The sequence below is a fragment of the Zea mays genome, chromosome 3 (assembly GCF_902167145.1).
Source record: "Zea mays cultivar B73 chromosome 3, Zm-B73-REFERENCE-NAM-5.0, whole genome shotgun sequence".
NCBI lineage: Eukaryota > Viridiplantae > Streptophyta > Magnoliopsida > Poales > Poaceae > Zea > Zea mays.
The window spans coordinates 79,557,550-79,629,638 of record NC_050098.1 but is presented as its reverse complement, the minus strand read 5'-3'; the positions used below and the strand labels follow the sequence as shown (position 1 = coordinate 79,629,638).

Sequence of the window (72,089 nt, the reverse complement as noted above, 5' to 3'; positions counted from 1 at the left end):
TGAATCAAAAGCACATGAAACACAATATTTCAATTTCAAACAGCAAGGCATTGTCCTATCCAACTTTCAGCAAAGATGATGCTAGAAGGAATAGAGCTTGATGATTGTCCTAACTATACACATGCATTACTATCCAGCAAAGTAGATGACTGATCCTGATTCAACATGCAAAAGAATATTAAAGTACAAAGCAAAATGCAAGGTTGTAACTTACAAACAACGTCCAAGTTTCTAAAGATATTAACTAGCCTCTGCCTCTCTGTGGCTAATCTAGAATTCCAATAGCTGCACCAGATGATCACTGGGTATTAGGATATGAATCCAAACATATACGTGAAATTCTGAAAAGATATGTAAGGCAAGCTTAAGAGAGAAAGATCTATCTAGTTCCAGAACTAGGATAAACGACCAATAAAAAGTAATCACTTGAGCATCATCATCTGTTGAATTCATAAGCAAAGTGGAATTCAGCTTTGTAGTTCATAAGCAAAAAGGGTAAACTAGTACATCAGCTCCATCCATAAACTTCGATCATCACACGCTCTTTATACATTTGAATACAAATTTCGCATCCAGTGTAATCTTGAACAAGTGGTTAGTTTCACGTTAATCTTCAAAGTCTAAACCCTATGATTTTCCGTTCCCTTTTACTCTCTTTATCCAAATTATAGTTCACTTTAGCTTTGTCACAAAATTCTTAACTTCGACTAAGTTTTTAGAAAAAATATATTAACATCTAAAAGCTCAAATGATTTGTTGTAGATATTGGTGTAGTATCAATAAACTTCAAATTAGGGAAGTTTAACTTAGGACAATGCTAAAGTGACCTATAACTTGGAACGGAGGGAGTATATATTTTTTTAGAACGACGCAAGAGAGCTGCGTGGCATTTCATTAAGGAAGAAAATACCAATACAACGAGAAGGGAAAGCCCTCCCAACAAGACAACTCACACTTACAATACACAAAACAACCACGGCCAAGCAGAACCATCCAAGTGGCAGGAGCTTTCCAAAGGAGGAGCTCTTAAAGGTTAGAAGCTCCAGCCAAACACCACAAGTGATACACCATCAATCCTACCTACCATGGTTTTTAAAACGGTAAGGCGGTCCAAGGCGTTGGAGCACCGCCTGGACGCCTAGACGACGCCTAGGCGAGGTAGGCGGGCAAGGCGCCTAGGCGTTTGACCACCGCCTGGACGCCTAGGCGTCGCCTAGGCGACGCCTTAAGAACAGAGCTACCTACGCTGTGACTTACAAGTGGGGCCAGGCGACTCAGGGCGGTTCCACACGGGCCCGCTTTAACAACAGTGTGCGGGTTGTGACAGTAGCCTTCGTGTTGCGTGTGCTGGGTCTTCGGAAATTGGCAAGGCCTTCGCCATTACTGGCCGCACCAGGAACCGGCAAAGCCTTCGCTTGCCTTGGATGCTCCCTCCGTCTTAGGGCCTTCGCTTGGTTGGAGTAGACTTCGCTTTCCCTCCGTCATGATTTATCCTGCTCTCGTTATAAATGAACCGAGCGAGGGGGGCGGTCAGCCTTCGCCCCAACACCGGGGTCCAACGCCGACGACAGTGTCGTGTCCGCCGCCCAGCCTTGTCATTGGAGGCGATCACCACGCCCTTTCCAAAGTCCAGCGCCAACTTGGGGCTTTCCCAACGCAGATGTCCTCCATGTCCTCACCCATTGCAGCAGTGGAGACTCCGCCTGCATCATCGACATCGTCCCTTCCGGCAAGCTGCTCCTATGGCTTGCCAGGGTATGGAGGCATACCCCCCACCTCGATGCCAACCGATGTGCCCATCCCACCACCCATCTCCTCATCATTTGTCGCTGCCTACACCTCCATCATGCCACCAGCCATCAGCACCCAGTTCCCAATCCATCATCTACCCATGCCACATTCACCTTCACCCATTCCATATTATCCACCACCTCCCCAACCATATATCAGTGTCACCCCCATCCTTCAACTGCAGGAGTTCCTCACTTCCATCGCCTCAAATTTGCCTTATTTGATGACAAGGAAGACTCCCTCCAATGGCTCAATCGATGTGAACAATTCTTTGAAGGTCAGCGCACATGATAGGGATTGCCCGAACATGGTACACCAAGCTTCAGCACGATGAACCTTGTCGTGGGGGCTCTTCAAGCAGCAATGCCAACTCCGCTTTGGGCGGCAGCTACGCAGCAATCCTCTCATCGAACTAGCACGCCTACCCTTCCGCACAACAGTGGATGACTACCAGGAGAGGTTTTGGGACCTCCTAGCCCAAGCAGCTCCACTCTCCTAGGAGCAGAAGGTGCAGCTCGGCCAGACTTCTAGATCGACGTGGAACTCATGGCACCACGTGATCTAAATCACGCCCCAACCTGCCGCCGCCCTACTCGGTGCTTCAAATGCCTCAGGCTAGGCCATCAAGCTGTCAGATGCTCCACCTTTAGTAAAGAAGAGAAGGAGAAGACGATCGTTTGGCAGCGTCTGAGAAAGAAGAGTGTGCGAGTCCCGGTGTGGCAACGTCTGTCCCTGCTCAAGGAAGCTCTGCCGGCTGCAGAAGCAGGCTCAGGCCTCCAATGCAAGAAGTCGGTGTGGGTGTGGATCAGCCCACTAAGGGAAGATATGAAGAAAGGGAATCTGCCCTCGATGGCAAATGAGGTAGTCTCTCAGAGAAGCACCCGCAACAAGAGAAAAAGGAGATCCAAGAAAGGAAAAGGTCTTATGGAGACTGGCCCTAGCGCAAGACAAGTTTCTCCGGTTTCTTCAGAAGAGGATGTCGCCACTCAGTCCCAGCAATTGATCAACTCGATAGACTCCACCCTGGCACCAAGACCTTCTTGCGTTATGGAGTTCACCCCTGAGATGGCAAGGGAAGAGGTATTACTTCGACGTGCCCTGCTTGTCACAATTGTTGGGACCCGACCTGAGGTGATGAGTGCTGAGGTGCTGGATGAAGTCGTTCGTAGTTTTGACGTCGACGTTCAAGCCATGTCAATTCATCACACCAGGCCAGAGGACTTCCTCCTGGTTTTACCTGACGAAGAATCTGCATCTAAAGTGTTCAATGGTGGAAGTATTCTCAGAGGGCCTCTTTTCAGTTTGTCGTTCAAACGTTGGTCAAGATTTGCACATGCTTCATCAACAATCATGTCTAATATTGTGGATATTGAAATGCATGGGATTCCAGAGCATGCCTAGTTCAGGTCAACGGCAGAATTTATACTGAAGGATTCGTGCTGCATTATTGAGGTTCATCCGGACACATTGCAGAAGAGGAGGTTATCATCTTTTCTCGTGAGAGCTTGGTGTTTTGATTCAGGAAAACTGTGGCCTGATAGGGATCTTCACATTATTGAACCTGGGTTGAAATGCTGAATACACTTGGAAAGAGATGTTTGACATACAAAATCAGTATGGTCGTTTCCCCAGTGGACTCGCATTATGCTACCTCGGGCCCTACAGACCCGCAGCCAGATGGCAGTCTTCCTGGGAATGAAGATGGCAATGGCGATCAAGATACCCAGGATCCCCGGGCCCGGCGTCCGAGTGGATCTCATGACCGGCGGAGACCTGTTCACCTTTGTCTGGGGCCGCAGCAGATTGTGGGAAGTGCAAGGGTCGCGCATGCGTCTGTGGCGGGGGCTTTGACGCCGCCATGCATCTTGATCAAAGTGCCAGAGTTGGCTGGAGCTGCACCAGGAACCGAGGCGACCATTGATGAGGTTGGGGATCTTCCGTCTTGTGAGCCATGCGACTTGAATACAGGGACATTAACTCTGGCGCAAATGACACCTTCACTCCCTTCGGCTGGAGCTGCACCAGGAACCGAGGCGACCATTGATGAGGCTGGGGATCTTCTGTCTTCTGAGCCATGCAACTTGAATACAGGGGCATTAACTCTGGCGCAAATGACACCTTCACTCCCTTCGGCTGGAACTGCACCAGGAAACGAGGCGGCCATTGATGAGGACGTGGGGGAATTCGATGGGCCGCTGGACCCACCCAGGCTGTTCTCGCCCCAGCCTTTGCTGACTGGGCTGCTGGGAACGGCAGGGCAGGGTTCGCCCCATTTGTTTTGCACGGAAGAACCCTTGACCCAATTTCTGGATGAGTCGCCTGAGTTGGCCCAGCTGACACACGTCTCGCCCCAGCATACACCTGGGTCGCCAGAGACGACGCCCCTAGTGCCTGTCTCGCCCCATTTGGAAGTTGGATGGCTTGAGAGGACCCTGCATGTGCCTGTCTCGCCTCAGCCTACTTCTGAGTAGCCTGAGACAGGAATTTGCGACGTCCCACCTCCTGTTTCACACAATCTAAAGGTCTACTCACGTAGGAAGGCAATGACAGGACAGATGCCTGACAACCAAAGGAACTCGACAACTTGGATGGTGGATGCTCTGGTTTCCAATTTAGTTCCAGGTGCTGAGCCACCAATGCTGGCCCTGCCTGAACCTGGTCTTGGACCTATGGTCCTTGCTTCAGATGATATGTCCCTAAGTGACCAGGCACAAGACGAAGCAAGAAGGGTGGACTTCTTCAACAAAATCAGTAAAAGGCCATCTGAAATTCTCCCAATTCCAAAGCCCAGTCGGAGGAAAGTGACATCCTTAGGGTTGGCTGCTCCTCGTCGAAGCAGGATGTTCTAGGGGTCCTTTTCTCCAGGGCTGAGGAGGCTGGTTTACTTCAACAACTTTATTTGGGGAAAAATCTTCACAGAATTTCAATTTATGCAGATGATGTAGTCTTGTTCCTGCACCCCATTCAGTCGGATATCTCCATTACTCTGGATATTCTTGAACTCTTTGGAGATGCCTCTGGGCTTCATAACAATACTCATAAATCCAATATTTACCCTATAAGGTGCTCTGAGGAGACTATCTTGGACGTCCAGCATATGTTACCTTGTGATATTGCCTCCTTCCCCTGCAAATATCTGGGCCTTCCTCTATCCCTTCATAGATTATCCAACCAACAACTCTGGCCCCTGGTGGATAAGATTGCTGACAGATTACCTAACTGGAAGGTTGACTTATTAAATAGGGCTCCCTGGAGCGACGAAGGAACTTCACAATACGAGCAGGCCCTCCAGGCGAATGATCAGATGCCACCTGACCAGAAACAACACCAGCAACCTTCCTCCTCCTCTGTCCTCGACGAGTGCGCTTCTTCAGCCCACTAGAAAGGACTGCCTCCATCGCACCGGGAGGAGTCGCCACCGAAGAGGACTCCCTGGAGACCGGACGCCACACCTGAGCACGTCCAGACAGAGAAGCGGCCCCCCTACTGACTGAGCGCCACACCCGAGCAGGTCGAGAGGGGGACAGAGGCGACCGCCGGGAAGGGCACGAGAGCGCCCGGTGACCAGGCTGTCGGCAGGAGAAGCAGCGAACTAAGCTCCGGCACGCAGCAGCACGATGGGAAGAGGAGAAGCAATTGAAGCACTTCCCGCGCAAGTCGACTGGGACAGGCCTTGGCAGGGGCTTCGAAGTTCCAGCAGTTGCACGTCGAGCCCGGCGACCTTCCACTCTTATCCAGCCATCGCCAACAACCACACCGGCGGCGCCACCAGAAGCTGGAAAATCTGCAGCCAGCAACACCTCCTTGTAGGAACGCCTGGACGCGCCGCGAACCAGAGCGACAGCCGAAGAGTGGCTGCCCTCGTCACTCCATCGCTGGGCCTTCGTGCGCCCACCAGGGCTGGGGAGAGGAGAAGCGGTAGCGGTAGCAGTAGCAGCGGCCGACGCCGGGGAGGACAGTGCAGTGGCCACCGGCCTCGGAATGAGAATCGGCGTGGGGCTGGTAGAGGAAGAGACAGGGGCGTCGGCCAAGGCAGGGAGGCGAACGGATGGTGGAGGGAGTCGAGGAGGCGGGAGGGGAAGCGTCATGACCGCCGCCTTAGTCGTTGTATGAGCTTCCAAGGAAATGGATCCATAACTCATAAGCGATTGGTCGTCTCAAGGTCGTCGACGGCGACGAACCACATGCCCTCTCTGGGCCTATCACCATCGGCAGGAAGCTACATCTCACTCGGGAGCAGTGGGAGGCCTGCCAGGGTGACAAGAAGGGGGAGTCCACCTCGACACGGGGCCGCAAACGCGGCAAGCCGCGCAAGGCGCGGAGGCGCCCAGGCCGGGGCGCGAGGACAAGCTAAGGGTGGTGCCCGCGGAGGCGCCCAAGGCGGCACCATCGGCAACAAGAAGCCGGCACGAGATGACGGCTGTCACAACTGTGGCAAGCATGGCCACTGGGCTAGGGAATGTCGGCAGCCACGACGCGGCCAGGCCAACGTCGCACAGGCAGAGGAGGAAGCTCTGCTCTTAGCACACGCAAGCATCGAGCTACCTCCAGCGGCACCAACCGCAGCGGCACTCCACCTTGATGAGTCGAAGGCACGCGCTTTCCTCGGCGACGGCTCCAGCAACGACATGATCGAAGGATGTTGCCTCGACACCGGCACCACTCATCACATGACCGGCCGACAGGAGTTCTTCACCGAGCTCGACTCTAGCGTCCGAGGCTCCGTCAATTTTGGGGACGCCTCCGGCGTAGAGATCAAGGGTGTCGGCTCAGTTGTCTTCACCGCCGTGTCTGGTGAGCACAGGTTGCTCACTGGAGTCTACTACATCCCTGCGTTGAGGAACTCTATCATCAGCTTGGGACAGCTGAATGAGAACGGTTCGCGCGTGGAGGTCGAGCAAGGAGTCATGAGGATTTGGGACCCCTCTCGTCACCTTCTTGCCAAGGTACGCAGGAGTCCAAATCGGCTTTACATCCTCAACGTAAAGGCGGCACAACCTTGTTGCCTTGCTGCTCGTCAGGACGACGGTGCATGGCAGTGGCACGAGCGCTTCGGGCATCTTAACTTCGAGGCCATGAAGCGGCTCAGTGCCAAGGAGATGGTACGAGGCCTACCGTGCCTTGACCATGTGGAGCAATTCTGCGATGTTTGTGTGTTGACAAAGCAGAGACGGCTCCCCTTTCCCCAGCAGTTGAGCTTCCGAGCCAAGGAGAGGCTCGAGCTCGTGCATGGGGACTTGTGTGGCCGGGTGACACCAGCCACACCAGGAGGATGACGCTACTTCTTGTTGCTCATCGACGACCTCTCCCGCTACATGTGGGTGATGGTCCTTGGCAGCAAGGGAGAGGTTGCGAACGCCATCAAGCGTGTGCAGGTCGCTGCGGAGGCAGAGTGCGGCCGCAAGCTGCGCGTGCTGCGCACCGACAATGCCGGTGAATTAACGGCGGCTGAGTTCGCGTCGTACTGCGCAGATAAGGGCGTTCAACGCCACTACGCGTCGTACAGCCCGCAGCAGAACGGCGTCGTCGAGCGGCGCAACCAGACGGTTGTGGGGATGGCTCGAGCTCTCCTCAAACAGAGGGGAATGTCGGTTGTCGTCTGGGGAGAGGCGGTGGTGACAGCGGTCTACATCCTCAATCGCTCGCCCACCAAGGCACTCAACGGGATGACACCGTATGAGGCTTGGCATGGGCGCAAGCCGGCGGTCTCTCACCTACGGGTCTTCGGCTGCCTCGCGTTCACCAAGGAACTTGGCCACATCGGCAAGCTCGACGACAGGAGCACCCTAGGGGTGTGCATTGGCTACGCGGAGGGCTCTTAGGCCTACCGCATCCTTGACCCAGTAACACTGTGTGTGCGCACGGCGCGCGACGTAGTGTTCGACAAAGGGCGAAGATGGGCCTGGGACAAGGCGGTGGACGACGGCACGACTCCGACGTACGATGACTTCACCATCGAGTACGTCCAATTTGAGGGAGTTGGGGGAGTAGTCGACCCTTCTCCGAGTAGGCCTACCCTAGCCCCCAAGTCTCCACCGACTCCAGCGCCACGCTTTCTAGCTCCGGCTACAACGAGCTCTTCGCCACCACACAATCCAGCCACGACTCTTGCTACAGCGAGCTCTTCGTCACCACGTACTCCAGCACCGACGGTTCCCTCTCCGGGAACGTCCTCTCCGACGCCAGCTCGTGTCGAGCACGACCCAATGGAGCTTGTGACCCCGCTCTCCCACGACGAGGAGCGCGTCGACGCGTGCTACGATGGTGAGCCGTTGCGGTGTCGAAAGGCGGAGGACCTTCTCATCGACCCGTCGATGCCGGGTCCGACGTCTCGCATTCTGGCGAGAGAGTTGCATCTTGCATGCGACGATGGCGAGCCTCGGTCTTTCGCGGAGGCCGAGAAACACGCTGCTTGGCGTGCTATGATGCAGTCGGAGATGGATGCGGTTGAGACAAACCGCACCTAGGAGCTCGCTGATCTCCCTCATGGTCATCGTGCGATCACCCTTAAGTGAGTGTTCAAACTGAAGAGGGATGAAGCCGGCACCATTGTCCGCTATGTTGTGGGGACTCTTGACCACGGTCTCTACTACCCGAGGTGCCTTGGGGAGGCACACCTTATCGGGTACAGCGACAGCGACCACGCCGGCAACATCGACACCAGCAAAAGCACAAGCGGGATCCTCTTCTTCCTCGGCAAGTGCCCCATCAGCTGACAGTCGGTCAAGCAACAGGTGGTGGCCATGTCCAGCTGCGAGGCTGAGTACATAGCGGCCTCCACCGCTTCGACTCAAGCGCTCTGGCTGGCTAGATTGCTCGGTGATCTCCTCGAGAGAGACACGGCAGCGGTGGAACTCAAGGTGGATAGCCAGTCTGCATTGGCGTTGGCCACGAACCTCGTGTTCCATGAACGGAGCAAGCACATCCAGGTGAGGTACCACTTCATCTGTGACTGTTTGGCAGAAGGGAGCATCAAGACGCGCTACATCAACACCAAGGATCAGCTTGCGGACCTGCTCACCAAGCCCCTTGGGAGGATCAAGTTCCTTGAACTTTGTTCCAGGTCCAGGATGGCTAAACTTTCCCACAAGACGACGCACAAGACTTAGGGGGAGAATGATGGAATAAGTCATGTGGTCTTCGTGTGGAGGACATCTCTGCTACAGCATGTGGAGGACAACATTGTGGAGGACAGCATCTCTGCAGCACAGCGGCAGCAGTCAAAAGCAGCAGTCTTTTGACTGTTGTAGTGTGGCAGCAGTGCAGTCTTTTGACTGCACTTTAGCATCTAGAGGACAGCACCTGAGTGTTGCAGTGTGTAGTGTATTCTAGTGCAGCCCTTAGGACTATAAATATGTGTCCCCAGCCCTTCTAAGGGTATGGCATTGTGTAGTGTTTGAGAAAATAAATAGAAAATCGCCCCAACTCATAGTGTCATCCTCTCGATGAGAGTAAGAGTCCTGTTGCTTACAGTCACGTCATGGCCAATCCCTAAATCCCCACAGGGACTTCGCGGATTTCTAGGATTTTCAGCAAGGTAGAAGCAGTCACCGAAAATTCATTAAAAAATTTGGGACAATTGCAGCACCTTTGACCACATTACTGAAGGAGGGCTTCACGTGGGGGCTGCAGCTAATACAGCATTTCAGGAACTCAAACAAGCTCTGTCCACAGCACCAGTTCTGCAATTACCAAATTTTGAACAACTGTTCATGGTTGATTGTGATGCTTCAGGATCAGGCTTTGGGGCGGTTTTGCATCAAGGAGCAGGTCCGGTGGCTTTCTTCAGTAGGTCGTTTGCAGCATGGCATATCAAGCTCACCGCATATGAACGCGAGCTCATTGGCTTGGTTCAGGCCGTTCGTCATTGGCGACCTTACCTCTGGGGTCGACGGTTCGTGGTGCGCACAGACCACTATAGTCTGAAGTTCATGCTTGATCAACGACTGTCCACAGTACCTCAACATCAGTGGGTCAGCAAACTGTTAGGATTTGATTGCACAGTGGAATACAGGGCAGGCCAGTGAAACACAGTTGCAGACGCCCTGTCTCGTCGCAACACAGCAGACGGCCTGCTCAACGCAGTGTCCAGCCCCACCTTCCAGTTATATGAGGATCTACGACAAGAGTGTGCGCCTCTGATCCAGAATTTCAGCGCCTCTGCAATCAGATCAGAGAGGGTACTCTGACCGCCCCATGGCAGGTGAAGGATGATCTCATTCTCCATGGCCGCCGAGTATTTGTACCAGCCACTTCATCACTGTTGCCGGCCATCCTCAGCACAGCACACGCAGCAGGGCATACCGGGATCCAGAAGACACTGCAACGCCTACGTGCAGATTTCTATATCATTCACAATAGGGGATTGGGTACGCTCTTGTTCAATCTGCCAACAGAACAAAATGGAAGCCTTACATCCCGCAGGATTGTTGCAACCACTAGAGGTGCCTATTGTTGCAACCACTAGAGGTGCCTTCTCAGATTTGGTCTGACATATCAATGGACAAAACTGAAGGACTCCCTAAAGTACATGGCAAGTCAGTTATTCTCACAATTGTTGATCAGTTTTCCAAATATGTGCACTTCATCGCTTTAAGTCATCCTTATACAGCAGCAACAGTGGCTCAGTCTTTCTTTGAAGTAGTCCGACTACATGGATTTCCAAAGTCCATAGTCAGTGACCGAGACCCGGTCTTCACAGAGAATATTTGGCGTGATCTGTTCAAACTATCTGGAGTAAAACTTTGAATGAGCACAGCTTTTCATCCAGAGACAGATGGTCAGTCCAAAGTGGTCAATAAAACTATTGCCATGTATCTCAGATGCCTTACAGGGGATCGCCCTCGAGCATGGGTTGAGTTGCTACCTTGGGCGGAATACTGTTACAACACCTCTTACCATTCAGCCTTGCAAACCACCCCATTCAGAGTGGTATATGGCAGAGAACCGCCAGCCCTGCTTCCTTACCAGCCAGGCACCGCATCCAGACAGGCAGTTGATGACATGCTCCAAGAGTGTGACTTATTTCTTGCTGAAGTCAGAGATAAATTACTTCAAGCACAGAAGCACGCTCGACGTTTTTATGATGGACGTCACCGGGATCTGGAATTCTCTGTGGATGACTGGATTTGGCTCCGCTTGCTCAATCGCCAGGCAGTCTTTGATCAGCAGACCCAAAGGAAAGTTAGGTCCACGCTACGCTGGCCCTTTCCATGTCACGGAACGAGGCAACGTCGCATATCGTTTGGAGCTTCCACCTGGAGCTCGCATCCATGACGTATTCCATGTTGTTCTTCTCAAACCATACAGGGGGCCTCCACCTGTACTACCTCTCCTACCCTACCAGCTATGGAAAATGGTCGGCTGCTACCATCCCCAGAAAAGGTACTCAAGGCTCAACTCCGAAGAGGTGAATGGCATGTTCTAGTTCACTGCAACGGATTACAGGTGACTGATGCTACCTGGGAGACGCTACAGCAGTTCAAGGCCTCTTACCACCAAGTCCAGCTCGAGGACGAGCTGTTTTCGGAGGGGGGGGGGAGAGATGTTATGACGGGTATAGCTTATGGAAGAAGGGCTAAGCGTCAGGCCCATTAAGGGGGCCGGCGGTAGCTATCCAGGAGTTAGATAAGTCCTTTAAATAAGGAGGGAGTTTGTTAGATTAGATAGAGAGAGATTATTGAGGAAATCTGTTAGGCTAGAGAGGGCAAGATATAAGCCCCACATTTGTGATCAGATTGTAAGCAAGTTTAATATAAAGAAGAGATAGCTCTTGCCTCCACCTTACCTCTTGTTCCCAGTCGGGCGTGGAGTCTTCTCCAATTCCCAGCACGGCTCCCGCACGGTCATCTTCCACCCAACCACATACCAGCAGCCACACATATAATCTCCGGAATCGAGGTAACCCTACCAGAAACAGAGTAAGAATCCACTCTAGAAGCCAAAACCTGAACTGGGGCACTTTTCCAAGCTAACAAGACACCTCCAAGGGTACCAACAGCTGGGGAATTTGCTATTTTGTCACTCTCAGTTGTGAACTTCTCTATTTTAGACCCAGACCCACAAATCATAGACACAGATGGTCCCACAAGTCATAGACAGAGAGTCACATAATAGCATTTAGCCCACGTTAAAAAGGCTAAAATAGCAAATTTTTCCCAACAGCTGGCAGCGCCACAAATTTATCAAATTCAAATCCAAAGACAGAACATAACATAAATCTATTCAGGTTCTCCAACTTGGTCTCTTGAAGACAAACAACATTCGCCCCAGAGAAGGTAATAACCTCCCTAACAGAATCTCTCCGACCTTTACCGTTAAGCCCACTGACATTCCAAAATAGTATCGAAGATGGATTCATGAGATCAGTGCAAAATATGACGACCAGAAGCATAAGACACATCAAATGCATTCCAACGGGTCCGCACAACGCATCTCCTCGCCTTTTCCAACAGTCCATCCAAATATGGCTGACAACGCAGCAAGATGTGATGCAGAAAGATGCATGTTGAACAACCTTCCATAAGCGTCCTAAGTTTCCATAGTAATCCGTTCATTCACAATAGGGAATCGTAAGGAGTGAATGACCTGCGCATCAAATGTCACAGACCTTGGAGAGCAAGGACTCGCACCTGCTACTCTTCTGCTACGACGAGGTAAAGATCCTTGTGGAGGGGCCTTATGTCGTTGTTTAGGAACATTAGGGCACGGAAGGAGCTGATCCAGTGGCTTGGTTACCTTGCCAAGGAAAGCATCAGAAACGTTTGCAGCAGGTGTACCAACATAAACTTCTTCCTGAGTCTTGTGCTGCCACCTTGTCCTGGTGTAAACACGCAGAGAAACATCACCAACAACACCGAATGCCAAGAGAGGTGTTGAAGATGGCGGCAGGGGATGATCAGCCAAGGGCTCCTCTGTAGCTTCGACCACAGCCAGCAAGGACGGTGAGGATGGAATTGGGCTCGAATCAGCCTCCAGGTCCAGGAGAGCCAGGGCTGGCTCATCAACTGGCGGAGACGACTAAAGAGCCGTGTCATTATCCAATCCACAATCCAATGCATGGGAGAGAGAGGCGTCCGTCAACGTTAACAGGGGGTACAAGATTGCCCAGTTCTGGATGGGGAACACCAGCTGTCGACTGGGTTGAATGACCACCCAGTAATGCTTCTGGAGATATTGAAGATAAACACAGGCCATCCAGATATTGAAGGTAAACACATTTTCAGTGTAGCTGCAGATGGGAACTACTCTGCTAAAGCAGCCTATGAGGGTCTTTTCTCAGGTTCAACCTCTTTTGCCCACTATCAAAGGGTGTGGAAAACCTGCCCCCCCCCCCCCCCAAAAAATGTTGTTTCTTCCTTTGGCTCGCTCGCTGCCCATTGGAGATGCTGGACTGCTGACAGATAGGCCAAAAGAGGTTTGGACCACCCTCCCAGATGCCTCTTCTGTAACCAAGAAGCTGAGACCTTGGATCATATCCTGGTGGCCTGTGTGTTTACAAGGGATTTCTGGTTTCATTTTTTGCGGCAATTTAGCTTCCAGAATTTGGCGCGACAGCCTGGACGCATATCCTTTATGAGCTGGTGGGAGGACAAAACTGAAGCCGTGAACGGCCTTGCTTTGAAGGGCCTCAACTATCTGATTGCCCTGGGAGCTTGGACTCTTTAGAATCATAGAAACCGTTGTTTTTTTGACGGCTGCACTCCTAATTTATCTCTGGTTCTGAGTTCAGCTGGGCAGGAAAGATTGAGATGGGTGATGGCTGGGGCCAAAGGCATTTCCTTTTTTATTGCCAGGCACCTTGCAGTCTAGTTTCTCTCCCCGCTTTTCTTGTTGTGAGGATGATGTCCATAGGTTCCTTATGAGTCCTTTTATGTTTTTATGTTTCGTCCTCCGTAAGGAGGCTCTTGTAACTGGGCTGTTTTTCTGGCCCCATAACCTTTCTTCCTTCTTAATATAATGAGACGCAGTCCTCCTACATCTTCGAGAAAAAAATTGCTTCTGGAGAAAGCAGAGGCCAAAAATCTTCGCACATCTAAGGGCCACAAACTATAAATAAAAATATATCTTCTGTTTGTTTTGCCACAAAAATGCAAGGATAAGGCTTGCCTTGATTATTCCTTCCTCAGACTCCACTCATGCGGAAGCCGCCAACAGGTAATCTGGAATAGTTTTTGCTATGACCCGCAGCAAATCTTGAATTTTGAAATATAAATGCAATTAACCTATCTTCTTTGTAAAATGACTTTTCCATAATATAAACATGAAAATTTTCTGTTATACTTGCCAAATGTAGGATAAGTTTGATCAGATTTTTAACGGTGATACAAATATACCTACTTAGGGTGTTTAGGTGCATAAGTGTGTGGGTTGTATGGGTTTATTGAACATTTTTTTTCTTAATATAATAATATGCAGCTCTCTAGTACCGTCGAGAAAAAATGTGGCAGGATCAACACCTCATATCATTTAGTTGCAATCTACAAGTAAGTTCCCTATCTGTATCGAAGCTTGATATAGAATTATGGCTATGCGGCATCCTATGGTGACACTGAATGGAATCACTTATTAACATCTGTCAATCCAAAATGGGAGCCAGGTGAGAGCTAGGTGAGAATGAGAACATACACTGTACCAAGATCAACTTGAAAACGAAGGCCGCTCTCAATGACCATCGTACGAAGGGAACCATTGCCAGCTAAGACTTCAAGTTGCATAGTTCTATAGTTGTTCTGAATAACATCTGTCTTATTGACAACAGTTTGGATTTTTGGCTTGTTTTTATCAAGAACCACCTGCAAGTCAAATCAAGGCATTGTACGGAAGGAATAAACTCAAAGTAATGTAGGGCACTAGAATATTGTGTAATCACATATTACCGAAGCAATAAGTTTCTTGTAAGGCATATGCTCATCTCGCAAATTCAAGTGTGCTATATGCCCTATTGTTTCAAAACCTGTAGGAATTATTACACCTTCAGGGAGTAATACCTCTAAAACCTACAAAAGATTAGAAAAAACAAAATAGTTAAACCTATACCAGATAGGCTAATATCATATACAAAGGATCCTTCCATCTGTCTTTTTTTAGGGAAATACATTAGGGGGGGGGGGGGGACCCCTAGTGTGAAAATATATACAAATATATAAAAGAATAAGCAAAGCTGCACAACAGAACCAACATGCAATTTAGCCAAAGGGAGAGGCTGAGTCTAAGAGCAGGTTTAGATCTGTGAAAATGTAGCTTTACATTTTGTACAAAACAAGTGTTGGATGATTGTATCCATATCTGTGTAATTGTATACATTTTGTTCATCCTTCGGCGCGGTGATGACACCGTCTACCTCCTCTACGTCGAAGAAATCGTGCTCACGGCGTCTAGTGTCGTTCTCCTCCAGCGCACCATCGCTGCCCTACAGCGCGAGTTCACAATGAAGAACTTGAGCCTCCTGAAAGGGAAATAGCCTTCACTATTTCCTTTAATTGATTAAGGTGTTTGATGACCATTGTTAAGGCCCATTAGGCCCAGGTCTACTGCATATATATATTACCTATAGTCCTTAGGGACTGATCATCAATTATCAATCCCAATGTTAGTAACATGGTAACAAAGCAGGTTACGAAACCCTAATTTCTTAGCCGTTGTCGCGGCTGTTCCCCACCCTAGTCGTCGTCGCGGCCGTCGCGGATCTCCCCCGTGCTGTCTTCTGTGCGCGAGTCGCGCCTCAGCCGCCGTCGCGGACCGCCGTCGCCGCGTCGTCTTCATCTGCGCTTCATCTGTGTGCGGACCGCGTCGCCGTCTTCCGTGCGCGAGTCGTGCCCTGCGGGCCGCGCCGTCGTCCGCTTCCTCTGTGTGCGGGCCGCGCCGCCGTCCGCCGTCTTCCATGCGCGGGCCGCGCCCTAGCCGCCTCGCTACGCCGTCTTGGGTCGTCTGTGCGGGCCGCGCCCTAGCCGCCTCGCCGCGCCGTCTTGGGTCGTCTTCGTCGACTTCCTCTCGCCCACCCGCCGTCTTCGTCAGCCGGTCGCGCCCTCTGCGCGCGGTCCCTGTGCGCCCTCTGCGCGTGGTCCCCGCGTGTCCTCTGTGCGCCCTCTTCGTCCGTCGCGCGCCCTCTACGTGCAGTCCCTGCCGCCACGCGACGCCAGCTGCCGTCGCGGCCTGCGGAGCTGCTGCGCCCCGCTGTTCTGCGCAGTCAGTGCACAGCACCGGGTGTCTGCTCTTCCGATCAAATTTGCTGGTGTCTGCCCAAGGTTAGTAACAACCATCACAATTATTATGGACTAACTAGTTTACCTAGTTGATTGATTCACAGGTGCATAAGTCCATCCATCTGAATTCTAAGTTGATTGTCCGGAATAACGTAGATTATTTCGGACATGAGAACTTTTTGTAGAAATCACCAGAGCGCGGACCATCCAAGCCCTTCTAGCGGACCGTCCGCGACACCTCGACACACCTCGGACAGGAACTTTGTTGAAACCCACATTTCTACTACGGACTGTTAGAAGGAGAGAAGTGCACCGTCCGAGATCAAGCGCGGACCGTCTGGCCCTCTGGCGCGGACCGTCCGCCCGTTAAAAACCAGAAAAACCCGAAGGTGTCGGGTTCAGTAAAATTGATTTATAGAGTCCTCGTAGACCGTCCGGGGTGCACGATCAACCCGTTCGCGACTGCTTTATCTGACATCTGACGACGTATTTAATGCATTTATAGCCATTGAAGTAGTCGTTACTGTTCATCGTTGCGATTTCATCCGTTGATATGCAGGGGTGGACCGTCCGCGTGTAGCAGAAAGTTGGCAACAGCTAGGAAGTGATTGGTGGCTATAAATACAACCCCAACCACCTTGATTCATGACATTCCATTTATCCACATTCAATACAAGAGCAAGCACATCGCTCCAAGACACATTCAAAGCTCCCAAGCTCCTCCAGGTGCCATATTAGTGACTTGTGTTTTTCTTGTTGCTCTTGATTGCTTGGCTTTGTTGATCGTGCTTTCTTCCTCTCCTTCTAAACTCTCAGTGACTTGTAAAGCTAACAACAAATACCTAATTGTGAGGTGATCCTTGTAGGGTCTAAGTGACCCTCGAGATTAAGGAGAAGCACTCAATTGGTCTAAGTGACCGTTTGAGAGAGGGAAAGGGTTGAAAGAGACCAGACCTCGTGGCCTCCTCAACGGGGAGTAGGTTCTTCGGAACCGAACCTCGAGAAACAAATCGTCTGTGTCTTTGTGTTAATCTCACTTTACGATTTGATTCTTCCTCTCTCCCCTCTCTCTCTCTCTAAGTTCTCTTGCATATCGTTTTGAGTTAGCTCCCAAAAGTTATCTGCATTGATTGAGCAACTCGTGGCAAGAACTATCTTCCGCACTCTGATTCATTATTACTCGTTCTAACGCTAACCTCGGGTGAAGTTCGTGTTCAAAGTTTATAATTTTCATGTTTCGTCTATTCACCCCCCTCTAGGCGACTTTCACCTTCTCCACCACTTTCTTGGGGTCATCGTGGAGCGTTGTACCTAGGGCCTCTTCCTTCATCAGCGCTAGTACACCATCGACGTTCTGCAGCGGGCTGACATGTCCGACTGCAAGCCTTGCTCCACACCTATTGACACTCAAGTGGTCTCCGACGACGACGATGTCTCGGTCGACGACGTGACGGCCTAACAGAGCCTCACTGATGCTCTACAGTAGCTCGTCTTCACCTGGCCAGACATCGCCTATGCAATCCAACAAGTGTGCCTTCACATGCACACCCCGAGGGGCCAGTTGAACTCCTGTTGTGTACCTGTGTTCTGTGTTGTGAAAACTGAGAAGTATGTGCTCTCTGGAATCTAGATTATAGAGCATTATTTATGAGGTATGACTTGTCAATGTCATGTGTTAGTGTTGTACTGCTAGTCTGCTATCCCTTTTATTTTATTTTCCTTACATGTTTGTGATTTCAAATGGTTATCCTTTTTTGCTGATATGGTTTGATGGAGGGAGACGACTAAGATCATTCAGATGAGTGTCAACCTTTTATTTTGTATTTTTAATTCACTGTTGTAAAGCTTCCTCTCTGGTATTGATGTATTGTGTTGTTGTAGGAACAACAATTCTTTGTCAAGTCAAAACAACTCATGCACTAGAGAAATCAAGGAATAAAAATCAACAAAGGTATATCTGTCGATGTTTAATTTATTCAGGTACACATACTCTGCATAGTTTAGCATAAACGCCTAGAGACCACCTAGCACCTTTTCTAACCTTGATATATATCTGAATTTTAGTATACGGATAGGCACGGATATTGAATGTTACATATATACATTTAGTATATTAAGCCCTTCAGTTGGACAGTGGATAGGGAAAATATGTGTACCATTTACACCCACAGTCACCTCCATGGAACCAAATGCCCACTATCCACAAAATAAATTCCATTACGTTACATGAAAATTCTTACTCTCAAAGACACTTTTTACCATTTTATAACTAAAATATTGGCTCTACCAAATGTTGAACATAGTATTGCTAAGTGGAGATGGCAATGGGTACCCACGACCCGATACCCGATGGGTACTTACTCTATTAGGGTACTTATTCGTCGCTAAAATGCTGCTGCACCCTCTGAATGGAAGGTCAAACCCCATCAAAGACTGTTCTATTTCTATGCAGCCAAAGGCACCAAGCCCCCAAAATGATGACGAAGTTAATCCCTTTTCTCTTATCATTCCTTGTACCTTTGTTAGCCTTCCTCCACCAGTCCTCAAACGAACGCTCATCAGATGACTCGTCTCAATAGAGTCAAAAATAGTAAACCAGAATTGTTCGGCAAAAACACAGGAAGTGAGGATGTGTTGTATTGTTTCCCTTTCCTGATCACATAAAAGGCAACTGTTTGGGTGCTGCAATCCCCTCTTCTCCAGATTATTGGCAGTCCAACACTTGTTTCTAATTGCTAGCCAAAGGAAGTATTTGAATTTCCGAGGAGCCCAAGATTTCCAAAGTCTTTTCCAGGGTTCAAAAGCAATAGACCCCAAAAAAAATGCTCGATAACAGGATTTGGAAGAGAAGCTCCCCCACTGACAGTATGCCTCCAGATATGCTTATCAGCTTCCTCAGTGAGAACCATATTCTCTAATAAGTCCCAAAGGATAAGATACTGATGAATGCCATTGATGAACAGCACTGGCTTGATATCTGCAACCCAGCTTCAGTTAGTAAGACACTGAGCAACTGTTCTAGAAGCAGCCACCTTAGGCGCAACAGCAGCAGCCACCACTGGGGCTAACTCAGCAATGGTCTCACCATTAAGCCACTGATCTTTCCAAAAAATTGTGTTCTACCCATTGCAAACTATGGTCACCACCACTGAGATTGCAAAAAAGTCTCGAACTTGTTTTTGGACATTAAAATCTAAACCGTACCAGGGTTTAGATCGTACCAGGGTTTAGAAGGGTCTGTTTTGCGGAACCAAAGCCATCTGAGTTGCAGCACCCAACCCATGAACCGAAGGTTTGGCACTCCAAGACCACCTAGGCACCGGGGTCGTGTCACTATATCCCATGCCACCAAACAGCTACCTCCATTGACCTCCTTCCGACCTTTCCAAAGAAAAGCCCTTCTAATCTTATCTATAGCTTTGAGGACCCAACTAGGAACATTTAGGCAATTAGCAGATAAACCGGAATAGCAGATAAAACTGAATTAACAAGAGTTGTTCTTCCAGCCAAATTAAGGAGATTAGCCTTCCAGCTGGCAAGCCTATCAGCAATCTTCTCCACCCAGTTAAGCAGATCTGATCTTCTAAGCTTCCGCTTGGAGATGGGGAGCCCTAGATATTTGCAAGGAAAGGACCCAATGGTGCAGTGAAGGGAGTTAGAGATGACCTGCATTTCTGCATCATTACATCTTATAGGAATAGCCAAACTCTTTTGCATATTGACTTTCAGCCCCGAAGCTTCACCAAAGCAGTCTAAAATGACTTTAGTGCAACTCAAATCCTCTTCCTCGGGTTTAATGAAAAGAACCATGTCATCAGCATAAATGGAGATTCTATTCTTGACATTGTTGCAACTCAAAGGATGCAGAAGTAATGCTTCAGACCTCTCTGATCACTGTCCCTGTCTTCTGCGTTAGTAATGCTTCAGACCTCTCTGATCACTGTCCTCTCATTAGACCAAGTGAATCGTCGACCCAATAAAGGGATCTCTTTCAGCTCTAAGTCATTCATCAACCTCCTAAAACGTCTCAACATAGATCTGTTGATATTGGGGTTATTCTTATCCTCCACTCTGAAAATTTGATTAAAGTCCCCAGCAACAATCCACGGTCCCTGACAGGCAGACCTCACCTCTCGTAACTCATCAATAAAGAAAACTCTTCAAGCCATCTTGATGCGGGCCATACACTCCAAAAAACCACCATTGGTTCCCAGCAGAATCCTGAAGGAGAACAGAAACAGAGAAGTCTCTCACCAAAGAGTCTGATGAGACCAAAACTCAATCGCAAAAACCTTCACCCAATGGGTAAATGGGTATTATAATGTTCCGCCCTCACCCATACCCGTTAACCCATGGGTATAAAATACTCAGTATAAACTTAGCCTAAAAGCATGAGTTTGGGCTTCAGTCATCCATCCTTTTTGACTATTTAACAACCTTTTGGGCAATAATGTCATAGAAGGTTAACAACTATTTGATGACCATGTAATGGAACATGTAATGTGTTATGTGGTACTATCCTAGTGTTGCTACTTTATCCAATTATCTATGGTGTTCTTGAATAGATGATTGAATGATGTTAGAAATTTTGTAATGGTATTTAGATGGATATACTTGACATTTGTATAATGTAGATGTTTAATCTTTTTGGGTACGGGTGACCCATACCCACATGACCCATACCCACATGAGTACAGGTATGGGGGTAAATCCATACCCATGAGAGGATATGGGTTGACCCGACGGGGCTATTTTTTCGTCATGGGTATGGGTATGGGATAGTAATACCCGGTGGGTATTTACCCATTGCCATCTCTATTGCTAAGTCTAGATAGCACATAGTATTGCTAAGTCTAGGTAGCACTGATGCACGAAATAATTTTGTATGGATGCAACTATTTCCTTGTTAGTTCTAGACTTCTAGCCTCCATTACTTGAAAAACACCTTTAAACTTTGTGGATAAGATGCAACACCTTACTTAATCGGATTTCACAAATAATAATAACAACATATTCCCACCTCGAACATATTAGATTGTCACTAGAATTTCATGAATTGTTCTTATAATATAATAGCATTTAAAATCTTCAAAATGAAAGATAGAAACAAGACAGTGTGGTCATTACAACTTGTGATGGGATAAGTTATTCGGTTAACATAGTAGAATAACCTTGAATTAGGTTGTTCCATTAACATTGTGAAGCCACATTGAATGTTAAGATATAATAGTCAGGAGTACTAGTTCAATCTCCTAGGCTAGGAGATTGCACTAGTACCCCTGAGTATTATACCTTAACGGAATTAGTTTTTTCAGTTAAGATTCTGAGCCCACTTGTCATCCCCAATGGCTGATACTGCTACCAAATGAACACTCTAGCATAAATTATTTAAAAAACAGGCATTGTTATGTTTGATTATACGGGTAGATAAATTGCAGACCATGGTTTTCAAATCGTCCGTTTAATCGCGATTTATCGCGATTAATCGGCTTGGTCGGTCAGTGGCTAGCGATAAGGGTCAACGACCAGATTAGGTTAGTTGGTCGTCTAGACGTTCGATTAATCGTCTTGTAATCACTATTAATCGTCCATGTCATGAATACAGCGACCAGAAACCTGGAATTGGAAATGTCGGTCTGGTGACCCCTTTTTGGCGCCTGAAACATTTTGTTTCCTTTTAGGTGCCGTATTAAATACTGATTGGCTCATTGATTGCCTCGTTGCCTCACTGGCGCCTCGTTTCCAAAACCAAGGCACATTTCCTTTTCACTTCTGCTACTTGCTTTCTTCAATCTGGCTGGCTGACTCCTCCCTTCCTCCTTCCTATCCTAAGTTCTTGAGGAAATCTGTCTCAAGTCTGGACCATGGCGTCTGGCCGTCTGCTACTCTGCTCCAAGCCTCCAACTGTTTCCCGAGTGTAGAACTGCTAAGCAAGAACTGAAGAACATCTCTGACGTCTAACATCTATCGTCTGCTACTGCTACACTTCTGAAGGTGACTGCTACTGCTACTCTTCTGGTATGTTTCTGTAAGCATCTAATACTTTGATTACCTACTGCTATTGTATTTGTTTTTTATTACCTTCTGTTTATGTATGCTAGTTTTTGCTTGATTATTTAGTATATAACTATACACTATAGTGTATAACTGTATATAACTATATAGGATGACTAGGACGACCAGGTGGCCGACCAGTCACCGATTAATCGCCCTGGTCGACGTCCTAATCGCAATTAATCGCCTAATCGGTCAGAGACCTCGACCAGCCGACTAGGCGATTTGAAAACCATGTTGCAGACAACAAAGGTTTGGAAAACAATTGAAGATATCGACGTTATGACTTATGAGTGAACCCATTAGCAGAAATGAAAGGAAACAATGTATGCTATCCTTAATAAGAAACACATGAAAACAACTAGAAATGTATCAGGAATCAGTAAAACAAATTCAGAAGTAAAATTGTGCTTAGATATTCAGCAAAGAACTAGTTAAGGTACCTCACTCATTGACCAGTAGGTATAAAATAAAGTTAGATGACATCGTATAAGCTCAAAAGCAGATGACTCATCATGTTGAGTTTCATGGTCTAACACATCCTGAAAATAAGTAACTAAAACCAGTAAACATCTCCAACAGAATAATGCAAAATGAATTATTACTGAGAACAGCTTACTCATGAATTGAATTCATATACAAATAAAAGAAAATTGTCATAGAATTTCTAATCATCACTAAAACTGCACTGGAACTTTCACGGGAAATTTGGCATAGAGGTAAAATACTGATGATACTAATGAATTCTTTTTTAAAATATCCTTAGGTACAGCATTAGGTGCAACCTTGTAAATCCTTGAAGTTGATTTCACAAATCCAAACAAACCTTCTTGGATGGAAACAAGTAATATAGTGAACACTAGATTTCAAGTAGAGCTAGCGGTCCTCGAACTTGTTCGGCTATGTCATCCCAGCCCTTGAACTCAGAAATCAATCGGTTAGGTCCTCAAACTTGTCCATGTGTGTTATCTCAGTCCCTAAACTCGCAAATCGATCGATAGGTCCTCGAACTTATTCAGTTGTGTTATCCTGGCCCCTAAACATGCAAATCACCCGTTAGTTCATCACTTCATCTATTGTGTCATCCTAGTCCCTAAATGTTGTAAACATGTAATCCAATATATAGGGCCTCTAGCTGAGTTGGTTAGGTGGGTGGGTAGCATTCCTTAGGTCCTGAGTTCAAATCTCAGTAGGAGCGAATTTCAGACTGAGGTTAAAAAAGGTCACTCGTTGGTTCCTCTAGTTGTGTGCACATGAGATGACTGACCTACGGGGGCAGATCCTTGTGTAGGGCCTGGAAGGGCTCAAAACACGAGTAAAGATCTGGTCTATAGGGGGCGGACTCTCATGCTGCACGGGGGGTAGCTTTCGTGACCTTTCTCGATCGGGGCTCCGATTGAGCTTCTTCTTAATATAATACCATGGAGCGGTCTTTCCCCTACTGGTCGAGTTTTTTTGTTATAGAACTGTCCAAAATTTGTAAATTCAATTTTGTTACTCCTAGTAACATGTGCTTAAATTAGAATTAAAAATCGCCTTGTACTCTCTTTTTTCAACTTTACAGTTAAATAACTAAATAGGGACATACATTTTTATATGTTGTTCTGTGTAAATAGATATATATTGAATTTAAAAGTTTACAGCATTTTTTTCTCGAAAGCGCAGGAGGACTGCGCATCTTTATATATTAGAGAGAAGGAAAACACCCACAAAGGGCAAAATACAGAACACAAACATACACACACACACTTCTAAAGAACACACCAGGACAGGGAGACCTGCCACGCAGGACCCGACGTCTACAAAGCAAAAACACGGTCAGCCAAACCAATGCTCCCCAGCTGCTTGGCTCCAGCTAGAACCCAGCAAGCGAGCTCATCAAGGAAGGATCTCAGCACCTTCACAATGGAAGGGGACTCCTCATGGAAGATCACTCGGTTCCTATGAAGCCAAAGGCACCATGCCCCAAGGATGATAGCACTGTTGAAGCCCTTCTTGCCTTTGTGGATCTGTTTGATCACTCCTTCCCACCACTCCACAAAGGAGGTCTCCACAGGACTAGGAATAAGGTGTCCTAGGTTAAAAGGGGCTAGAATGCCATGCCAGAACTGATGTGCAAAAACACATGCAGTTAGGAGATGTTGAATTGTCTCCTGCTCTTGATCACAAAGGGGACAAACAACCGGGTGGGGCATACCACGCTTTCGTAATATGTCAGTTGTCCAACACCTATTTCTTATGGCCAGCCATAGGAAGGTTTTGCATTTGGGGGGGGCAAGATTTCCATAACCGCTTCCATGGCTCAAAGATGATAGAACCAGAAAATAAAACATTGTAACAAGATTTAGAAGTGAACTGCCCAGATGCCTCATGCCTCCAAACATGTTGATCAGTTTCTGGAGACAAAACAACCTCACTAATAGAGTCCCAAAGGAGAAGGTATTGTTGCATTCCAACCAAAGTGAGAGGTAACTTGATATCTCTGATCCACTGACCATTAATAAGGGCTTGGGCCACAGTTCTAGTGGAAGTTAACTTCTTGTCCACCTCTGAGAAAACCAATGGAGCTAAATCTTTGACGGAACTCCCGCTCAACCACCTATTAATCCAAAAGAGAGTATCATTATCGTTTCCCACATGGGAGATCACTTAAATGGCAACTAACGCCTTGACTTGTGGCTGAACAGGGATATCAAGACCAATCCAGGACCTGCTAGGGTCGGTTTTCTGTAGCCACAACCACCTGGCTTGCAGTGCCCAGCTTTTGTAAAGCAGATTTGGGAGGCCAAGACCACCAAGTTGCAGCGGCCTAGTAACCTTCTCCCAAGCCACAAGGCAGCAACCACCATTTATTTCCTTTCTACCCTTCCAGAGGAAAGCCCGTCTAATTTTATCAATAGCTTTGATCACCCACTTGGGAACGCTCATAGCAATGAGGAGATAGACTGGAATGGCTGAGAGGACAAAACAAACCAAGGTTGTTCTCCCAGCGAGATTAAGAAGGGATGCTTTCCAGTTAGGCAACCTCATCAACCCAAACAATGAGGTCACTTCTTCGCAGTTTCTTGTTGGAGATTGGCAAGACCAAATAAGTGCATGGGAAGGCAGCAGGCACACACTGCAGGGTGCTGCAGCATTCATGCACAACAGGAGCAGCACAACAGATAGGGATTGCACAACTTTTATTCATGTTGGCAATCAGCCCAGATGCCTCTCCAAAGCAGTCAAGGATCAACTTGGTACAAACCAGATCATCATCCAGAGGCTTGACAAAGAGAACTACATCATCTGCGTACATGGAGAGCCTGTACCTGACATTTGCAGCCCCCAAGCTATGCAGCAGCCCCCTAGATTCCGCATGCCTGAATAAGTTGCCAAGCACGTCCATCACAATGATAAAAAGCATAGGGGACAAAGAATCCCCCTGACGCAAACCTCGCCGATGCCAAATATGATCACCAGGGACCCCATTGAGAAGAACTTACGTAGAGGAAGAGGCCAATAGGTTAAAGATTAAGTTGCACCATTTCAGACCAAAGCCAAGATAAGACACCACCTCTAAGAGAAAAGCCCAAGAGACTGAATCGAAAGCTTTTGTAATGTCAAGCTTTAAAAATAGGCTAGAGACCTTCCGCCGATGAAGGGACTTGATCGAGTGCTGAACAAACATATAGTTATCGTGGATAGACCTTCCCCTCACAAAAGCACTCTGATTTGCAGCCACTAACCTTGGCAGGAGAGGAGCCAACCGGTTAGCCATAATCTTGGTCACCAATTTGGCAAAACTATGAATGAGACTTATGGGTCTGAAATCAGGCGTTGTTGTGGCATCAGACTTCTTGGGGATGAGGGTAAGATAAGCTGAGTTCAACAGCCACAGCCCCCGAGAATTACCTTGATGGAGGGCATTGATAGCTGCAAGCAGATCATCCTTAATGATATGCCAGCATGACTTATAGAATCTCCCGGTAAAACCATCCGGACCCGGAGCTCTATCTGAAGGTAGGCAGAAAACTGCAGACCGGACCTCATCCTCTGAGATGGGGAGGTCCAATACACCTAGATCGCCCATGTCCCTGTGGCAAGATCCCAAGTTTAGTGTGAATTCTCTATGTTTAGCCACCCCCAACAGGTTGGTATAGAAATCATTCAAAGCTTCATGCTTCTGCTCATGAGAGGTGACCACCCGATCACCGACTGTCAAACTAGAGATGAAGTTTCTTTTCTTGCGGTAGCAAGCCTGCAAGTGAAAAAAAAAAGTGTTTGCATCTCCCTCCTTCAGATATCTAACACGGGATCTGAGACGAGCCACTGTCCTATCTAAAGAAGCGAGGGCCAAACAATGTTGCTTAAGCCTCCTCATGAGCCATAATTCCTCAGGAGACAGCAGCCTGCTATCCTGAAAAGATTTGAGGATCTAAATGGGTGATTTACATGTTTTAGGACCTAAATGACCCAACCGAACAAGTTTAAGGACTTAAATGAGCGATTTACGAATTTAGGGACCGAGATGGCACAAAATAAGTTCAAGAACTGCCAGGAGACTTTACTCTTCCAAGTATTTACCTCACTACCTCAGTTGGAAACATGCTACTCTCGGGTCTCTATTAATTTTCCTTGAAGACATGGTGACAGTCTCATCTCTAGTAAGGTTATGAATATCAGGTTAAGTTCTGATAACATATGCCATTCAAAGTTTTTTTTTGAAAAAAAAAAGTTTGAAGAAATGAGCACCTTCACTGCCTCCGGCAGCTCATCAACCTTCCTCTCGGCGTATCTCTCCTCAAGCAACAGCAACCGGGTGGAGCCAATCCGCCACGTGTCTCTCCCAATGCCCTCCTCTCCGACCAGACCCTTCCAATCGTCGTCGTCCTCTCTTCTCTCCCCCGCTACCTCCACCACGTAGGCCTTGTCTTTGTCAGGCTCACACGTCTCCTCATCGCCGCCGTCTCCCTTCCTCTCCCTCCGCTTCCGCGCGAGGGGACTGGGCCGCGAGAGGCGGGCGAGGTTTGGGAACCGTAGGAAGCCACGGGCGTTCAACTCGCGGACCAGCTTCTCCCTCCGCAGTACTGCGGTGGCCCGTGGGGCGGGGCCCCCCGGCTCCTCGGCGGGGTAGCCCGGGGGAGGAGGCGACAGTGAGAGGAGGCCCTGGTCGTTACGGAGGCGGATCACGTTGTGGACGCGGGGCCAGTTGAGCAGGTGGCCCCGGAGGCGGCGCTCGAGGGGTGCGCACGCGGCGGCAGGGACGCGTAGCGCGGCCAGGTCGAAGGTGCGGGCGAAGGGGTCCGGGTAGTCCAGCGGGCGCCGTCCGCGGCGGAGCGAGGGTCCATGGAGGGGAGGTGGGGTTCGCGAGGGAACCGAGGAGCAACAGAAGGGTTTGATGCCTAGGCGAATGAGGAAGCGGGCGGTACCGGTGGCCGGGCAGCGGAAGCGGGTGAGAACGCAGTGGTGATGGGGGTGGAGTGGCGGCGGCGGCGGCGGCGCCATGGATGGATAAAAGGTAGCGTACGAGTACGACCAACAGTGGCGACTCGCGAGTCGTGACGGTATTTCACTCTCTCAGTTTTGGCTATATACTACTTCCTACATTTTTTTATTTCACGTTTTGTAATTTATGTTTACATTATCTGGCGTCAAATATAAAAGTATGGAGGTAATATTATATTATCTCGTGTCTATAACTTATGGTATCATTTGTATCAATGATTCGTGAGTCTGATATTAAACTAGCGAAATCCATAACTGAGAGCCCATTGGATAGACATTCTCAATACCTTCTTGTGATGTGGCTTCATGTTTTTTTGCATAAACTATACCAAACAGTAGTTTAGGAAATGGTTTTTGGTAAAGAGCTCTCCTTCCTTCTGAATTGAAATGATGAAGCCAAAAAAGTAGCTTATCTAGCTTTGGCTTATGTTATTTTTATGAAAACCCCCTCCCACCAAATCAATTGACATGAATCATTGATTTCTTATATCTCTTTCGTTTTCTTCGCACGACTACAATCCATCGTAATCGATGATGGCAGGGAGGTCACGCGCTAAGGCAACCGATGGCGGAGGAGAGGATTGCGTCGAGACGACTTTGGGTAGGCAGGCATTACGGAAAAGCGGCAAGTCGACCATCCCAGGTCTCTCGGTCAGTGGCCCAGGCAACGTCGCGATATGAATGTTTGAATTTGTTCGATGATGCTTGTGGAGGAAAGCAAACAAAATGTCCAAAAAAATTAGATAATGGGAAAAAAGATATTGTCCTTCCCCTCGTTATAGGGTTCGAGCCACATTTTTACAACTTGACACTTCAGATCACGACGCCACGCAAGACTGAAAAGAATACATAAAAGACAACCACAAAACATAATTTAATACGCAATACGGTTTGTAAACCGCCACCCAAAATCAGCAAAAATCTTCATAACCACCGACTCCAGGCTACGTCAGGCACCAATCACCATATAGGTCGCCCTATAAATCACCTGCATATAAGTTTTTTGAGTACAAGTGTCAAACATTAAATCATTCCGACTTAACCATAATGCCCAACACAATGAGGCAACACCAGTCAAAATTAAAAGCATTAAGTTTCTTAGAGAATCCCTGTATCTAATCACCAAAAATGTGAATAAAACTATGTGGAATCTCCAAATCAAACGTAAATTGGACTACCCTCCACAGAAACCGCACATAATGGCATTCGAAAAACAAATAATTAATAGACTCATCCTTAGCACAAAAGACACATCTCTTACTACCTTCCTAGTTCCTACGGGCTAAATTGTCTTTAGTTACGACTACACCCTCCTAGAGGTACACAGCTTTATTTTCAACGGGATTTTGAACTTCTAGATTGGATTTTTCCACCTAACAATATTGTTGGGGACTTGTTCTCAAATGCTATGAGTTAAGAACAAGGCAACAAAAAAAATGTTGAACGTTAAAGTCCTTCGTCCTTCGAAGCATTATTTCCCTTGGGGATATAATGATCTTCGGACGAAGGTTATGAAGGACATACCTTCATAAACACGACATATAATAATGAAGAAGAAAACATATGAAATATAAAGGATAACATAAACAATTAAATATTATTATCAACTCATTTCTATATTATTATTATGGAAAAATAGAAATGATATCAAATTACAAATGTACCTTCGGCTTAAAAGAAGGTAAAAGTACAAGCGTGACGCAAAAGCAAATGCCAATTCGGCGTAAACAGTACGGGGGTACTGTTCACCTATTTATAGGCACGGGACACAACCCATATAAAATTACACCCATGCCCTTTACATTTGGTAGTAATTCTATAGTAATCCACCGAGGTCTGAATAGCCTTTTCATCTTTAAGTCGGTTTCCATTTTCTGCTATCACGCCGAAGCTTTCCTGCTCACATCTTCGGCGCTGCATCAACCTTCGTGTTATTTGAGCTTCTCCTACTGTGATGTCCGAAGATACCTGTTCACACATTATACTCCAGAAACACTGTTAAATCATGTTTTTGAGGACCTTCGGAAGCCGAAGGCCCCCAACAGTAGCCCCTCGCAATATTAATTTGTTAGAATGATAAATTTAGATTGCGACATGGACGAAGGCCTTAAGCCGAAGGTCCGAAAAAACACCTTCCCTTTGCTAGAATAGCAACATTCACTGACAAGCGGGGTCTTTCAATTTTCAATGCACTGGGCGTATAAATAAGAGCATACCACGAGCTCATTTGGTACGCTCTCTTGCCATCTGCTCTTGCTTACTCAATTTTTAGCTCTTGCGCACCAAGACTTGCTTAGCTTTTTAAGTTTTTAAGCTTCGGCTTTGAAAACAGTTTTTTAGCGTTTTCGAAGATGTCTGAAGATAAGAAGGCTGCTGCCGAGATGAAGCTGAGTCTCTTTGAAGAGAAGAACCTGAGATTTCTTATAGCAATGTCGAAGACCAATACAGAAAAAATCACCAAAGAGATTTTAGAAGGTTTATCTGAAGATTCTGATGACAGCGACAGTTATGATGTGGATAGTGGTGGTGAAGACTCCGAAGATCGCCCCTGGCGACCAAGCCATGCGGTTTTTGGCAAATCAAGTATCAAAGAAAATCATCTTGTCAACATGAGGGGAAGATATTTCCGGGACTTATCCATTGTGAGGGCCGACGAAGGAGAGAAGACTTGCCCGTCCCCTGAGGAAAATGAAGTCGTAGTGTTCCGAAGCTTTTTGAAAGCTGGACTACGATTTCCCCTGAGCAGCTTTGTCGTAGAGGTGCTGAAAATATTTGAAGTCTATCTTCACCAACTTACCCCCGAAGCAATCATAAGGATGAATATCTTCGTATGGGCTGCGAGAAGCCAAGGTCTGGAACCTGACGCAAAAAGTTTTTGCAACATACACGAATTGTTATACGAAACAAAACCCTGGGGTAAGGAGCAGTATCACAATAATTTCGGCTGCTACAGTTTCGACTCTCGGTCTGGGTCAAGCTGTCCCGTGCCAACCTTTCGGAAGAGATGGCCCGGCGACTGGATGACAGAATGGTTTTATGTGAAGAATGACCTGAAAACACAGGAAGATATTAAAGGTATAATTATGCGCCCTATTTGGCAAAGCTTCGACCTACGGAGCCCGAAGGTTGAAATGAATGAAGCTGCCGAAGAATGCCAGAGAGCCTTCGGAGTTATTTGCTCTTTTATTGGAACGAGGGATTTGGTCCAAGAGCATATTGCCTTCAAAGCATGGCCGCTCGCGGAAAAATGGGAAATGCCGCAAGAGACCATAAAGGAGGCTGACGAAGGTGGACTTATCAGGCTGAAGTATACTTTCAAGTTCGGAGATAAATTCGTTGAGTCAGATGATGACTGGCTAAAAAGCATTGAAAATGTAAGTGATGAACTACTTGGGGTTTATTCAAAGGCCGAAGATACTGCATTGTCGGCAGCCTTCGGAGGCCGGAAAAAGAAAAGACTGAACCGAGTGTTTGACGCAATTGGGTTCGTGTACCCCGACTACCACTACCCAGCGCGGGGCCAAAAAAGAAAAAACGCAACTTCTGCCCAGGAAACTGCCTCAGCCGCTCCCAGCGAGCCAACGCCGAAGAGACAAAGGGTAAAGGTTCTTACACACCGGCCACGCTACATTGAACCAGCTACAGTTCCTGAGTTCGCCGGTGAAACCTCTTCGGCCACCGAAATTAAAGAACCAACTTCAGTGCTGAAGATCGAAGAAAAAGCTGAAGCACCCTCAGCAGAAAAAGCAGAAAAACCGAGAACTGAGGGAACGAAAAAATTGGAAATTTTGAGTCCTTCAGCAAGTGTTGAGATAATAAAAAACCAAAAGGGCCCAGCGATGACTCCGAAAAGAAAAAGAATGGTCAATGTGCTAGATGTTCTGGAGACAATTAAGTCCTCAAGCACAACTCCGAAGAAGACTGTTGAAACTTCCGAAGCGGAAACTGAAATTTTTGATACTAAAGCTTCAAAGCAACAAACTGAGGCTGAAGTTGGGCCTTCAGAGCCCACGAAGGTAAAATCCTTGGAAACCGAGGAAGAAAAAATGACGGAGCCAATTCTTGTTGAAGAAATCAGTGTTGTTGCCCCCGAAGTATCCCCCAAAGTCCTTGATTATATTGTTCGACATGCTTCGGGGAAAAAGTTGTCTGAAAAAGAAAAGCAAGAGGCCCAGTTTTACGCCCAAAAACTGAAATATCCAAAGGGGGCGTTGATATTCAACGGCAGCGGAGAAGAAGACTTCTTGTATTGTCTCCCTGACAGCAAGGAGATTTCTGTCTGCCGGGAGATGAGCAAGAGCTTCAGATTCCCAACACTAGAAGACGGGCTCTCGGTGTTGTCGAAAAACGAGCTGGCCGACAGCTTGGCGTACAATAGCTTAAAGGTGCAAAAAATGAGGTCTTTGTATTTTTTATTGAAACCAAAATTTTTCGTTTGCTTAAATTTATTGACGCACACACATTTTTCTTTGCAGGGCCTTATACTTAGCAATGCCCTCAGGGCCCAAAAAGATGCCGAAGACGAAGGGTGTGTTATGGCCCTGAGCAACCTTCGTTCCGAAGTAATTGAACTAAGGAACGAAGGCCTCGAAAAAGATAAAATATTACATTCATTGATAAATAGAATAAAAGAAGACGAAGCTACTTTTAAAGGTCAAGATGAGGCTCAGAAGCGTGAAATTGAAGATCTTCGAAAACAACTAGCCAGAGCTAAGGAGGAACGCATACTTGAAGAAACGAAGCGAGAACTTAGCGACCAATGGGCAAATCATTTAGAAGGAACTGTTGAAGAGCTTCGTTCGTCCAAGAAAAGATGCTATGTCAAATCTATGGAGTGTGTTAAGAAAATGAAAGCTAGCTTCGCCAGCGTTGGTGCATTCTCGAGCGAAGAAAACTTTACAAGAGGCAACCCCGAAGGTCCCATCGAATGGATTAACCACGAAGCTGAGGCCTTTGAGGAAATTTTAAATAGCCGCGGAGACATATGTGCTTTTTCGGGTGCCAGGGGGATTGCCACCATTTTGGAGAAAAAGGGCTGCGAGCATGTAAAGATTTTAGCGCAATCCGAAGCTACCTTGTCCTTCGAAGATGCAAAAGATCCTTCAGCCGAAGCTAGTATGGTTGGTGGAAAATTTTTCACCGACGTCTGGGACAATGGTGGTCGAGAAATGGCCTGAGAAATTATCCAAAAAAGCGAAAAGGGCATCCATGATGCTAGAGAAGTGGCAGAGGCTGCTGAGAAAAGCGCAGAGCCCGAAGGGCAAATAGGTATTAACTAATGGTTTTTATTGTGTTGTAATTTTTGATTTTAAACTTCGTTCGCAATTTGTAATAGCAATGTAGCTGTATCCTGTCCTCCCTCAGATCCTACTAAAACGTCTCCGGGCCCTCCCCCGAAAGATGACGATGAAATTAAAAAGATGGCTGAAGCTATCATGGATCAGGTTGTCAATCAACTCCTAAATGAAGCTGCGGAAGTAGTACTTAGGGAAGACTAAGTGCTATTGTAAAAACTTCTGAAATGTAATATGTGTAATATCTTGTAACCCTGAATGTAATATACTTGTTTTTCATGGTTCAATTCTTTACGATGCATGAAATTTTACATACGTACCGTTTTTGAGTCTTTGACGAAAAAAACACCTTCCCTTCTTTTCATGCTTCGTGAAGAAGAATTTTCATTTATCACAACAATACCCATAGTGCTCTGATGAAGAGTATCCAAGCTTCGTGAAAATATTTTCCGAAGCTACATTCCGAAGATCAATATTGTATCTCCTTGTGACTTAGCATGTTTTCCCTTTTTCAAAGCATTCTTCCGAAGATCGATATTGTGTCCCCTTCTTGTGCCATATGCAGCATGATGTATGATGCTTATGCTATGCAAAATGATGTGATGATGTTATGCTATGTAAAATGGTATTTATTCCGAAGATACACGCACATCCCCGCAATAAAACACATAATCTTTTTAAATCAGCGTTGACTTTTCGCTGTAAGCCTCCCTTAGGAGCTTCTTCGCCTTTTACTTCAGCGGAATCGGCGTTTATTTTTCGCTGTAAGCCTCCCTTAGGAGCTTCTTCGCCTTTTACTTTCGGCGGTATTCGCGTTGACTTTTCGCGCTTCGCCTTTTACTTAGGCGGTATCAGCGTTTATTTTTCGCTGTAAGCTCTGCATTCCCTTTGGAACGACTTTGGAGCAGAAAACTTACACTGCGCTCCCTTTGGAACGGCTTTTTGTAACTTCAGCAAACTTACTCTGCGTTCCTTAGAACGACTTTTTGTTGCTTCGAAGAATTCATACCGTGCCTTTTAAAATAAATTTTTGATAATTCGAAGGTCCTCCTTGCTATCGCAAATCTTTAAGCTTCAACAACTTAAGCCTGTGGGGAAGATATATTTTCCTTGTGGCAAACAATGAAACTATTACATGAGATTTAAAAAGTGTCCTTTATTACACAGAAAATAAAACTGAATGGAAAAGACTACTATCAAGGTAGGATATTTGTGAATAAATGTGCTTCGACTCTGGCACAGTGCTATTGACCGTGCGAGCTTCGGACTGTTCTCTGAAGTCCCTTTGTTGTTGAGCATATTGGCCCCCTTCTGGCTGCTGGCCTTGTTGCATCGGTGGTGGAGGCGGAGGCTGTTGCCAGGAAGCTTGAGGTTGACTCGCCGAAGCAACAGAAACTGCAGGGTGGTTGCCTACATATTCTGGTATATAAGGCGAATGATACGAAGCAGTGTGCATGATCTGCTTCGGCTGACCCTGTTGTGCTGCAGCTTCGGCTATCTCCTTTTGCTTCTGGATGGTAACATGGCACATCCTGGTGGTATGGCCCTTGTTTTCACCACAGAACAAGCAAAATATTCTCCTTGGTTGATCTCCAAATCTTCCGCCGAAGCCCCTGGCACCTCTGCCTCTTGGAGCTGGCGGCCGGAAGGAGCTTTGCTGTTGCCCCGAAGCCTGTGAGGAGCACTGTGGCCTTTGCTGCTGACTCCCCTTATCGTCATTTTAAGTAGAGTTGTGAATTGATCTAACGTGCCTCGGATAAAATCTTCCTCCGAAGCCCCTGGTCATTTCGGAAAACCTGAAAGCCTCCTGCCTTCTTTGACGAAAATCATTGTCGGCACGAATATACTCGTCCATCTTCTGGAGCAGCTTCTCCAAAGTTTGAGGAGGCTTCCTAGCAAAGTATTGAGCTGAAGGTCCTGGCCGAAGTCCCTTGATCATGGCCTCAATGACAATTTCGTTGGGCACTGTTGGTGCCTGTGCCCTCAAACGCAAGAACCTCCGGACATACGCCTGAAGGTATTCTTCGTGATCCTGGGTGCACTGGAATAGAGCTTGGGCAGTGACCGGCTTCGTCTGAAACCCTTGGAAGCTGGTTAACAACATGTCCTTCAGCTTTTGCCATGAAGTGATCGTTCCTGGTCGAAGGGAGGAATACCAGGTTTGAGCAACACTCCTGACAGCCATAACAAAAGATTTTGCCATGACTGCAGTATTGCCACCATACGAAGATATTGTTGTTTCGTAGCTCATCAAAAACTGCTTCGGGTCTGAATGGCCGTCGAATATGGGAAGCTGAGGCGGCTTGTAGGACGGAGGCCAAGGTGTAGCCTGCAGCTCAGCGGACAGAGGAGAAGCATCATCAAAAGCAAAATTTCAATGGTGGAAATTCTCATACCAGTCATCTTCGTTGAGGAAACCCTCCTGATGAAGGTCTTTATGCTGAGGCCTTCGGTTCTGCTCATCCTGAGTAAGATGATGAACTTCTTCAGAGGCTTCGTCTATTTGCCTTTGCAGTTCAGCTAGCCTGGCCATCTTTTCCTTCTTCCTCTGCACCTGTTGATGAAGCATCTCCATGTCTCTGATTTCTTGGTCTAGGTCATCCTCTGGCGGTGTCGGGCTGACAGCCTTCCTTTTCTGGCTTCGGGCCTCCCGAAGGGAGAGAGTCTCCTGATTGGGGTCCAGCGGTTGCAGAGCTGCAGCCCCAGTTGCTGAAGCTTTCTTCGGCGCCATAGCGAAGGTTTATGATCGCCGAAGGTGTTCAAAACTCAAAGAGTGGAAGTGAGTTCACCGGAGGTGGGCGCCAATGTTGGGGACTTGTTCTCAAATGCTATGAGTTAAGAACAAGGCAACACAAAAAATGTTGAACGTTAAAGTCCTTCGTCCTTCGAAGCATTATTTCCCTTGGGGATATAATGATCTTCGGACGAAGGTTATGAAGGACATACCTTCATAAACACGACATATAATAATGAAGAAGAAAACATATGAAATATAAAGGATAACGTAAACAATTAAATATTATTATCAACTCATTTCTATATTATTATTATGGAAAAATAGAAATGATATCAAATCACAAATGTACCTTCGGCTTAAAAGAAGGTAAAAGTACAAGCGTGACGCAAAAGCAAATGCCAATTCGGCGTGAACAGTACGGGGGCACTATTCACCTATTTATAGGCACGGGACACAGCCCATATAAAATTACACCCATGCCCTTTACATTTGGTAGTAATTCTATAGTAATCCACCGAGGTCTGAATAGCCTTTTCATCTTTAAGTCAGTTTCCTTTTTCTGCTATCACGCCGAAGCTTTCCTGCTCACATCTTCGGCGCTGCATCAACCTTCGTATTATTTGAGCTTCTCCTACTGTGATGTCCGAAGATACCTGTTCACACATTATACTCCAGAAACACTGTTAAATCATGTTTTTGAGGACCTTCGGAAGCCGAAGGCCCCCAACAAATATCTTTGCTTATTAGCACATCACATCATACATAGAATGAACTGAAAAGGTTTTGCACTAATGGAGAGACCACTCAAATACTGAAATATGCCATCTAGTTCATTGAATTGGATCTGCATAACCAGCGCCACCACACGATATGTGGCAGAACCGCCCAGATTATTCTAGCTCAAGTGCTCAATCATCGCCAGGAGGCAACTTTACACTTAATCCGGAATAAACTGTCAGCCCATCAGATCAAGTCTGATTAACCACTTGACAAGGATCGAGTACCACTTTCTCACACGAAGGTGAGACACAGAGAATAACAATAAAACATGAAACCACAAATTAAAGTGCTTAAGTTATTACATAAATTGGAGTTTTGATAAAGGAAATATTGTTCTCAACGTTGCATTGGATAATAACTATCATCGATAAGTGGGGGTAGGGCAAGACCTGGCCCACTACTCCTCCTAGTCCTCTCCTACCGAGGCGGCATCCCACTCAACCGTCTAACCCAGTGGCAGGGTGGTTGGCCAAGTCACATCATCAACCATATCTTGCAACAAACCTGAAAAAAAATGATGACACAAGCAAGGTTGAGTATACTAATACTCAGCTAGACTCACCCGGTGTGAGGAGTCTACTCCTCTCCCTCTAGACCATGAAGTTGTTTGGCTGAGGGGTTTGGTTTGCCAAAACACTAGCTGAGTCTAAACAAGTTTTAGCTTCTCATGTTCTATGACATTTATTTGCTAAGTTTGCTTCCTTCTAAGTATACATGGTAGCAAGCAATTAGTGCAATCAACACTTTATCTCAAGAAACCTCCTTTCCCTTCTTACTCGATGTAGCAGCATGGATCAAGTAGTCTCATTAGAATCGAGTTTTAACCTTGCAAGGTAAACATAAACACACGACATGTTGGGGCACTCAGTCCCCTCACACGTCAATTGTCCCCATCGATTCCCCATCAACAGATCAGGGCTCACGGCTTTGGCACACAATGCTCCACTAACCTCGGCTACCGCCGTGCAATGATTGTACTTGTAACCACCACAACTAGCATGGGAGAGTCCATCTTAGGTCCAATGAGGCGGGAAGTCTGCGGGCAGATTCAATCAGGTACTAGACTTATTGGTTTCCATATTTTCCGGCATGTGTTTAGTACGTTCAAACGCTTGACTCACGGTACCACACGTTAATCCTTAATTCCATTTCTATCTCATAGACAGGGCATCCACCTAGGATCTGTGTCCATAGACCATCATAGTTCCCGTTATCAAGATGAATACAATCAATTCCTAACCTCGCGCGAGTGCTAGAAAAATCACTCGACTTCTACCGAGATCCTTTTTAAGTTAGCAAAGCCACTACTCGACCTACCATACTAGTATTCATATCATAAAAGGAATCCCTAAGTTCATGCAACTATGGTTTCGATCAATTCATATACGTAAGTGCACAATACAAACCTACAAACAATAGTTGCAGTAAAGTATCATATTATAGGTTATGCATAAAACTGGAGCTTGCCTTCAGATGCTGATGCAGCGGGGAGTTCCTCGGCGACAGGCTTGGGAGCTGGCTCCTGGGCTTCTCCTTGCTCAGTTCCTTGCTCCTGAATCAACACGTACTCTCCGTCCGCGAGATTACAATCTAATGAATGCAATGCATAAGATATATATATATATATAGACACTAGGTGAGTGCCCGTGCGTTACAACGGGAACATATAATACCACAATAACTTATGTACAAATGTGTGTTATATTATTGTTGGGGGCCTTCGTCCTCCGAAGGTCCTCAAAAACGTGATTTAACAATATCTTCCAAGTGTGATATGTGAATAGGTACCTTCGGACTCGGGCTAAAAGCATGTACGATGTAAAAGCATGATCATGACGAAGGTTGGAGTTGCTCCAAAGCTACGTGCAGGGGAGCTTCGGCTAAATGCCAGAAAAAGGAACCAACTTAAAGGGGAAAGGCTATCTAGTCCTCATAGAAAGTCAATAATAAATGTAAAGGTGAGAGCACCTAGAGGGGGGTGAATAGGTGATCCTGTAAAAACTTGAACTTAATCCAACAAAACCTGATTAGGCGTTAGCACAATAAGGCCAAGTGGCTAGAGAGGAGTTCTCTTGTGAGACACAATAGACACAGTAAGGACAAACACAAGAGACACGAGGATTTATCCCGTGGTTCGGCCAAGTACAAAACTTGCCTACTCCACGTTGTGGCGTCCCAACGGACGAGAGTTGCACTCAACTCCTCTCAAGTGATCCAATGATCAACTTGAATACCACGGTGATCTTCTTTACTTTACTCTTTCCCGTTTGCGAGGAATCTCCACAACTTGGAGTCTCTCGCCCTTACAACAAGAATCAAAATGAAGCACTAGAGTAAGGGAGGGAAGCGACACACTCAAAACCACAGCAAATACGCACACACAAGATCAAGACTTGAGCTCAACACAATATCTCAAGGTTCTCACTAGAACGGAGCTCAAATCACTAAGAATGTCGAACAAGTGCGCAAGAATGAAGTGTGAGTGATCAACAATGCTCAAAGGATGCTTGATGTTCTCCTCCATGCGCCTAGGGGTCCCTTTTATAGCCCCAAGGCAGCTAGGAGCCGTTGAGAGCATTCCGGGAAGGCTATTCTTGCCTTCTGTCGCCTAGTGCACCAGACAGTCCGGTGCACCACCGGACACTGTCCGATGCGGATTTCTTTCCTTCTTTGGTGAAGCCGACCGTTGGAGTTCAGAGCCGTTGGCGCACCGGACACTGTGCGGTGCACACCGGACAGTCCGGTGCTCCCTTCTGACCGTTGGCTTTGCCACGCGTCGCGCGCGGATAACTCGGCCGACCGTTGGCCGAGCCGACTGTTGGCTCACCGGACAGTCCGGTGCACCACCGGGCAGTTCGATGATTTATAGCCGTAAGCCGCCGATGAAATCCCGAGAGCAGCCAGTTGACAGCCGCCAGCCTGGCGCACCGGACACTGTCCGGTGCACCACCGGACAGTCCGGTGCACCCAGACTGAGCAGACTCTTGGCTGCTTCGAGCCAAGCTTTTCCAATTGTATTTTCTCTGATTCTAGCACTTAGACAACCATGTTAGTACACAAAAACCAATGTACTAAGTCTAGAGTCATACCTTTGTATTGATTTGCACCTTATCCACCATTTGGCATAGTTTATCATTTAAGCACTTGTGTTGGACACTAAATCACCAAAATACTTAGAAATGGCCCAAGGGCACATTTCCCTTTCAATCTCCCCCTTTTTGGTGATTTATGCCAACACAACATAAAGCAACTAAAAGAAGTGCAACATCAATTCAAATGAGAACACAAATTTGTTTTGAGTCAAATTTGGCATATTTGGATCATTCTTTGCCACCACTTGGTTTGTTTTTGAAAATCAAACTCAATTTCCTATCTCTAAGTCAAACACACTTGTTGAGGCATAGAGAAGAGTATTCCAAGAGAAATTAATCAAAGATTTCAAAAACTCCCCCTTTTTCCCATAATCAACCATTCTCCCCACAAGATGCCAACTTTTGACAAAAGAGACAATAAGAGATTTTTGACAAACAAAAAGCTCTATTCTACTATTTTCAAAATTCTCAAGTGGTAGCTGATCCATTTATTGCTTTGGCCTTATTTTCTCCCCCTTTGGCATCAAGCACCAAAACGGGATCAATCTTGGCCCTTTAACCCCATTGCCTCACCAAAATCTTCAACTAAGAGTAAAAAGGCAATAAGAGTACAAAGATGAACTTGGAATCAGTTACTCTTTCATCGGAGTGCAGTGGAAGTCTTGCATGGTCCAAGTCCACCTTTTCCCTTTCAAACCTCCTTTGAGACTAAATTAAGCAAACTCAAGCACACAGTTAGTCTCAAAGGGTCAAGTTGTAGCACATCTCCCCCTAAATATGTGTATCACTCACACATGGACGTTTGAGGTCCGGGAGTGTTTGTACAACTTGAGCACCATAAATAAACAACAAAATGCATGAGGAACATGATCAAAGGCATAAAACACATGTATGCTATAAATCAATCCAGGTTCCGCGAATCTAAGACATTTAGCTCACTACGCAGCCTGCAAAAGGTCGACTCATCTAAAGGCTTGGTAAAGATATCGGCTAGCTGATTTTCGGTGCTAACATAAAACACTTCGATATCTCCCTTTTGCTGGTGGTCTCTCAAAAAGTGATGCCGGATGTCAATGTGCTTTGTGCGGCTGTGTTCAACAGGATTATCCGCCATGCGGATAGCACTCTCATTATCACATAGGAGTGGGACTTTGCTCAGATTGTAGCCAAAGTCCCAGAGGGTTTGCCTCATCCAAAGTAGTTGCGCACAACACTGTCCTGCGGCAACATACTCGACCTCAGCGGTGGATAGGGCAACGGAAGTTTGTTTCTTAGAACTCCACGACACCAGGGACCTTCCTAAGAATTGGCACGTCCCCGATGTACTCTTCCTATCGACCTTACATCCAGCATAATCAGAGTCTGAATATCCAATTAAGTCAAAGGTAGACCCCTTTGGATACCAGATCCCAAAGCAAGGCGTAGCGACTAAATATCTAAGAATTCGCTTCATGGCCACTAAGTGACACTCCCTTGGATCGGATTGAAATCTAGCACACATGCATACGCTAAGCATAATATCCGGTCTACTAGCACATAAATAAAGTTAGTACCCTATCATAGACCGGTATGTCTTTTGATCAACAGACTTACCTCCTTTGTTGAGGTCGGTGTGTCCGTCGGTTCCCATTGGAGTCTTTGCGGGCTTGGCGTCCTTCATCCCAAACCGCTTGATCAAGTCTTGGGTGTACTTCATTTGGGAGATGAAGGTCCCATCCTTGAGTTGCTTCACTTGGAACCCAAGGAAATAGCTTAACTCGCCCATCATTGACATCTCAAACTTTTGAGTCATCACCCTGCTAAACTCTTCACCAGACTTTTGGTTAGTAGAACCAAATATTATGTCATCGACATAAATTTGGCACATAAAAAGATCACCATCACAAGTCTTAGTGAATAACGTTGGATCGGCTTTCCCAACCTTGAAAGCATTAGCAATTAAAAAGTCTCTAAGGCATTCATACCATGCTCTTGGGGCTTGCTTAAGTCCATAGAGCGCCTTAGAGAGCTTACATACGTGGTCGGGGTACCGTTCATCCTCGAAGCCAGGGGGTTGCTCCACGTACACCTCCTCCTTGATTGGCCCGTTGAGGAAAACGCTCTTCACATCCATTTGGAACAACCTGAAAGAATGGTGAGTAGCATAGGCTAACAATATGCGAATTGACTCTAGCCTAGCCACAGGAGCAAAAGTCTCCTCAAAGTCCAAACCTGCGACTTGGGCATAACCTTTTGCCACAAGTCGTGCCTTGTTCCTTGTCACCACTCCGTGCTCATCTTGTTTGTTGCGGAACACCCACTTGGTTCCCACAACATTTTGCTTGGGACGAGGCACCAGTGTCCAAACTTCATTTCTCTTGAAGTTGTTGAGCTCTTCCTGCATGGCCAACACCCAGTCCGGATCTAGCAAGGCCTCTTCTACCCTGAAAGGCTCAATAGAAGAGACAAAAGAGTAATGCTCACAAAAATTAACTAATCTTGAGCGAGTAGTTACTCCCTTGCTAATATCACCCAAAATTTGGTCGACGGGATGATCCCTTTGAATCGTCGCTCGAACTTGGGTTGGAGGTGCCGGTTGCGCTTCTTCCTCTATCACATGAACATCTTGTGCTCCCCCTTGATCACACGCCTCTTCTTGATGAACCTGTTCATTGTCTTGAGTTGGGGGATGCACCATTGTTGAGGAAGAGGGTTGATCTTGCTCCTTTTGTTCCTGTGGTCGTACATCACCAATCGCCATGGTACGTATTGCGGCCGTCGGAACATCTTCTTCATCTACATCATCAAGATCAACAACTTGCTCTCTTGGAGAGCCATTAGTCTCATCAAATACAATGTCGCTAGAGACTTCAACCAAACTCGATGATTTGTTGAAGACCCTATACGCCTTTGTATTTGAATCATAACCTAATAAAAACCCTTCTACAGCTTTGGGAGCAAACTTATAATTTTTACCTTTCTTCACTAGAATGTAGCATTTACTCCCAAATACACGAAAGTAAGATACATTGGGTTTGTTACCGGTTAGAAGCTCATATGAAGTCTTCTTAAGGAGGCGATGAAGGTAGACCCGGTTGATGGCGTGGCAAGCCGTGTTCACGACTTTCGACCAAAACCGCTCGGGGGCCTTGAACTCTCCAAGCATCGTCCTTGCCATGTCTAGTAGTGTCATGTTCTTCCTCTCTACCACACCATTTTGCTGTGGTGTATAGGGAGTGGAGAACTCGTGCTTGATTCCTTCCTCCTCAAGATACTCCTCCACTTGAAGGTTCTTGAACTCGGACCCGTTGTCGCTCCTTATCTTCTTCACCTTGAGCTCAAACTCATTTTGAGCTCTCCTTAGGAAGTGCTTGAGGGTCCCTTGGGTTTCAGACTTATCCTGGAAAAAGAATACCCAAGTGAAGCGGGAAAAATCATCAACTATAACAAGACCACACTTACTTCCTCCTATGCTTAGATAGGCGACGGCTCTGAAAAGGTCCATATGAAGTAACTCCAGGGGTCTTGATGTTGTCATCACATTTGTGGCGTGATGAGAGCTTCCCACTTGTTTTCGTGCTTGACAAGCTGCACAAGGTCTATCTTTTTCGAAAGTTACATTAGTTAGACCTATCACGTGTTCTCCCTTTAGAAGCTTGTGAAGGTTCTTCATCCCTACATGTGCTAAACGGCGATGCCACAGCCAGCCCATGCTAGTCTTAGCAATTAAGCATGCATCTAGACCGACCTCCTCTTTTGCAAAATCAACTAAATAAAGTTTGCCGTCTAGTACACCCTTAAAAGCTAATGAACCATCACTTCTTCTAAAGACAAACACATCTACATTTGTGAATAAACAGTTATATCCCATATTACAAAGTTGACTCACAGACAACAAGTTATATCTGAGCGACTCAACTAAGAACACATTAGAAATAGAGTGCTCGGATGAAATAGCAATTTTTCCTAACCCTTTCACCTTGCCTTGGTTCCCATCACCGAATATGATTGAATCTTGGGGATCCTTGTTCTTGACGTAGGAAGAGAACATCCTCCTTTCCCCCATCATGTGGTTTGTGCATCCGCTGTCGATAATCCAGCTTGAGCCCCCGGATGCATAAACCTGCAAGGCAATTTTAGGCTTGGGTCTTAGGTACCCAACTCATGTTGGGTCTTACAAGGTTAGTTACAATAGTCTTAGGGACCCAAATGCAAGTCTTGTCTCCCTTACATTTGGCCCCTAATTTCCTACCAATTACCTTCTTATCCTTTCTACAAATAGCAAAGGAAGCATTGCAAGCATAATAAATTGTAGAAGGTTCATTCATTACTTTCCTAGTCAAATTTCTATCATGCATAATAGAGGAACTGGAAACAATCATGGCATGAGAATTAAAAGCATCATAGCTTCTATACACATTCCTAGAGTGTCTCCTATCATGATACATGAAAGCATGGTTCTTTTGAGCACTACTAGCCATAGGAGCTTTCCCTTTCTCCTTGGCGGAGATGGAAGCCTTATGGCTTGTTAAGTTCTTGACTTCCCTCTTGAAGCTAAGACCATCCTTAATTGAGGGGTGTCTACCAATCGTGTAGGCATCCCTTGCAAATTTTAGTTTGTCAAATTCACTCTTGCTAGTCTTAAGTTGGGCATTAAGACTAGCCACTTCATCATTCAATTTAGAAATTGAAACTAGGTGTTCACTACAAGCATCAACATTAAAGTCTTTACACCTATTGCGGACTACAACATGTTCTACACAAGATGTTGATTTATTAGCTATTTCTAACTTAGCACTCAAATCATAATTTATGCTCTTTAAGCTAGAAATAGAGTCATGGCATGTAGACAATTCACAAGAAAGTATTTCATTTCTTTTAATTTCTACAGCAAGGGATTTTTGTGCCTCTACAAACTTATCATGTTCTTCATACAAGAGATCCTCTTGCTTTTCTAATAACCTATTCTTATCATTCAAGGCATCAATTAATTCATTAATTTTATCAACCTTAGTTCTATCTAGACCCTTGAATAAACATGAGTAGTCTATTTCATCATCGCTAGATTCTTCATCCCATGAGGAAGCGTAAGTACTAGTATTATGAGTGCTTACCTTCTTTTCCCTTGCCATGAGGCAGGTGTGATGCTCGTTTGGGAAGAGGGCCGACTTGTTGAAGGCGGTGGCGGCGAGTCCTTCATTGTCGGAGTCGGACGACGAACAATCCGAGTCCCACTCCTTACCAAGGTGTGCCTCGCCCTTACCAAGGTGTGCCTCGCCCTTGGCGCGACTGGCTGATCTTGAAAGGAAGATCGATGAAGCTACTGAAGAAGTGCGCCATCTTGCTCAAGATGAACAAGACCGAAGGCCCCAGCACAGGGAGCTTCATTAGGAAGGCCTATTCAATGAAGATGGATGGTATGATGATTTTAATCATGATACCTTTACTTTTGATGATGCTTCTCCCTTGATAGCAGAACTGCAGGCTACCCCATGGCCCCCGTCATACAAGCCACCTCAGCTTCCCGTGTATGATGGGCACTCAGATCTAAAGCAGTTTCTCATGAGCTACGAAGCAACTATATCTTCGTATGGAGACAATACCGCAGTCATGGCGAAGTCCTTCGTCATGGCAGTCCGGAATGTAGCCCAAACATGGTATTCTTCTCTTCGGCCAAGGACTATTACTTCGTGGCAGAAGCTCAAGGATATGCTGGTGACAAGTTTCCAAGGCTTTCAGACGAAGCCAGTCACAACTCAGGCCCTGTTCCAATGCACGCAAGACCATGAGGAATACCTTCAGGCATATGTCCGAAGGTTCTTGCGACTGAGGGCACAAGCGCCTACAGTGCCCAATGAAATTGTCATTGAGGCCATGATCAAGGGTCTTCGGCTAGGACCTACTGCCCAATATTTCGCCAGAAAGCCCCCACAGACTCTGGAGAAGCTGCTTCAAAAGATGGATGAGTACATCCTGGCTGACAATGACTTCCGCCAAAGAAGGGAGGAAGCTTACAGATTCTCTGAGATGACCAGGGGCTTCGGAGGAAGAATCCACCCGAGGCATGTCAGGTCAATTCATAACTCCACTCAGAGTGATGACAAAGGAAGTCACCTGCAGAGGCCACAGTATACCTCACAATCTTCGGGGCAGCAACAAAGCTCTTTCCGACCGCCAGCTCCAAGAGGCAGAGGTGCCAGGGGCTTCGAAGGAAGATATGGGGATTAGCCCAGGAAGATCTACTGCTTATTTTGTGGTGAAGACAAGGGCCATACTACAAGAATATGCCAAATCACCATCCAAAAGCAGAAGGAGATCAAGAAGCCGAAGCTCGGCCGAGTCAACCGAAGCAGGTCTTGCACACTGCTTCGTGCCACTCACCCTACATACCAGAATATGTGGGTAATCATCCTGCAACTTCTGTTGCTTCGGCTAGCCAGCCATAGGCTTCTTGGCCACAGCTCCCACCTCCGCCACCACTACAACCTACCTATTCACGAGGTCAGCTGCCAGAAGGGCGCCAACACACTCAACAGCAGCGGGATTTCAAGGAGGAATCTGAAGCTTGCACAGTCAACAGTACTGTGCCGGAGTCAAAGCACATCTATTGAGAGATATCCTACCTTCTGAAACACTTTTTTATTCTATGCCAGTTTGTTTTTTAATAAGGGACAAGTAATGCAAATTTAGTTTTAATTCCTTCTAATAGTTTCACTTCTATTAAAATGAAATATATATTCTTCACAGATTTACGAAGCTCAAAAATTGCCGAAGCTCAAAAAGTCGTTCCTGAGGGAGCGCAACATAAGTTTTGCCGAAGCTACAAAAAGTCGTTACTAAGGGAGCGCAACATAAGTTTTGCCGAAGCTACAAAAAGTCGTTCCTAAGGGAGCGCAGCATAAGTTTTTCCGAAGCTACAAAAAGTCGTTCCCAAGAGAGCGCAGTGTAAGTTTTCTGCTCAAAAGTCGTTCGTAAGGGAATGCAGAGCCAAATACCACCGAAATATAAGGCGAAGCGCGAAAAGTCAACGCGAAAAATACCGCTGAAATAGAAGGCGAAGAAGTTCAAAAGACATTCCTAAGGGGATGCAGAACTTACACCGAAAAATAAGCGGTGAAGCCGAAAAATAAACGACAAAGAGACTTCCATCGTTCCTGAGGGGACGCAGAGATGGTGTGTTCCAGTGTGGGTGTGTGTGTGCGTATCTTCGGCATTAGCATCATTTGCATCATATCGTCACATCATCCTGCATAGCATCACATCATACATCATATTGCATTGATGACACGAATTGAATACGAAGTCGACCTTCGGAGACTGCTTTATAAAAAAATGAAAATGTGCTAAGACACAAAGTTAGCTGAGAAATACAACTTCGTCAGCTCTATTGCAAAAGAAGGGATCCTTTGTTTACGAAGCTGGGAGGCTTTTACGAAGCATGGATATTTTCACGAAGCACAGATTTTCTTCTTTGTGAAGCATGAAAAGAAGGGAAGGTGTTTTTTCGCCGAAGGCTCAAAAATGGTATGTATATAAAGTTTCATGCATCGCAAAGAACTGAATTGCAAATAATTTACACATTTCAAAAATATGCACATCGAATATTACAGTCTTGATATAGCGAAGCTACATTGATCGACTAAAAATGTTTTTACAATATCAGTCCTCTTTCAGGACCTTTTCTGCAATTTCATTCAACAACTTGTTAACAACTTGTCAACAATAGATTCGACTATGTTGATGATTTCTATTGCTTTCTTCGTTTCTAGGTCGGCCAGGGGGTCGAACGGCTCCGGTGGAGGAGATAATTCAGCTGTGGTAGAAAAAATCAATCAGTTTGAAGTCACGAAAACAAATGATGAAGCTAAAGGCCATTAAACAATACCTATCCGTCTCTCGCGTTTTGCATCTTCCTCAACTTTTTTCGCTGCTTTTCGAGAGTCATGAATATCTTTTTCACTTTTCTTCATTATTTCGTGAGCTATTTCTTGGCCGCCATTTTTCCAGATGTCAGTGTAAAATTTTCCGCCCATTAAACTTGCTTCGGCCGAGTGATCCTTTGTGTCATCCATGGAGAGGGCAGCTTCGGCCTGGGCCAAGGTTTTAACATGATTGCAACCCGCCTTCTCCAAGATGGCTGAAACTCCTCTCGCACCAGAGAACGCGCAGACATCCATGCGATCACTTAAAATTTCTTCAAAAGCTTCGGCTTCTCCGCTTATCCACTCGATAACACCCTCAGGGTCGCCTCGTATGAAGTTATCTTCGTTTGAATAGGCGCCCACGTTGGTGAAGCTAGCCTTTATCTTCTCCACGCAGCCCAAAGTTTTTTCAAAACATCTTTCCTTGGATGCGCGAAGTTCTTCAACAGTTTTTTATAAATAGTTTTTCCAACATTCGCTGGCCTCTCGGTTAGCTTCAGCGAGAGCGCATTTTTCTTTGGCCTCTGCCAATTATTTCCGAAGGTCTTCGATCTCATTCTTTAGAATCTCATCTTGAGCCTTGGAACTAGCTTCATCTTCTTTTACTTTGTTTACCAATGAAATTAATATTTTGTCTTTTTCAAGGCCTTCGTTCCTTAATTCGATCACCTCTGAACGAAGGTTGTTCAGAGCCATTGTATACCCTTCATCTTCAATGTTTTTTTGTGCTCTAAGGGCATTGCTAAGGATTAAGCCCTGCAAGAGGAGGACAAGATTAGGTATAAACAAATGAAATATTTCATTTGCAAATACAAAATTGACTTTTATACCTTTATGCTATTATACGCTAAACTGTCAGCCAGTTCATCGTTTGATAATATTGAAAGGCCATCTTCCAACTTCGGAAATCCGAAGCTTCTACCTATCTCCCGGCAAACGGATATCTCTTTATTATCCGGGAGACAGTACAAAAAATCTTCTTCCCCACTGCCATTGAACACTAATGCCCCCTTCGGGTATTTCAATTTTTGGGCATAATGTTGAGCTTCTCGTTCTTCTTCCTAAGAAAGTCTCTTTCCCGAAGCATGGCGGACGATGTAATCAATGCTCTCTTTTAAAGCTTCGGGAGCAGGAGTGGCAACCTTTTCAAACGAAATTTGCTCTGTGGCTTTTTCTTATGTTGCCTTTTCTTCAAATTCTGCAGGCTTCATCTCAGCAGGCACTGAGGGCCCTGCCTCAGTTTCAGCCCGGCTTGTTGTAGCTTCAACATCTATTTGCTTAGTGTCAACTTTGGGTTGCGTTTTGTCAGCTTCGGCAACCTTCCCTTTGGGAGCGAGACTTATGGAGTCGGTTGTTTCCAGTACATCTAATACATTTACCATCCTCCTCCTAGGAGTTATGGCAGAACTCTTTTGTGCCCTCAGCGCTGTTGCTTCTGTTGAGGGCTTAAAGTCCCTGGCATCTTTGATACCTCTTCAGTTGTTGACCTTTCAGCCTTATCTTTGTCAGCCTTCGTTTCAACTAGCTCAACCGAAGGTGCCTTCGGCATTGTAGCCAGTTCTTCAGCCCTCTGCATCGGAGGAGCAGTTTCTCTTGATTCAGCAGCTGAAGAGGCCTCCCCGCCAAACTCAGGCACCACGACTGGCTCAATATAACGTGGCCGGTGGGTAAGTACCTTCATCTTTTTGACTGCAGCCTTCGGCACATGTTCAGCCGAGGAAGCCAGAGCAACAACTTTCCTCTTCTTCCCTTGCCCCCGCACCGGGTAGCGGTAGTCGGGGTAGACGAAGCCAATAGCATCAAAAACTCTGTTCAATCTCTTCTTTTCTCAACTTCCGATGGCTATGGATAATGCATTATCTTCTGCCTTGGAATATGATCCGAGCAGTTCATCACTTGTAACTTCGATGCATTTTAGCCAGTCATCGTTTGGTTCATCGAATTTATCCTCATATCTGAATGTATACTTCAGCCGGACTAGTTCACCTTCGCTAGACTTGGTGATGGTCTCCTTCGACATTTCCCAGCTCTCTACAAGCGGCCATACTCTGAATGCTATGTGCTCTTGAATTAAATTTCTCGTACCAATAAAGAAGCAGACAGTACCAAATGCCTTCTGACATGCTTCGGCGGCTTCATCAGTTTCAACCTTCGGCCTTCGGAGGCCGAAGCGGGACCAAATGGGGCGCATAATAACCTCCTTGATGTCCTCCCTCGCTATCAAGTCGTTCTTCAGATAAAACCATTCTTCCATCCAATTTCCCGGCCATCTCTTCCGAAATGTTGGCACTGGGTGGCTTGCGTTGGGACGGGCGATAAAACCATAACAACCGAAGTTATTGTGATACTGTTCTTTCCCCATGGCCTTCGTCTCATACAGAAGTTCGTGTACTGCAGAAGCATTTTGCGCTTGGCTCTATCCCTTGGCTTCTTACTGCCCAGACGAAGACTCCCAATCTCAATAGGGCTTTGGGGGTCAATTGATGAAGGAAAATTTGGAAGGTTTTCAACACTTCAACTACAAACCTGCTCAGTGGGAACCGAAGCCCAGCTTTGAAGAAGCTTCGGAAAATCACAACTTCGTCCTCCTTGGGCGTAGGAACGTTGTTGTCTCTGCCAGCCCTCACAATAGACATATCCCGAAAGTACCTTCCCCTCATGTTTTCGAGGTGACTTTGCTTGCTGGTCGATTTTCCGAAAATTGCATGACTTGGTCTCCACGGTCGGTCCTCAAAATCTTCGCCTCCACTTTCTGCATCATAACTGTCACTGTCACTAGTATCTTCAGACAGGCCCTCCAGTATCTCCTTGGTAATCTTCTCTATATTTGAGTTTGCCATTGACTCGATAAACCCAGCTATGTAAGGATTCACAACCTTCTTCTCTTCAAAGAGCTTCTCCTCTTCAGTTAGCTTCGTCTCAGCAGCAACGTTCTTGTCTTGAGACATTTTTTCTTCAGAAATGACGAAAATGTGTCTTTCTAAACGAAGCTCAGGAAGCGTCAGAAACTAGCAAGCGTTAGTGAGCAAGAGCTATGAAATTGAGAAAATAAAGCAAATGGCACAAGCAGCGTACCAAATGTGGTTGGTGCGAGTTCTTATTTATACGCTTGGCACGCTCCAAATTGGGGGGCCCCGTCCGTCATTGACTGTTGCTATTCTAGCAAAGGGAAGGTGTTTGAAAGGATCATGATGCCCAAGAGGGGGGTGAATTGGCATTTTCTAAAAATCAACACTAATTAAAACCTAAGCAAGAGCTAAGCAAGAGCCCAACTTCACCCCAACAACTAGCACTAAGATAATAATACTAGAAATACAACAATGCTAATACAATACTTCAAATACTTGCTAAACAAATACACAATGTAAAGTGCTTGAATTAAGTGCGGAATGTAAAGCAAGGTTTAGAAGACTCCTCCAATTTTTCCCGAGGTATCGAAGAGTCGACACTCTCCACTAGTCCTCGTTGGAGCACCCGCGCAAGGGTATCGCTCCCCCTTGGTTCTCGCAAGAATCAAGTGCTCACTACGAGATGATCCTTTGCCACTCCGGCGTGGTGGATCCCTTAAGACCGCTTACAAACTTGAGTCGGGTCACCAACAAGATCTTCACGGTGATCACCGAGCTCCCAACGCCACCAAGCCGTCTAGGTGATGTCGATCACCAAGAGTAACAAGCCGTAGACTTTCGCTTGACCAAGAGAAGCCTAATGCAAGTGGTGTGTGCTCTAGGTGGCTCTCGCTAGCGCTAACGAGGAACAAATGCGGGATTAAGATTATTGTGAGGGACAGATATCCCCCGGGTCCACTAAAAGAGTAAAAGACCTCACGAAAGGCCCAAGGGCCCAATAAATCGTAAGGTCATTCTTTCGTGGGCCTAGGGAGGAACAATCAGCAAAGCAGGTTGACACGAGGCCGGATTGGTGCAAACCCGGACGGCCAACAACGTCGAGCGAGCGACCACAACAGAGATCCGACTTTCCCGCGCTGGATCCCCCATGCAACGGAGCCATGCAAGGATAGGTCGGCAGAACTACAGGGAGATAAACTCAAACAGTTCACTATCTTTTAGCTACACATTGTTATCATATCCACGTGTATTGCCCCACGGTCGAGTATATAAGGCCTAGGGGGCACCCCTTCAGAACGATCGACCCTATTACTTAGCCACCCACTTCAACTCTCTGCATTCTCAATTCAGAGAGCTCTCTTGTAACCTCATTCAACCAGCATACTCACCAGGACGTAGGGTGTTACGCCTCTCTAAGCGGCTCGAACCTGTAAACTTTGTCCACTGTCCCTCGTGCAACTGGCACGAACCATTTTGCTACAGTCGTCGACACCGTCCTACTCCTAAAAACACCTTGAGGGGCAACCCCGGGTGTGCGGTCGGACCCAAAACACCAACAGCTAGCGCGCCAGGTAGGGGGTGTGTCGACGATCCAAGCTAGCTCAATGGCCGTCACCTTCCACAGCAAGATCACCCTCCGTCCCGGGTCCGTATTCTGCTTCGGAACAATCTCATCCGTAGCAGATGAAGAGGGAACTCTACACCGCATTGCGGATCCGCCGGAAAAGAAGTCTCCTCCAACAAACTCCAAAAATGTCGGAGAAGCGCAACCTCCAGCTCTCCGGAAAAAGATCGTCTCCGGAAAGTCAGGGGCCAAGGGCCCGCTGACCCGGAGAACTCCACTGTCTACTTCCCCGACAAAAGAATGGACACAGATCGCGAGGAAGAAGGAGACCAAGGGGAAGCAAGTTGTTCTTTCCGTTCCTCCGCCCTCAGAGGAGAGCGGAAAGAAGGTCGCCACGACAGCAGCGCCATTCTATCCCGACGTCCTCTTCATCGGGAGAGTGGAGTCGCCTACCGTCTCTGACGACGAGCCGACCGCACCCGGAGAGGAACCACCTCAACGAGAATCCCGCCGACGGAGAAACCGGCGCAGGAACGTTCGACGACATCACGCGGCCGGAGAACGGGATCCGGAGCAACCTGTCTCGCGAGACGAGGTCTCGGAGATAGGGGAAACTCCGGAGGAACGCGTCTTCAGAGAACGAAGGAACTCCCGACGATGTGATCGCCGCCGAGCTCAGGAACAAGCCGAGCAAGATGCAAGGCAACGCCGGGAGAATCCATTCTTCGGGCGCAACCTGATCCCCGACTTCGCCCGAGCCATGAACACGCCGAGCGAAGTTGGAGGAGTACTAGCTCGGATAGCTGATGGACTCCCTCGGACTCCCGACGCTGAGGGCTACCGACGACTGTTCACCCAGGCAGCCAACCATCTTCTACCGCTTGCTCACCCGCCGAACGATCTACGACACGCCATCAACAGTCGCCGAGACGCGCGAAGCTCCATCAATGCTTCGCGTGAACGACGGCATGAGAACGAGATCCGCCGCCGGGAGGAGTACGACAGGGATCATGGCATCCCAGCTCGGAGCCAGGCCACCAGAACTGAGTCGGCAACGGCCTCAACTGGCGGTACTACCCGTGGTCGGTCGAGGAACCACAACAACTACTCCCCTCCCCGGGACAGACATCATCCCCGACGACAGGAGGACACATGCGGAGTGTCTCCTCTTACTCCAAGCCTTAGGGCCATCCAATGGCCTCCCAACTTCAAGGTATCCAATGTCGACAAGTATGAACCTAAGCAGGATCCAGGGGGTTGGCTAGCCGTCTACACCACCGCTGCTCGAGCTGCCGGGGCGTCCGAAGACGTGATGACCGCGTACTTACCCATTGTCCTTGGGCAAGACGCGCTGCAATGGCTGCGACATCTACCCCGACACTGCATCGACGACTGGGGCGACTTCAGTCGACGCTTCACCGCCAATTTCCAATCCCTCTCTGACAAACCGGCACAACCATGGGACCTCAAATCCATCAAGCGCCGGGGGGACGAAACTCTCCGGTCGTACCTCAAAAGGTTCCAGACCATGAGAAATCGTATCCCCGAGGTCACGGAGGCGGCCGTGATCGAGGACTTCTACAGAGGATCCAACGACTCGGCTTTCGTCCGAGCCATATTACAGAAGGCGCCGACTACCTCCGAGGAGCTATTCCGGGAAGCCGACCTCTACATCACCACCGACGAGCGGGCCCAGGACCTCATCGGAGGAGCAAAGCCCGCACCGGCAGCACCACGACGCGACGCGAACCAGCAACCCGACAAACGCTGGGAGAAGAGGCCTCATGAAGAAGTGCACGCCGCCGGACCACCTGCCTCTGGCGCCCGAGGAGGACCTCATGGAGGCGAGCGCACGCTGGACGACATCCTTGACGCCCAGTGCCCGTACCACAAGGACATGCGCCACACTCTTCGTAACTGTCGGGACTTCAAGCACTCCGTCGGGCACGGCCGACCCTTCCAACCTCTACCTCCTCCTCCGCCGAGGGGAGGACCAGATGAACCACGACAACCCCATCAGCAAGAGGAGGGAGGAGGAGGAGCTTTCCCACGCGTGGACAGGGAGGTCAACGTCATCTTCGGCGGACACGGGTCGCAGGAGAACAAAAGACAACAAAAGCTCAACGACCGCCAGATACTGGTGGCGACCATCGGTCCTCCCGCCCCATACCGGTGGTCGGAGCACCCGATCACTTTCACTCGGGAGGATCGATGGCTCAACTTCGACCATCCAGGCAAATACCCGCTCCTCGTCGATCCGGTGATCCGAGAGAGCCGGGTGAAGAAGGTGCTAGTGGACGGGGGGAGCAGCATCAACATCACCTTCCCCCGGACACTCCAAGGCTTGGGAGTTCACCTCAAAGAGCTCCACGAGTCGGACACTCCCTTCTTCGGCATCGTGCCGACTGAAGGGGAATACCCGCTGGGCCACATCTACATGCCTGTCACCTTCAGAACTCTGGAGAACTACAGAACCGAGTTCCTGAGGTTCGAAGTGGCGAACTTCGACTGCGGGTACAACGCCATCATCGGAAGGCCGGGATTGGCCAAATTCATGGCCATTCCGCATTACACGTACATGATACTGAAGATGCCAGGACCGCAAGGAATCATAACTGTGCGCGCCGACTTCCAAGGCGCCGCAGAGTGTTTCCGAGTGGCCATCCAAGCAGCCCTCACCACCAAGCCGTCGACGATTTCTTCAACACAGGCGAACTCTAAGCCTGAGGAAGACCTTGCAGTACCGGCAAACGAAGCTCAGGCCGCGACCTCTATGCGGCCGACTGAAGAAACTAAAAGGATCAACCTGGGGTTCGCTGATGAACGCAAGACTGCCATCATCAGCTCCAGCCTGGACGACAAATAGGAAAGCACGCTCGTCCAGTTTCTGCAAGATAACCGAGACGTATTCGCGTGGCAACCTGCGGATATGCCGGGAGTCCCAAGAGAACTGGCCGAGCACAAACTGAAGGTCTATCCCCAGGCGAGGCCGATCCGGCAAAAACTACGTCGTTTCACGCCCGACAAGAGAGAGGCCATTCGCGCCGAGTTAGCCCGCTTGGTCGCGGCTGGATTCATTAGAGAAGTGTTACATCCCGAGTGGTTAGCCAACCCTGTTCTTGTACTCAAAAAGAATAAAGTGGATTGGCGCATGTGCGTCGACTATACTGATCTCAACAAACACTGTCCGAAGGATCCCTTCGGGCTCCCGAGGATAGATCAAGTGGTGGACTCCACCGCTGGATGTTCTGTGCTTTCCTTCCTGGATTGCTATTATGGATACCACCAGATTAGTTTGGCAAAGGAAGACGAAGAAAAAACAGCGTTCATTACTCCGTTTGGTGCTTTCTGTTATACCTCCATGCCGTTCGGCCTCAAAAACGCTGGAGCGACTTATCAGAGAGCTATTCAAACATGCTTAGCCGATCACTGGGGCAAGCGTGTGGAAGCCTACGTAGATGACGTGGTAATCAAAACAGAGAACTCGGAAAACTTCATCGAAGACTTACAGCTGGTTTTCAACAGTCTGAGACGGTATAGATGGAAGCTTAATCCCGAAAAATGCGTTTTCGGGGTACCAGCAGGAAAGTTACTCGGGTTTATTGTCAGCCACCGGGGAATTGAGGCTAATCTGGATAAGATTGAAGCTATCATGAAGATGGAAGCGCCTCGATCACAAAAGAAGGTTCAGCGACTTACTGGATGTATGGCAGCTCTGAGCAGATTTATATCCAGGCTGGGGGAAAAAGGTTTACCATTTTACAAGCTACTCAAGAAGGTGGATAAGTTTCAGTGGACTTCAGAGGCACAGGAAGCTCTAGATGCACTGAAGAAATTCTTGACAACACCACCAGTACTGAAGCCACCACGACGAGCTACGTCAACTCAACCAGCTGAAGATCTACTACTGTATATCTCTTGCACGACTCACGTGGTAAGCACCGCGTTGGTAGTCGAGCAAGCAGAAGAAGGACATGCCTACCCAGTGCAACATCCTGTTTACTTCATCAGTGAAGTTCTGGGCCCCTCAAAGAAAAAGTATCCTTAAGTTCAGAAGCTATTATATGCAGTACTTCTAACTGCCCGCAAGCTACGTCACTACTTTGATGACCACAAAGTCATAGTAGTCACTGGTTTTCCGATAGGGGATATTCTTCACAACAAGGAAGCCATTGGCCGAATAGCCAAGTGGGCTTGTGAGCTGGGATCTCATGACATCGAGTTCCGACCTCGCACTGCCATCAAAACTCAAGCACTGGTTGATTTCGTATCAGAGTGGACTGAACAGCAAGTACCAGATAACCCAGAGACTGCAGAAGTGTGGCGAATGTATTTTGATGGCTCGCTGAAGTTGCAGGGAGCAGGAGCAGGAATTCTCTTCACCGCACCTGGAGGCGAGCACCTCAAATATGCCCTCCAGTTGCTGTTTCCGGCCTCCAACAATGCAGCCGAGTATGAAGCTCTAATCCATGGATTGAACATCGCCATATCATTGGGCATCAAGAGATTGATGGTGTACGGAGACTCTCTGGTAGTCATTAGCCAGATAAACAAAGAGTGGGATTGTTCAAGCGATTCAATGGGAAAATACTGCACTACCGTCCGAAAGCTGGAAGATAAATTTGAGGGTCTGGAATTTCATCATGTAGAAAGAGATCGGAACACAGCAGCCAATGTATTGTCCAAGCTAGGATCCAGTCGAACTCAGATCCCACCTGGAGTCTTTGTGCAAGAAATACTACAGCCGAGCATCTCAATGGATCAAACAGAAGAGTGTAATATTATAGATCAACCCGAGTCAGACTCTGATGACTAGAGAAGGCCAATCATCAAGTATATAAAGAATGAAGAGGAACCAGATGACAAGAATTCAACCGAGCGCATTGCCAGACAGTCGACTCACTACACACTCATTGGGGAGACATTGTACAGAAGGGGTGCATCAGGCGTCCTCATGAAGTGCATTCTCCCATCTACTAGGAAGCAACTTCTGGAGGAGGTCCATGCTGGGCAATATGGAATACATGCAGCATCCAGAACACTAGTCGGGAAGGTCTTCAGGTCAGGATTCTATTGGCCAATAACGAAGAGTGATGCAGCCGAGTTAGTTCAGAGGTGCGAAGCTTGCCAATACTTGTCAAAACAACAACATCTACCAGCACAGCAACTGCAGACCATACCAGTAACCTGGCCTTTCGCATGCTGGGGACTGGATATGATTGGACCTTTCAAGAAAGCTCAAGGAGGATACACTCATGTATTGGTAGCAATCGACAAATTCACTAAATGGATAGAGTTCAAGCCCATTGCTTCTTTAACCTCAGCTAAGGCCGTGGAATTCATACAAGACATAATATTCAGATTCGGGATACCAAACAGCATCATAACTGACCTAGGATCCAACTTCACAAGTTCAGAGTTCTTCGACTTCTGCGAGCAAAAAAGCATTCAGATCAAGTATGCATCTGTAGCACATCCAAGAGCCAACGGGCAGGTTGAGCGAGCCAACGGGATGATACTGGAGGCACTCAGGAAAAAGGTCTTCGATAAGAATGAAAAATTCGCTGGAAAGTGGATAAGGGAATTGCCCTATGTCGTTTGGAGCCTAAGAACCCAACCTAGCCGAGCTCTGCATGGAAACACTCCTTTCTTCATGGTCTATGGGTCGGAGGTAGTGCTACCCGCCGATCTCAAGTTCGGGGCGCCAAGGTTGATCTTCAAAAACATAGCAGAAGTCGAGGCCACCAGGCTGGAGGACATTAATATACTCGAAGAAGAACGGCTGAATGCGGTAATCCAATCAGCACGGTACCAACAGACTCTAAGGCGCTATCACGACAAGGCTGTGCGACAGCGATCCTTCTCAGTAGGAGATCTCGTCCTCCGCCGAATTCTAACGGGGGAGGGATGGCACAAGTTATCGCCCTTATGGGAAGGACCCTTCATAGTAGCAGAAGTCACTCGGCCAGGATCATATCGTCTCACTCAGATGGATGGCACAGAAGTCGGGAACTCCTGGAACATAGAACACCTCAGGAAGTTTTATCCCTAGCTGAATTTCAAAAGCTATCGGGACGACGATGTACTCTGTAAAATGGAAATATGTCATCAATAAAAAGGGCTTCAAAGATACTCAGTTTGTTCATGATTGACTAGCATTCTTACTTAACTCGGGGTGACCACTATGCCCTGCTAACGGAGCAATCGGCTTAAGTCGGCAACGACTTAAGGCGGTGCAACATGCTCGCGCTTACTTAACTCGGGGTGACCACTATGCCCTGCTAACGGAGCAATCGGCTTAAGTCGGCAACGACTTAAGGCGGTGCAACATGCTCGCGCTTACTTAACTCAGGGTGACCACTATGCCCTGCTAACGGAGCAATCGGCTTAAGTCGGCAACGACTTAAGGCGGTGCAACATGCTCGCGCTTACTTAACTCGGGGTGACCACTATGCCCTGCTAACGGAGCAATCGGCTTAAGTCGGCAACGACTTAAGGCGGTGCAACATGCTCGCGCTTACTTAACTCGGGGTGACCACTATACCCTGCTAACGGAGCAATCGGCTAAAGTCAGCAGCGACTTAAGCCGGTGCAACATGCTCACGCCTACGCAATTCAGGATGACCACTACGCCCTATTGACAGAAGCAATCGACTTAAGTCAGCAGCGACTTAAGGCGATCTGACGTGATTACAATTACTCATGTTGGGGACTTGTTCTCAAATGCTTTGAGTTAAGAACAAGGCAACACAAAAAATGTTAAACGGTAAAGTCCTTCGTCCTTCGAAGCATTATTTCCCTTAGGACATAATGACTTTCGGACGAAGGTCATGAAGGACATACCTTCATAAATCCAACATATAATAATGAAGAAAGAATCATATGAGACACAAAAGGTAGCGTAAACTATTATGCATTATTATCAACTCATTTCTGTATTATTATTATATGAAAGTAGAAATAATATCAAATTACAAAAGTACCTTCGGCTTGAAAGAAAGGCGAAAGTACAAGCGTGACGTAAAAGCAAAATGCCAAGTCCGCGTGAACAGTACGGGGGTACTGTCCACCTATTTATAGGCACGGGACACAGCTCATATAAAATTACATCCATGCCCTTTACATTTGGTAGTAATTCTATAGTAATCCACCGAGGTCTGAATAGCCTTTTCATCTTTAAGTCGGTTTCCTTTTCTGCTACCACGCCGAAGCTTTCCTGCTCACATCTTCGGTGCTGTATCAACCTTCGTATTATTTGGGCTTCTCCTACTGTGATATCGACTCGAGTCCGAAGATACCTGTTCACACATTATACTCCAGAAACACTGTTAAATCTTGTTTTTGAGGACCTTCGGAAGCCGAAGGCCCCCAACAACTCATATAAGGATGACTTCTATATCCCGCAAACAAATTTCAAAACCATCGCACATCATTTTACTACTACAAATTTATGAACTGATGAATTCTGAAACAATATGAAAATAACACTATCGTCCAAGTACTGAAATGACGTCCTCTAACAAATGTCTGACCATGCTAACCGCGCGCTCAAAGCACGCAAAATGTCTCTCTATTTTGTGATATTTTTCTCAGGAGCAATCGATGAGGAAGGACGAATCGAGAAATCAGGGGCAGCATTCACATCAGCCCTTATATCTTCGGGAACAACCACGCCGGGTCTCCTCATCAAGATTCGCCCCGCCCGAATAGCCTTGTCCATGGCTCTATCGCGCTGGGCTCTGAGAGTAACAGAAGTTTCTTTGGCAACCTTGGCAGCCAGCCGAGCAGTTTCTAACTCTTGGGCGATGGATTTCTTGGAAGCTCGGAGTTCTTTGATAGTAGCGTCCTTCGCTGATATCAACTGCTTGCGCCGGGTCACTTCATCCGTGGATTCCTGCAGCTTACAGCGTTGGTTGTCTAACTCTTCCATGGTGAAGCGATGACTCCTCTCCAGGATAGTCAGCGAGTTGCTAGAATCACGATACAATCTGTCAAGACTGTCGCGAGAAGCAGCAAGGATACGTTTTTCTTCCGGCAAACAAAAGTCAACTCCCTCAAACACCAAGCAAGTAATAGGAGCACAACAAGGCAAAGCACAGTTTCATAAATAACCTTTTCAGAATTGAGCTGAGCGCGAAGAGAAGAACTCAGTGCATTGGCGTCATCTAAGGCAGCAGAGACCTGAGCTAGTTCAGTCTGACTTTGAGAGTACTTTTCCTCAAAGTCAGTGCACCGCTGGACCATTTCAGCCTGATCTCGAGAATGTTTTTCTTCAAGAGTGGAAATCTGCCGAGTCATACCTAGCAGGAGACAACCAAACAAAGGGAGTCAGAATGTAAAGCAGTTTAATAGAGAAGACAAAAGAGAAGCAAAAAGCACTAACCAACGTTGGTCGCCTCCAATTCAGAGACACGATGTTGAAGTGACACTGGATTCCAACGTGCAAGAGACGAAGCTACTTCTGGGACAGAAGCACCCTGTAACCGCAGCTGGCTAGCCATTCCGTCCACCAAAGCCTGATGAGGAGAATAGATGAGTGTAATGGCAGCAGTTCATGCAGTGTAAAAACCAAGCTAAAATACATCACAGTACCTGGAGGTTGGAAAAGAACGAAGGGATCCCCAAATCAGGAGAGATCAATTGATAACCGGGCGTAAGGCCACCACCCGAAGCAGCTTGCAACGAACCAGCAGGAATCAGCTCGGTGCCATCAACAGAGCCCATCACTCGATCAGCGGGGACGCTACCCTCTAAAGCGACTCCCTGGTCCAAGGCTTGGGCTACCACCATACAGCCGGAGCGTGGAGGCGATCCCGCATGAACATCCATGGAAGTACAGGAGGGAGACCCCGCTCGGACACCCTCGGGGGCTGGGTCATAGTTTGCACTGCCCACTTGAGCCGGATCACCCCCGGCAGCACCCTCGGGGGCTGGGCAGTGGCTTACACTTCCCACCCGAACCAAGTCATCCCCGGCGACATCCTCGGGGTCTGGGCATGTGTCAACACCACCCTGGGGGTCTAAGTTCTCTGCGGTAGCCACTTCTAAGGCTGATGGGTCCTCAGTTACTTCCATGGGACCAGGACGATCCAAGTCAGTCTCCCGACCCTCGAGATCGCGCTCCAAGGTCGACGAGGCACGGGATGACCTCAACCCAGCATCAAGCACATCAGCACAAACCTCCATCACACCATCATCTACTGGCTCCGATAACAAATCCTCTGGAACCATATCCTCAAGAGTCTGATCAAAGTTGGCCAGGGACAGTTCTTGCAGACCAATGAGAGCAGACAAAGCAGGAGAAGGAACTCCACTGCTTTCACCGTTAGCGATGAACTGCCGACTGTTTTTCCGAGTCAAAGGAACTTCATCTTCTTCCTCCTCGTCGTCCACATTAGCAACACGGGCAGCACCCCCATTGGGATCAACAACAGATGGAGCACCCACATTGGGATCAGCAACAGAAGGGGCACACCCATTGGGATCAACAACAGAAGGAGCACCCACATTGGGATCAGTAGCAGATTGGGTACACCCATTGGGGTCAGTGTCAATAAATTCAGTTACAGGCATTTCTTCAGCAGCAGGAACCGAAGTACCAGCGTCTCGATCCAAACTGGATACTCGCCGGAGGCGTCTCCTTTTCTTTTTCTGCTCATCGGCAGAAGGATCAGGCTGATTGGCTCGGCAAGGGCGCCTCGGGCGAGTACTGGCAGGCTTCTGAGTATCCAAAGTTGTATCAGCCTCTAGGAGGGGCGCCACTACCAATGCCCAGCAGGAGCAGCGTCAGAAGAGTCCTCAGCCAGCAAATCAAGCATAGCGCTTATCTCTGCATCACTAGGGTTCAGAGGCACCTCAAAATGGACCTGTCGTTCATCATCAGGAATCTCCTTGAGCGAGGCAACCAAGGCACTAACTTCTTCAGCAGAGGGCCACACTCTAAGGCCCAAACTGCCATCAGTGACAGGAGGATTCGACACAAAAAGAGTGAAGGCTTTGGGAGGAGGCAAGTTCTAGGCTGAGAATGCCACTGGGGCACCAACATTTGACACTTTGCCTCTAAGGATCATCTCAAGTCGGCTCATCAAGTCTATAGAGGGAATTCTTCTGTTAGTAACCCGAGTTGAGTCGGCTAGGCCTCGATACAGATAAGCCGGGTATGCCCTGTCTTTCAACGGCTGAATATTCTTGAAGACAAAATCAGCAACCACAGCTTCAGAAGTCAGACCCCTCTCTTTCAGCAATCCAACTTCAGCCAGCAAAGCACCTGCCTCAGCTACCTCCTGATCTGTGGGAGACTCGGTCCAGCTTGGGGTGCGAACATCCGGCTGTCTTCCCGACTGGGGGGGGAGAGAGTTTCCATAATTCTCAACTATGAACCACTCCAAGCGCCATCCCTTGATACTGTCTTTGAGAGGGATTTTGAGATACTCAGTCTTCCTCCCGCGGCGCATCTCCAAGCTAGCACCCCCAACCAACTGATGTTGTCCCCCGGCCATCCCAGGGCGACAGTGATACAAGTACTTCCACAATCCGAAATGTGGCAGCACGCCAAGAAAGGCTTCGCATAAATGAACGAAAATGGAGATTTGCAGGATAGAATTGGGATTCAAATGGGTCAAGTTAAGATGGTAGAAATCAAGGAGGTCGCGGAAAAAGGGAGAAATGGGAAGGCCAAGGCCGCGGAGAAGGAAAGGAGCATAAATCACGGACTCATGGGTATCCTCAGTTGGGACAGTAACCCCATGACAAATCCGCCAAGAGCAGAGTTCCCTCGGAGGAAGAACCCCGATGGACACGAGGTGAAGAAGTTCGGGCTCAGAGATGACGGATATGTGGTTACCTGCGAAAGGCAACTGGCTGTTGGGGTCGATTGGAGGGATCACCACGACAGACGAACTCGAGGCTTTCCTCTTGGGCGCCATCTCGATTCTACCGGCGAGCAGAGTAGGAGGCGAATTGCGGAGAAGATTCGGAAGCAAGAAAGCAAGAACTAGGGCACATAAAGCAGAAGCGGCTAAAAGCGCAGCACTTATGGGATATTCCCGAGCCAGATACCGTTTCAAAAAGCACCCAGTCAGCACCCGGCGGTTATTTCCAAAACACCGGCGTGCCACGTCATCACCCGGTAGTTATTTCCAAAACACCGGTGCGCCACATCATCACTCGGCTATTATCCTCAAAGTGGCCCACGTAGCCTGCTATCGCTCGGCGTTACCTCTAAAACGCCGACGTCGTCTTTAAGTCACTCGGCAGTTATCTCTAAAACTCCGACATCGTGTCCAGTCGCTCGGCGTTACCTCTAAAACGCCGACGTTGTCTTCAGTCGCTCGGCAGTCACCTCTAAGACGCCGACGTCGTCTTCAAGTTACTCGGCAGTTATCTCTAAAACTCTGACATCATCTACAAGTCGCTCGGCAGCTACTTCTAAAAGCATCAGTATGATTCCCGAGTTATTCACTTACTATTTCAAAGGAATCAACTTCACGAAAAAGGCGGGAAGAGGAATGATTCAAGAACTTTGAGTTATGAATATCGACGAGCAATTATCACAGAGAAACCAACATCATTTCTTCATTAAAGGGAAGATAACATACTTACAAATCAACTCATTATGAGTTGATACTTCCCTACTACTACTACTGCTACATTACATTATACTACTACTATTACTACTACTACACTACACTATACTACTCTATACTACTAAATACCACTACATTATTCTAACTATACTATACTAACATCTAATTACCAGTGGCATCTAGCCACTGGCCCTGTTGCTGCCGCCGCCGCTGCCGCCCCTGTTGCTGCCCCTGCTGCTGCCGCCATCGCCGCTGCCGCCCCTGCTGCCGCCGCCGTCACCGTCCCTGCTGCCGCTGCTGCCGCCCCTGCCGCTGCCGTCACCGTCACCGCCGCCACCGCCTTCGTCGTCGTCGTCGTCGTTGTCCTCGTCCTTGCCTCCACCGTCCGAGTCCTCCTCATCCGAGGAGTACTCCGACTCATCCGAGCCCTCGAGCCCGGAGCGCTCGACGGCTCGGATGTACGTCCAGACCTCCGCCGCGAGCCCCTGGGAGTCGTCTGAGTCGTCGGACGACTCACGCAGGGGGATGGGAGCCGGAGACCCCTCAGACTCAGAGGAGAACTCCTCCTCTGAGTACTCCGAGTCACCAAAGTCCTCCGATGGAGGAGTTGGCTAACGCTTGCGCTTGTTGTTCTTGCCCATGGTGGAAGCGAAAGGGAGAGAAGAAAAGCAAGCAACAGAGAACAGCAAGAGATGTGGAAAAGCCGGAGAGACAACGACATTATTTATAGAAGGAGAAGGCAACCGCTCACCTCCAACCGCGGTCACTGAACAGTCGCAAAGCATTCAATAAGCACTTCAACCCGTCTGAAGACACGTCAGGCGGCTGTCGCCGTTTCACGCAACACAACACCCATTGGGACTCCAGTCAACAGCGCAGAGGATATGATTACACCCGCCGTCACATCACATTACTACTCAGAAGCAGCCGGCTAAAACACTCAGCGTACCAAGCCGTCCCTTGCCCACACCCATTGGGGGGGACGCCCAGGAATTATCAGTATATTTTTCAAAACAGTCACATCTGTGCAGGGCATGCAGTGAATACCTCAAGACAAAAATGAGATATCAGTAAGGATCAGAGGAAAGCCAAATATAGCCAGTGAAGTACAAAATATGGCCGACAGAAGCGACGTGAAGACTAGACAGAGAACGTCCATCAAATGTCCAATCAGTCACAGAGCAAATAAATTACACTACCTAGCAAGGTATGGATGGATTGCAAACTCGGCTGCAAAAGACAAAATACATGCTGACCTCCAAAGCATAATGCGGATGACACCAGGCCGATTTTTACAAGCAGAAAGGATAATCTTCAGCAAAAAGGCACAAAAGGAAGACCTTCGAATGGATTATCCTCAAAAATCCACTTGAAGGTCGGGGGCTACACCCATTGGGTGCACCTTCGGTGCACCCCATGGATCATCATTCCAAGCCAAGATAGTGCCGACTTCTAAGGCATGGGACAAGATTAAAGACAAGGCTGGCCCTCAACCAAAACACAGGAGTAAAAATGGAAATAATTTCTGGTGAAGACCTTCGAGTAGATTATTTTCTAAAATCTACTCGAAGCTCGGGGGCTACACCCATTGGGTGCACCTCCAGTGCACCCAATGAAGTTCAGGGTCCTACAAAATGAAATGCCGACCTCTAAGGCACAAGCACGAAACAAAGCTTTGGTTTACGAGTGATCAAAGCAGGAGGAGACAGTAAGAAGTCGTTTTCTTCAAATCGCCTGCAAGCTGGACCTGGGATCTTTGGGCTGATTACCTCTAAATTAACCCAAAGATCGGGGCTTGTGGGGGACAGATATCCCCCGGGTCCACTAAAAGAGTAAAAGACCTCACGAAAGGCCCAAGGGCCCAATAATCGTAAGGTCATTCTTTCGTGGGCCTAGGGAGGAACAATCAGCAAAGCAGGTTGACACGAGGCCGGATTGGTGCAAACCCGGACGACCCACAACGTCGAGCGAGCGACCACAACAGAGATCCGACTTTCCCGCGCTGGAGCCCCCATGCAACGGAGCCATGCAAGGATAGGTCGGCAGAACTACAGGGAGATAAACTCAAACAGTTCACTATCTTTTAGCTACACATTGTTATCATATCCACGTGTATTGCCCCACGGTCGAGTATATAAGGCCTAGGGGGCACCCCTTCAGAACGATCGACCCTATTACTTAGCCACCCACTTCAACTCTCTGCATTCTCAATTCAGAGAGCTCTCTTGTAACCTTATTCAACCAGCATACTCACCAGGACGTAGGGTGTTACGCCTCTCTAAGCGGCCCGAACCTGTAAACTTTGTCCACTGTCCCTCGTGCAACTGGCACGAACCATTTTGCTACAGTCGTCGACACCGTCCTACTCCTAAAAACACCTTGAGGGGCAACCCCGGGTGTGAGGTCGGACCCAAAACACCGACAATTATCTAATCTCCTCACTAGGCTTTTGGTGCTTGCAATGCTCTAGCAATGTCCTGGAATTAATGTGGGCAGCAAGACATTGAATATGGTGGGTGGAGGGGGTATAAATAGCCCTCACCCACCAACTAGCCGTTACCAGCACTTTTCTGCGCATGGGCGCACCGGACAGTCCGGTGCGCCAACGGTGCGCCACCAGTGCGCCAAAGATCGACTCCAACGGCTAGTTCTGACAGCTAGCCGTTGGGCTCATGGCACACCAAACAGTGAACAGTCACTATCCGCTGCACACCGGACAGTCCGGTGCACTGTCCGGTGCGCCACTAAAATTCATTTCTGAAACTGGCGCTCTCGGGTTTTCTGCTCGGGGAAAGCCTTCCCCTGGGCCATCTTGACCCCACCTGGCAGAGGGCGCACCGGACATTCCGGTGCCCCAAGGCCAGAAACCCTATTTCCTGTTTTCAGCTGTTTTTCAAATCAGTTTTCGTTCTTGTTGGAATGTATCTATGACAGCCCATGTGGGGCGCCTGGCCCATTGGCCCATGTACATTGTAACCCTAATGTAACCCTAGCCTATTAGGCTATATAATGAAGTCACCCCACCTGTAATAGGTGTGCGGTATTATTCTACATGGTATCAGAGCCAAAACACGATCTTTTCTTTCCGCTGCCCCCGCACCAGCTGCCACACACGTGCCTCTGCTGCCGTCGCGCCTGCACCACCGCCTCCCAGCCCCCCAATCGGCCGCCGCGCCTGCGCCGCCGCCTCCAGGCCCCCGCGCCGCCGCCACCAGCCTGCTGCGCTCGCGCAGCCGCTCCCGGCTTCTACCCCGCCACCAAGCCGCTGCAACCCCGCAGCCGCCACCCGGCTCCCGCGCCGCCGCCAGGCCATGCGCGCCGCCACCAGGCCGTCGCGCCAAACCTCGGGCCCCGCTCCGCCTCTAGGACGCGCGCGCCGCCACCAGGCCGCCGCGTTAAGCGCCGCCGCCTTCCATGGCCACCGACACCACCCCTGTAGAAGGCCTTGCCCCGGTTTTCTTTCTCGCCTACGCCGCCGTCAACGTGAAGCAGCACGTGCCGATCGATCTCAGTCTTGAGCGCCCCAACTACTCCAAATGGAATGCCTTCTTTACCGCCCTCTGCGGCAAGTACGGCCTGCTCGGCCACATCAACGACACAGTGCCTGCGCGCCCGGCTGATCCCCTGTGGTCTCAGCCCGACGCGTGTGTTCGCGGGTGGATGTACAACTCCACCGATGACGTCGTCCTCGATCTCGCCATGGAGCCTGATCAGGACGCCCGCGCCCTGTACGTCTCCATCGAGGCCCTGTTCCAGGCGAACAAGGAGTCTCGCGCCGTCGTCCTCGAGCAGGAGTTCCACAACCTGTCCCAGGGCGACCTCTCCATCGACGACTATGCCCAGCAGCTGAAGCGCACCGCTGATGCGCTCTGAGAGGTCGGCCACACTGTCTCCCCTGCGCAGCTCGTTCTTAATCTTATGCGCGGCCTCAACCCTCGCTTCGCCAACACCGCCGACATCATCGCCAACACGTCACCGCTGCCCGACTTCAAGTCCGCCACCAACATGCTCCGTGTCAAGGAACTTCGCTTCGGCATCGAGAACAAGGAAGCTTTGGCATCGGCACTCGCTGTTTCCACCGCCCTGTCCTGCACGTCGCCTGCCTGCCATTCCACCTCTTCCTCCAGCAATTGGGGCAGTGGCAAGGGCAAAGGGCGCGGTGGCAGCAGGGACGGTGGTGCTCGGCGCAACCAGTAGCACGGCAGCGGCCGACGCAACCAGCAATAGGGTGGCGGCTGCCAACCACCCCAGCCGACTGGTCCTTGGGTTTGCTACAACCCCTAGACTGGTCTGTGGCCTCCTCAGCAGCAACAATGGGTGCCTACTCCGCCTCCTCCACAGCAGGCCCACACCGCCTTTGCGCCACCGTAGTTCTCCGCCGCAGGTGCTCCTTCAGGCGGCTAGAATACAGCCAACTTGATTGCTGCCCTTAATCAAATGGCGGTGCAAGACTCCCCTTCATGGGTTATGGACAACAGAGCGACATCCCACATGTCCTCCAACGACGGTATACTCCTCTCTCGTTGTCATTCCCCACCGTGCTCAATTACGGTCGGTAACGGGCAGTCCATCCCTTCATCTGGTCGTGGCACATCTCTCTTACCTATAGCTGATCGTTATTTTCATCTTAATAATGTTCTTGTCGCTCCTAAGCTTGCTCGTAATTTGTTATCTGTTCGACAGCTTACTCGCGACAATAACTGTTCCATTGAGTTTGACGCCTCTGGTTTTTCTGTTAAGGATCTCCAAACCAAAACGGTCCTCCTTCGATGCAATAGCAACGGGGATCTCTACACCATTCCACATCGTCTGCCGCCTCGCTGCCATGTTGCTGTCGTTGCTCCAGAGTTGTGGCATGCTCGCCTCGGTCATCCAGCACCAGCCGCCGTTAAACCCTAAATAAGCTTTCAGCTATACAGTGTAATAAAGCAGCTCGCCGCATTTGCCATGCCTGCCAGCTAGGAAAACATGCTAGGCTACCTTTTACTAGTTCTATTTCTAATACATCTACACCTTTTGAACTCGTTCATTGTGATATCTGGACCTCTCCAGTTTTGAGTATTTCGGGCTATAAATATTACCTTGTCATACTTGATGATTTTACTCATTTTTGTTGGACATTCCCCCTGCGTCATAAATCTGAGGCTCATGAACACATTGTTCAATTCACTGCTTACGCTAACACACAATTCAACTCTTCTGTGCGCTGTTTTCAGACCGACAATGGCACTGAGTTCATTAATAGTGCCACCGCTGCCTTCCTGGCTGCCCAGGGCATCCTTCTTCACACCTCGTGCCCCTACACATCCGCCCAAAATGGCAAAGCTGAGCGAATGCTTCGCACTCTGAACAATGTCGTTCAGATGCTTCTGATCCATGCGGCTATGCCTCCTCCCTATTGGGCCGAGGCTCTCTCCACCGCCGTGTTTCTCACAAACCGGCGACCTTCGTCGTCCATACATAATGGTATTCCCTACCATCTCCTTTATCGCAAGATGCCAGATTACTCACTCCTTCGAGTTTTCAGTTGCCTGTGCTATCCAAACCTCAGTGCCACGCCCCCCCACAAATTGTCCCCTCGATCCAAGGCGTGTGTCTTTCTCGGTTATCCTCCTTCTCAGAAGGGCTACCGGTGTCTTGATCTATCCACTCGCAAGATCATCATCTCCCGCCACGTTGTATTTGATGAGACTAATTTTTCCGTTTGCGGCTTCACAGCCTTGACCAGACTCTTTTGATTTTCTGCTACAGGATCTACTCCCCGCGCCAGCCTCGTCTACCTCAGACGTACGACAAATGCGGGTCTCCGACAATGCCAGCGATCCTGTCGGGCTAGACCCGGCCATCCTGTGGCACGGCGCTGCCTATAGGCTGCCCCAGGCGCCCTGGCAGACGGCACCTACCAACACCAGTAACGGTGCCCCCGCGGCCGCCGCTGGGTCCCGGTTCGGCATCCATTACAGTCGGCGTTTGCATCCAGCACCGGCTCCAGCGCCGCAGGCAGTGGCACCTCAGTCTGCAAAGCCCCCTGCGCGGCAGACTCGTTCTCGGACAGGCTCCCTGCCACCCCCCATACAGCAGTATGGATTCACCACGGTGGCCTCTAGCTTGGTGTCGCCACTGCCAGGCTCCACCCGCGTCGCGCTCGCCGATGCCAATTGGCGCGCGGCGATGAATGATGAGTACAAGGCCCTTGTTGACAATGGCACCTAGCGTCTCGTTCCTCGTCCACCTCATGCCAACGTCATCTCCGGTAAGTGGGTCATCAAGCACAAGTATCGTGCTGAGACATTTAGCCCGGTTGTCAAGCCGCCTACCATCCGAGTCGTCCTCAGCATCACCGCTTCTCGCTCTTGGCCGACCCATCAGCTGGACGTGAAGAACGCCTTTCTCCACGACCACCTAAACGAGACCGTCTACTGTGAGCAGCCGCCTGGCTTCGTCGACTCGGCCGCCCCCGATCACGTGTGCCTCCTACAGAAGTCCTTGTACAGACTCAAGAAGGCGCCTCGGGCTTGGCACCAGCGCTTCTCCAGCTTCATACAGTGATCTGGCTTCACTGCGTCAGCTTCGGACACGTCCCTTTTTGTCTACAAAAAGGGTGTTGACATCGCCTACTTGCTACTCTACGTCGACAACATCATCCTGACAACCTCGATGACCTAGCTTCTTCGTTGCCTCACCGAGCTTCTTCACTCTGAGTTCGCCATGACAGATCTCGGGGACCTTTACCACTTCCTTGGGATCTCTGTCACGCGTTCCAAGGACGGCCTCTTCCTCTCCCAGCGTCAGTATGCTGCGGACCTGCTCCAACACGCCGGCATGGCTGAGTGTCACCCTACGACGACTCCTGTTGACACTCAAGCCAAGCTGTCCGCTACGGATGGCGCCCCGGTGGCCGATGCCACCCAATACCGCAGACTCGCCGGAGCTCTACAGTATCTCACGCTGACTCGGCCGGATCTCGCCTATGCCGTTCAGCAGGTGTGCCTATTCATGCACGATCCATGCGAGCCTCATTTGGCCCTGCTCAAGCGGGTCCTGCGGTATGTCAAGGGTACCCTCTCCACTGGACTTCACATCGGCACCTGCAGCATTACAGGTTTGTCTGCCTACTCCGACGCTGATTGGGCGGGCTGTCCAGACTCTCAGCGCTCCACTTTAGGGTACTGTGTCTTCCTCGGCGACAACTTAGTCTCATGGTCCTCCAAACGACAGACTACGGTTTCTCGTTCGAGCATGGAGGCTGAGTATCGTGCTGTTGCGCACGCTGTGGCTGAGACTTGTTGGCTTCGTCAGCTACTCCAGGAGCTTCATGCACCCATCTCTTCGGCGACAATCGTCTTTTGTGACAACGTCAATGCTGTCTATATGACTGCCAACCCCGTCCATCATCGTCGCACGAAGCATATTGAAATTGTCATCCACTTCGTACGAGAGAAGGTTGCTTTGGGACAGGTCCGGGTGCTCCGTGTTCCATCGTCACTTTAGTTTGCTGATATTATGACCAAAGGGTTACCTGTACAGTTATTTACTGATTTTAGGTCTAGTCTTTGCGTTCGTAACACTCCCGATTAGACTGAGGGAGGGTGTTGGAATGTATCTATGACAGCCCATGTGGGGCGCCTAGCCCATTGGCCCATGTACATTGTAACCCTAATGTAACCCTAGCCTATCAGGCTATATAATGAAGTCACCCCACCTGTAATAGGTGTGCGGTATTATTCTACAGTTCTAACTTGTGAGTGAGTTCTAGAGTGGCACTTAGCACTATATGTGAGTGTGAATGTGCACCAACACTACACTAGAACTCTCTTGGTCAAACTACTCATCGACAACTACTCTTTATAGTACGGCTAAAAGAGAATAAAAAGACCTAACTAAATCACGAGTGTCCACATCTCCTTGACACTCGGACTCCGTAGTCCTTCACCTTTTGTTTCGTCGTTTAGCCGTCGCTTCGAGTTCTTATCTCCGGGATTGTTTTCACGGTTGTAGTACTCCTACCTGTAATGCGACCTAACTTACCATTTGTCTTTACAAAACACACGTTAGTCACATATAACATTACGTTGTCATTAATCACTAAAACCAACCAGGGGCCTAGATGCCTTCAATCTCCCCCTTTTTGGTGATTGATGACAACCCTACAAGATTTGTGAGAGTAGTTTGTTTTGAAATTTCTGTCAATAGAGAAGATAGTTAGTTATACTCAGTAATCTTTGACAGAAAGAGTGTGCACCAAAATAATAAGAATGAGTGCATACACATCATAAGTTTCTTGTTCATATAAAAGTGAAATCAAATCGATGAACAAGAACTAGAAGACTGGTGATAAAATATAAGGTGAAAACATAATACACACACAGTCAACATAAGCATCGAGAGTATATAATAGAGTTTGTGAGCCAAAAGCATCATACAAAAGTGAAGCTAGTACAGAGAGTAACAAGCACATATATTACATCAAAATGACTCTCTACTAACTCCCTAACTCCCCCTAACTCTCACAACTCATATCTCTCCCCCTTTGGCGTCAAACACTAAAAGGGAACCTGAACCTACATAGCAGAAGAGAGAGGAGGTGGCGGGGGTGCATCCGGTCGCGATCGTGGCAATAGAGCGAACGCCAGCTGCGGGTCAGAGTCAGTCTCGGATCTAGGATCTACTATAGAAGCTGGAGCTGGTACTGACTCAGACTGAGGCTACGCTGCAGGAGCTGCCGAATCTAAAGTGGTCACAGACACCACC

General features: G+C 48.1%; 1 protein-coding gene across 1 annotated transcript; it reads right to left on the bottom strand.

The window, feature by feature from the left end:
- Positions 1-22,331: 22,331 nt before the first annotated feature.
- Positions 22,332-27,567, bottom strand: LOC100273034 (uncharacterized). Its single transcript, NM_001147483.1, has 2 exons — positions 26,784-27,567; positions 22,332-22,591 (listed from the first exon to the last, which is right to left on the bottom strand). The coding sequence occupies exons 1-2, from the start codon at positions 27,534-27,536 to the stop codon at positions 22,484-22,486; spliced, it is 861 nt and encodes a 286-aa protein (NP_001140955.1). The 5' UTR covers positions 27,537-27,567; the 3' UTR covers positions 22,332-22,483.
- Positions 27,568-72,089: the final 44,522 nt, after the last annotated feature.

Coding starts and splice junctions, on each gene's coding strand:
- LOC100273034 (NM_001147483.1), bottom strand. CDS start 27,536: ATGGCGCCGCCGCCGCCGCCGCCACTCCACCCCCATCACCACTGCGTT. Junction 22,592..26,783: donor AGCTGCCGGAGGCAGTGAAG/GTGCTCATTTCT, acceptor ACTTATTTTCAG/GATGTGTTAGACCATGAAAC.